We start from the raw sequence: 72,089 nt of genomic DNA on the forward strand, positions 1-72,089 counted from the left end.
TCATATGAAAACTAGACAGAAGCATTCTGACAGACTTTTTTTGATGTGAGAATTCACCTCACAGAGTTGAACCCTACCTTCGATTGAGCAGTTTTGAAACACTCTTTTTGTAGGATTTGCAATTGGACATTTGGAGTGCTTTGAGGACTATGGTGGAAAAGGAAATATCTGCACATAAACACTAGACAGAATTATTCTGAGAATATTATTTGTGATGTGTGCATTCATCTCACAGAGGTGAACCTTTCTTTTGATTGAGCAGTTTTGAAACACTATTTTTGTGGGATCTGTAAGTGGACATTTGGAGCGTTTTGACGCCTATGCTGGAAAAGGAAATATCTTCACATAAAAACTGGACAGAAGCATTCTGAGAAATTTCTTTGTGATGTGAGCATTCATCTCACAGAGTTGAAGCTTTCTTTTGATTGAACAGCTTTGAAACACTCTTTTTGTAGAATCTGCATGTGGAAATTTGGAGCATTTTGAGGCCTATTGTTGAAAAGGTAATATCTTCACATAATAACTAGACCCAAGCATTCTGAGAATCTTCTTTGTGATATGTGCATTTATCTCACAGCGTTGAAATTTTCTTTTGATAGAGTGGTTTGGAAACTCTTTTTGTAGAATCTGCAAGGGGACATTTGGAGAGCTTTGAGTCCTGTGTTGGAAAAGGAAATATCTACACTTAAGAACCTGACAGAAGAATTCTGAGAAACTTCTTTGTGAAATGTGCATTCATCTCACGGAGTTGAACCTTTCTTTTGATTGAGCAGTTTTGAAACACTCTTTCTGCAGGATCTGCAAGTGGACATTTGCAGCCCTTTGGGGCCTATGGTGGAAAAGGAAATATCTTCATATAAAGACTAGACAGAAGCATTCTGGCAAATTTCTTTGTGATGTGTGCATTCATCTCACTGAGGTGAACCTTTTTTTGATTGAGTAGTTTGGAAACTCTCTTTTTGTGGAATCCGGAAGTGGACATTTGGAGTGCTTTGGGACCAATGGTGGAAAAGGAAATATCTTCACTTAAGAACTAGACAGAAGCATTCTCAGAAACTTCTTTGTGATGTGTGCATTCATCTCACAGAGTTGAACCTTTCTTTTGATTGAGCAGTTTTGAAACACTCTTTTCGTAGAATCTGCAAGCGGACATTTGGAGCGCTTTGAGGCCTATGGTGGAAAAGGAAATATCTTCACATAAAAACTAGACAGAAACATTCTGAAAAACCTCTTTGTGATGTGTGCATTCATCTCACAGGGTTGAAACTTACTTTCGATTGAGCAATTTTTAAACACTCTTTTTGTAGTGTCTAGAATTGGACATTTGGAGTATTTAGAGTCCTATGGAGGAAAAGGAAATATCTTCATATAAAAACTAGAGAGAAGTGTTTTGAGAAACTCTTTGTGATGTGTGCATGCATTCATCTCACAGATTTGAACCTTTCTTTTGATTCAGCAGCTTTGAAACACTCTTTTTGTAGCATCTAGAATTGGACATTTGGAGCGCTTAGAGTCCTATGGTGGAAAAGGAAATATATTCACGTAAAAACTAGACAGAATCATTCAGAGAAAATTCTTTGTGATGTGTGCATTCATCTCACAGAGTTAAACCGTTATTTTGATGGAGCAGTTTGGAAAAACTTTTTTTGTACGATCTGGATGTTTACATTTGGAGCGTTTTGAGGCCTATGGTGTAAAAGGAAATATCTTCAAATAAAAACTAGACAGAAGCATTCTGAGAAACTTCTTTGTGATGGGTGCATTCATCTCACAGAGTTGAACATTTCTTTTGATTCAGCAGCTTTGAAACACTCTTTTTGTAGAATATGCAAGAGGACATTTGGAGTGCTTTGAGGCCAATGGTGGAAAAGGAAATATCTTCACATAAAAACTAGACAGAAGCATTCTGAGAAACTTCTTTGTGACGTGTGCATTCATCTCAGAGTGTTGAACCTTTCTTTTGATTGAGCAGCTTTGAAACACTCTTTTTTTAGAATCTGCATGTGCAGATTTGGAGCGCTTTGAGGCCAATGGTGGAAAAGGAAATATCTTCACATAAAAATGATTCAGAAATATTCTGAGAAACTTCTTCCTGATGTGTGCATTCATGTCACAGAGTTGAACCTTTATTTCATTGAGCAGTTTTTATTTATTTATTTATTATTATTATACTTTAAGTTTTAGGGTACATGAGCACAATGTGCAGGTTAGTTACATATGTATACATGTGCCATGCTGGTGCACTGCACCCACTAACTCGTCATCTAGCATTAGGAATATCTCCCAATGCTATCCCTCCCCCCTCCCCCCACCCCACAACAGTCCCCAGAGTGTGATGTTCCCCTTCCTGTGTCCATGTGTTCTCATTGTTCAATTCCCACCTATGAGTGAGAATATGCGGTGTTTGGTTTTTTGTTCTTGCGATAGTTTGCTGAGAATGATGATTTCCAATTTCATCCATGTCCCTACAAAGGACATGAACTCATCATTTTTTATGGCTGCATAGTATTCCATGGTGTAAATGTGCCACATTTTCTGAATCCAGTCTATCATTGTTGGACATTTGGGTTGGTTCCAAGTCTTTGCTATTGTGAATAATGCCGCAATAAACATACGTGTGCATGTGTCTTTATAGCGGCATGATTTATAGTCCTTTGGGTATATACCCAGTAATGGGATGGCTGGGTCAAATGGTATTTCTAGTTCTAGATCCCTGAGGAATTGCCACACTGACTTCCACAGTGGTTGAACTAGTTTACAGTCCCACAAACAGTGTAAAAGTGTTCCTATTTCTCCACATCCTCTCCAGCACGTGTTGTTTCCTGACTTTTTAATGATTGCCATTCTAACTGGTGTGAGATGGTATCTCATTGTGGTTTTGATTTGCATTTATCTGATGGCCAGTGATGGTGAGCATTTTTTCATGTGGTTTTTGGCTGCATAAATGTCTTCTTTTGAGAAATGTCTGTTCATGTCCTTAAAAATCAATGTACAAACATCACAAGCATTCTTATACACCAACAACAGACAAACAGAGAGCCAAATCATGAGTGAACTCCCATTCACAATTGCTTCAAAGAGAATAAAATACCTAGGAATCCAACTTACAAGGGATGTGAAGGACCTCTTCAAGGAGGTGCTACAAACCACTGCTCAAGGAAATAAAAGAGGATACAAACAAATGGAAGAACATTCCATGCTCTTGGGTAGGAAGAATCAATATCGTGAAAATGGCCATACTGCCCAAGGTAATTTACACATTCAATGCCATACCCATCAAGCTACCAATGACTTTCTTCACACAATTGGAAAAAAATACTTTAAAGTTCATATGGAACCAAAAAAGAGCCCGCATCGCCAAGTCAATCCTAAGCCAAAAGAACAACGCTGGAGGCATCACACTACCTGACTTCAAACTATACTAGAAGGTTATAGTAACCAAAACAGCATGGTACTGGTACCAAAACAGATATATAGATCAATGGAACAGAACAGAGCCCTCAGAAATAACGCCACATATCTACAACTATCTGATCTTTGACAAACCTGAGAAAAACAAGAAATGGGGAAAGGATTCCCTATTTAATAAATGGTTCTGGGAAAACTGGCTAGCCATATGTACAAAGCTGAAACTGGATCCCTTCCTTACACCTTACACAAAAATCAATTCAAGATGGATTAAAGACTTAAACTTTTGACTTAAAAGCATAAAAACCCTAGAAGAAAACCGAGTCATTACCATTCAGAACATAGGCATGGGCAAGGACTTCATGTCTAAAACACCAAAAGCAATGGCAACAAAAGCCAACATTGACAAATAGGATCTAATTAAACTAAAGGGCTTCTGCACAGCAAAAGAAACTATCATCAGAGTGAACAGGCAACCAACAAAATGGGAGAAAACTTTCACAAGCTACTCATCTGACAAAGGGCTAATATCCAGAATCTACAATGAACTCAAACAAATTTACAAGAAAAGAACAAACAACCCCATCAAAAAGTGGGTGAAGGACATGAACAGACATTGAGCAGTTTTGAAAAGCTCTTTTTGTAATATCTGCAAGTGGACATTTGGAGCGCTTTTTGGCCTATGGTGGAAAAGGAAGTATCTTCATTTAAGAACTAGATGGAAGCATTCTGTGAAACTGCTTTGTGATGTGTGCATTCCTCTCACAGAGCTGAAACTTTATTTTAATTTAGCAGTTTTGAGAACTCTCATTTTGTAGAATCTGCAAGTGGACATTTGGAGCACTTTGCGGCCTATGGTGGAGAAGGAAATATCTTCACATTAAAACTAGGCAGAAGCATTCTGACAAGCTTATTTGTCATTTATCTCATGGAGTTGCCATTTATCTCATGGAGTTGAACTTAACTTTCGATAGAGCAGTTTTGAAACACTCCTTTTGTAGAATCTGCAAGTGGACATTTGGAGAGCTTTGAGGCCTGTGGTGGAAAAGGAAATATCTTCACACAAAACTAGACAGAAGCAATCTGACAAAGTTTTTGTGATGTGTGCATTCATCTCGCAGAGTGGAACCTTAATTTCGATTGAGCAGTTTTGAAACACTCCTTTTGTAGAATCTGTAAGTGGACATTTGGAGCGCTTTGAGGCCTAAGGTGAAAAAGGAAATATCTTCCCATAAAAACTAGACAGAAGCATTCTCAGAAACTTGTTTACGATGTGTGTACTCAACTAACAGAGTTGAAACTTTCTTTTGATAGAGCAAAACAGTAAATTGAAGTTTAAAATAATTGTAACAATTGCATCTTATATATCAGGTGAGATTTCATAGTTTGGTTCAAGTAGTTTTCAAGTGACAAATTTTCAAGTTTTTAAGTTTTCAAGAGTTGTGCAAGTTCATCAGCCAGAAATCAAGCAAAAGGCTAGATAAGTAGCAGCAGGTGCAGGATTCTTGATATTGAAACTTTTAGGACTTTTCTCCTTCAGGATTCCAATGTTGTACATTTTATTTCCAGTATAACCCCTATGCATGGGATAAAGTAGTTTCACATGTTTGATTTTTCTAATTAGTTATTTGGGTTTCAAAATGTCCAGTTTATCAAAAAATCTTGTGCTGTGTACTGGGGACCATCTACTATAGCCTGATCATTGAATTTTTCAAGAACCTAAGGGGTTCCCTAAGTCCAAGGAAGACAATCAGTGTCTACAAGTCAGGAGGAGAAGGGGAAAGGGCATTCTAATCATTGCTTTGTTTTCATTGATTCTGTTGCTGCTTTCTTGCCATTGAAACTACTCTTGCAGTCTGGTAATGATTAACCTTTGCCACCAGGATGCCCTTTCTGTTTGAGATCCCTCAATCTTCATGTTGATCCATAAAAAGGCTTCAAAGTTACAACTATTTTTTTTAGTTCCCAGACTAACAAAAATAATCTAGCTTTTTGTCTTGACTACCAACCACTCTGGATTTTTTTTTTTTTTTTTTGAGATGGAGTCTCGCCCTGTCACCCAGGCTAGAGTGCAGTGGCGTGATCTTGGCTCACATAACCTCCACCTCCCAGGTTCAAGCAATTCTCTTATCTCAGCCTCCGAAGTATCTGGGACTATAGGCACACACCACCACGCCCGGCTAATTTTTGTATTTTCAGTAGAGATGGGGTTTCACCATGTTGGTCATGCTGCTCTTGAACTCCTGACCTCAGGTGATCCATCTGCCTTGGCCTCCCAAAGTGCTAGGATTACAGGCATGAGCCACCATGCCCGGCCCACTCTGGATTTAAGGACAGTTCTTCCTTCAATCAGCAGCCAAAGAGTCCTGATTCCTGATTCTAATTAAGAAGTTTAACTTGGTATTCTATTTCTGATGGAAGGATGGCTGAAAGAAGGGAGACTCAAACAACAGATGAAGGCAAAATACTCTGTACTGAATTTTCAATGTAATCTTAAATTCTATGTTTAATTGAGATGACCCAAATTCTTTTTTTTTTTTTTTTTTGATACGCAGTCTCGCTCTGTTGCCCAGGCTAAAGTGCAGTGGCATGATCTCGGCTCACTGCAACCTCCACCTCCCGGGTTCACACCATTCTCCTGCCTCAGCCTCCCAAGTAGCAGGGACTACAGGCACCCGCCACCACACCTGGCTAACTTTTTGTATTTTTAGTGGAGACAGAGATGACCCAAATTCTTAACTGCCTCATAAATACTGTTAATATATTGAAAGTTTTGCCCTAGGCTTTTATTAAAGTCAACTATATAGAAAAAGTTTCTCCTATCTTGAGATGTATTATTAAAGACATCATCCCCAATAATATTCCATATTCTCTGTTTAGGAACCCCAATTGTTTTCAAATTCAAGAATTCAGAGAAATCTACTTGTTACAAAAGAGTAGAATGGATAATGGGCACCACATCCTGAAGTGTATTTTAATAAAAATTCATGTAAGATGGTTCAAAATTTCATTAACTACTTTATATAAAAAGAAATGCCTGGGAGAATTCTGTTTCTAGCAGAGTGGCAGACTGATGCCTTGAACAACCCTCCTATTACAAAACTGAATACTCCACATGAAAACAAATCTTTTCAAATGCATTGTTAAGCTGTGAAGAGAATAACGAAAGTTCTAAGAAACCAAAATCTAAATGAAAACACAAGTCCAGGCAGGCACTGAAAACCTAAAAAAAAAAAAAAAAACTGAAGAGGCCAATTGTTGGCAACCATGTGGAACAGCAGGAACTCTTCAAGCTGCTGCTGGTGGCGGAGGCCAAGCCACTGTGCTCCCAGAACACAACACAGAAGCCTCCACACTGAAGCAGAGCACAGGTGCCCTGGAGTCTCCACCCCACCCAGGGATCCTCCAGCAGAAGTGGGTGTGCCCCTGCATACCTGCAAGTCCCATATGCAGACCTACTGTTCAGGGCCGTGGGATAACAGCCAAAAATAGGAAATCATTTTACTCATCAATGGAAAAATGGTGACACAGTCATATAATGGAACTCAACAATGACGATAAATCAATGTCTGCCATAGACAAGAACATGGATGTGTTCTGTAATACTGAACCAAAGAAGCCAGGCTAAATAGAATGTGCTGTATTTTATAGAAGTCAAAACCAGGCAGAACAAATCTACATCAGGAACTGGGAAAGTAGCTATTTTGTGGGTTGGGGCAGCAGTGCCTGGGAGAGGCCACAGGTCAAGGCTACTGCTTGGTCCAGGGCGTGGCAGCCTGGTGTGCTACAGTTCATCTAGATGCACACTTATGATTCGGGCACTCTTCTGTATGTACATTAACATTTCAATAAAAAGCTTATTAAAACATTAAAGCTTTCAGAAAAATCCACATTGCTTCAGTAGAAATTAGCACATTAACGTTTAAAAAATACATGTATATGGTGGGGGAAAAAAACAGTTCAAAAGAGTATCCAGTGAAAAGTTTAAGAGGGAGTGATGCCAGCTAAGGGCTGATCAATAGCCCCTTGCACTCATCCCCTGACAAAGACAGCCAAAGCAGCAAACAGCTATATTTTGATGAAAGTCACTAAAGGAGAGCCCCAGAGTGCATCAAGGAGTAGCAGAAATCCAGTAGAGCCCGGAAAACAGGACGGTCACATAAAGGAGGGAAGGAAACATCTGGCACCCACCACCCATTCCCCCAGAGGGATCAGCCTGAAGCAGAGGGGATGTCTCCCTGCAGGAATAAGGAAGCAAGAGGGGCCCAGTAGCCCCAGCACTCCCCTCAGAGAAGGAACTGACATTGTGCCCCACCCCCATGGACCAGCTGCTGCTGCAACGTGCCCTCCTGGACCTGGACCACTTCGGGAGCATGTCCCACCCAGGGTGAGCAGCCACCGCACCCTTCTTCCATCCTCAGGCTTTGTTGCTCTATATCACACCCACCTAGTGGCCCACCACCCCCGAGCCGCTGTTACACTGTCTTAGGCCATTTAGTGTGGCTGTAACAGAATACTTGAGACTCGGGGTAACTTATTTTATAAAAAAGGTTTATTTGGCTCACCCTGCTTGTGTCTAAAAAGTCCGAGATCGGGCAGCACAACTGGTGAGGGTCTTGTGCTGCTTCATCTCATGGGGAAAGTGGAAGGCGAAACAGGTGTATGCAAGGGGCTCACATGGCAAGAGAGGAAACACAAGAGTCTAGGAAGCTGAACTCACTCTGATAACAATCCACTCCTGGTAACTAATCCAGTCCCATGAAAAGGCATTAATCTATTCATAAAGGATCTGCCCTGTGACTCAAATAACTCCCACTAGGCCCCACCTCCCACACCACCACATTTGAAATCAAATTTCAAATGGATGAAATTTCAAATGGCTGGTGGGAACAAATGATGTCCACATCACAGCATACACCCCACCTGCGGGGCCACGCTGCTGTGCCCCTCCCCTCCCAGCTGCCATTGCTCCCTGCCCCTTGGAGCCTGAGCTGACTTGGTGCCCTGCTTTCCAGGGAATCAGTGTCTTGGCCAGTCTAAGCAGTCACACCCCCCACTGCATGAGAGCTGAAGCACTGCCCTGCTTCACAGGGAATCAGTGTCTTGGCTGAGCTGAGCAGCCACACCTGCCAGGGATGAGCCAACATGGCACCCCCATATCCCAGGAAAACGGCATTGGCTGAACTGGGGTACCTTGCCCTTCAGGACAAACAACTGTAGAACCCTGCTTCCTTGGAACTGGACTAGCCCTGGAGAATCTGAGTTGCCCAGGCACCTGCCTCCCCAGGGAGAGAAGTAGTTGCTGTACTGGTCCCTGCCCCCGAGGGCTCAAGCCACAGTAGTGCTCCACCATTCTGGGGTCCTTGCTGATGCTGTGCCTGGCCTTTCAGAGACTGAGATGCTGCTGTGTCCCACCACTGCAGGGTCCAGAGTCACTATCATGTCACTCCCATGTCCAGAGTCACTCCCATCCCCTGGGAGTTTACTTCTTAAACTCTTCGCAAAAACAGAGTGAGAGGAAATAATTCCAAACACATTTTACCAGGCCAGTATCACCTTAATACCTAAGCCAAACCAAAACACACACACACACACACACACACACACACACACACACACACACACCGAACAAAAACTACAGGTCAACTTCTCCAATAAATTAAATACTGATGCAAACATCCTAAAAAAATTTTAGCAAATAGAATTCAACAACACATCAAAAACATTATACATCGTGTTTAAGTGGGATTTATCCCTGGCATGCAAGGCTGGTTTAAAATATGTAAATCAATCAATGTGATACATCACATTAACAAAATGAAAGATAAAATGACATGGTCACCTCAATTGATGCAGTAAAAGCATTTAACAAAGTTTAGCAACATTTCTTGATAAAACCTCTTAATAGTTTATGTATAGAAGGAAAGTTCCTCAACATAATAAACACCATTTATGAAAAACCCACAGTCTAATCATAGTTAGTGGGGAACAACTAAAGCTTTTCCACTAAGATTGAGTACAAGATAGGGATGGCCAGCCTCATCACTTTTATTCAACAGAGTACTTGCAAGAGCAATCAGATGAGAAAAAAAAGGCAACTAAATTAAAGAAGTAAAATTATCTCTATTTGCAGATGACAAGATCCTTTACGTAAAAAACTCCAAAGAGTCCACAAAAAACTGTGAGAACTACTAAATCAATTCAGTTAAGCTGCAAGGTATAAACTCAACATATAAAAATCAGTTGCATTTCTGTATACAAATAACCTAGCTGATGAAGCAATCAAGAAAATAATCTCATTTACGATAGCATCAAAGAAAAACAAAAACTTAGGAATAAATTTAACCAAGAAGGTGAGAGATGTGTACACTTAAAAACCATAAAACATTGATGAAAGAAATTTAGACATGAACAAATGAAAAGACATCCTATGTTTATGGATCAGAAGAATTAATATTGTTAAAATGTTCACACTACCCAAAGCAAATATACAGATTTAACACAATCCTCCTCAAAGTTCTGATGACATTCTTCACAGAACAGAATAAAACAATCCTGGCCAGGCACAGTGGCTCACGCCTGTAATTCCAGCACTTTGGGAGACTGCAGCGGGTGGATCATGAGGTCAGGAGTTGGAGACCAGCCCGGCCAACATAGTGAAACCCTGTCTCTACTAAAACTACAAAAATTGGCCGGGCATAGTGGCATGTGCCTGTAGTCCCAGCTACCTGGGAGGCTGAGGCAGAAGAATTGCTTGAATCCAGGAGGCAGAGGTTTTAGTGAGCCGAGATTATGCCACTGCACTCCAGCTTGGGTGACAGAGTGAGACTTCCCCTCAAAAAAAAAAAAAAAAGAAAAGAAAAGAAAAAACAATCCTGAAACTCATATGGAACCACAAAAAACCCCAAACAGCCAACAGATCACTGTGAAAGAAAAAGTTGGAGGCATCACACCTCTTGATTTAAAATTGCATTACAAAGCTATAGTAATCAAAACAGTATGGTGCTGGCATAAAAACAAAAAAATAGACCAATGGAACGTAACAGAGACCTTTGAAATAAATCCAAACATATACTGTCAACTAATTTTTGACAAGGGCAAACAAGACAACACAATGGTAAAAAAGATAGTCTCTTCAATAATAGGATTTTCACATGCAAAAGAATAAAATTGGACCCTGATCATACACCATACACAAAAATCAACTCAAAACAGATACAAGACCAAAGACCCAAATAAGACCTGAAACCATAAAACTCCTAGAAGAAAACATAGGGGGAAAGCCTCTTGACATTGGCCTTAGCAATAATTTTTTGGATATCGCACCACAAGCCAGGCTACAAATGTAAACATAAACAAGGAGGACTGCATCAAACTAAAAAGCTTCTGCACAGCAAAGGAACAACCAACAAAATGAAAGGGGAACCTACAGACTGGAAGAAATATTTGCAAACCACATATCTGATAAAGTGTTAATATCCAAAAATCAGTAAAGAACTCTTACAACTTAAGAGCAGAAAAACAACCCAGTTGAAAAATGGGCCAAATAGGAAATGACCAATAGGAAATGGGGAGATGTACATTAAAATAATACAAAGTAGCAGACATGTAGGATGAACAAGTTAGAGATCTAGTGTACATCATGAGGGCTATAGTTAATAAAAATATATTGTCTTTGGGATTTTTGTTAAATAAGTAGATTTTAGCTGTTCCTGTCACACAAACAAAAATCTAACTATGTGAGATGGTAGCTATGTTAATTTGCTTCACTATAGTAACCAGTTTACTATCTATATGTATCCTTTAAGATCATGTTGTCAACCTCAAATATATAAAATAAAATTTATTTTAAAAAAGAAAAGTTTTCCTTCAATCCAGAAAGAACCACTATTACCATTTTTTGGTGTTCCATTCCAAAATATCCCACAAATATACAATTGTTCAATCAAATTTAACATTAGACTTTATACTTGAACATTCAAAGTATGTAAGAAATTATAGAAAAGTGTCTGTGTGACTCCCTGTCTGTAGAGCACAGGCTTCATCTCCACTAACACACACACGACCAGTACCTTATACAGAGAGTCCTTGTTTGTCTTTAGTCTGACACCATGGGCGAGCCTGAGTTGGCCCGTGGTCCACATTCCTGACCAGGTGTCTTTCTCACCCACTGGTTTCAACAAAGATGTTACTGGGTTATAGAAGGCTGGGATGGAAACAGGATACCAAGTTCGCATGAAGACAATATCTGAAAAGAGGTAATTTACTTTAACGTTTTCAAAAGAAGATTCATATCCATATTGTGAAGAAACAAAGAACAAAATCTTCACTCCAAACTTCTCTACCTGACTGCAAAGTATTTGAAGGGAAAGCTCGCTAAGGAAACTATTCTCATAGATCAAAGAACTGTTACTGGGTGTGGCCAGGGGACTGCAGACACAAGGCAAATGGGCACACTGCATAAGACTGGGAGATCTAAGGCTGGAGCTGCTCAACTCTCTGGAGACCTGACTCCAGCCTCTCGTCACACTGGCTAGAAGTCAAGCATGAATGGTAACACCCTGCCCTGAACACTACTTAAGACACTCACCGCTCATCCGCAGCTTATCCTCAAAGCTATCCTGGAAAGCTCCTTCTGGAGCTCAGAGTGCTCTCTTGATCTGCCCCCTTATCCCACTGACAGTTCGAATCACAGCATCTTCAAATTTGGCCACTTCCAAGGCAGAATTAAACATTCCCTACAGGTATAGCAAGATAAAAACACACACACACACAAAATCATATACTTTATGCTTTACTTCTTACTTCAAACATACATCCGTGATTAAAGAACAAAAACAACTCACTGAAGGGTGATAAAATAATCAAAATGTATTTGCCCCTGAAAGTGGAATTACTACCTCAAAAAGAATACAACTCTTTCATTTTCCCCAAAATAATCATGTGAGTTCATGGGCATGCTCATCACTGCTGTCTGTGTGGAAGAGAAGATCGAAGAGGGATTTACTGGACTGAATTGGCCTAGGAAGCCTTTGCTGGCATCTCTCAGACTGGACTGCAGCCCAGATCCTTTTACTCAGATGCATGCACTTAGAACATGAAAACAGTAAGATAAACGCCAGTGGTATTATTACCTTATATTGCAAGAACATTTTATGACTTCCTAACTCTGTTTTCAATAGAAACATCCCCACTAATGAAATTGTCAATAAATGCTGCTCAAACCACCCTCCCAAAATACTGAAAAACAGTACATCCGTTTCTCTGTACCCTTGCCAAGTTGTCTGCAAATGCTTTGTCGATTTTTCTACTGAGTTAGACAAACTTGTGATTTTTTTCCCTTTCTTAACACCAATTTAAAAAGTAGGAAACAAAACCTAGTGGATAAAATGACATATTTTCAATATGAGTTCTGTGGCAGTCTCACATGGAAGTCAGGAGTAACAGCCTCAATTCCTAAATAGCTGTTTACCACTGCTTTTTTGAGCATATTTAAGTAATACAGAATATAAAGGAGCAAACAAAATATGAAGTTTATAAAAGATTTCAAACACTTTTCTAAAAATAAGAGGCCCACATTTTAGAGGTATTTCATTCCTTTTCTCAAACAATATGGACATTTATAAATATGAGAATATATAGATATACAGACCTTAATAAATGAAGTGTTCTTGAAAATTTTATATGGAAAACCAGTTAGCTTTAATTTCTTCACAATTTTTATGGATTTATCCAGATCAAGGACAACTCCTGTGGCAGCTATCTGAAAATCAGGCTAACAGGAGCCCCAAAATTTGAAAATAGGAATAATATTAGCAAGAGAAAAACTTCAATTCTATGTGACACAATAAATTACCAAAGTGAATTTTACTTACAATTAGTTAAGAAAAACAAGAGAGACCATCTGAACTTGCAACCCATTGGTTTGACAAAAGCAATCCAAAACTTTAAAGTTGGTAAGCCAAACTAACAAGGGTGACTTGAGGCCAGGCACAGTGGCTCATACCTGTAATCCCAGCACTTTGGGAGGCCAAGGCAGGTGGATCACCTGAGGTCAGAAGTTTGAAACCAGTCTGGCCAACATGGCGAAATTCCGTCTCTACTAAAAATACAAAAATTAGCTCGGCATGATGGTGCATACCTGTAATCCCAGCTACTCGGGAGGCCGAGGCAGGAGAACCGCTTAAACCCAGGAGGCAGAGGTTGCAGCGAGCCAAGATCGTGCCACTGCACTCCAGCCTGGAAGACAGAGTGTGACTCGGTCTCAAAAAAAAAAAAAAAAAAAAAGAAAGAAAAAAAAAGGCTACTTGAGTACTTTCCTGAGAGTGATTTCAGAGGAATGTAATTTTACTATAATGATTTATTTGGAACGAAATGGAAAAGAAAAATACAGTTGCAATGTTTAGGAAATTAAAATTTGGACCTCCAGGGAAGATTCCATCTGCTCATTATTCTGCTTTCTTCTCTGTTAAATGGGACCAGTAAACCCTGCCCTGCCTGACTGGTCAAATGAAAATGGAGTGAACAGACTGCTACCCCAGCACAGCTGCAGGGAGTCTTGTGTCTGGGTGGTCTCTGACGGCTCCTCATAACCTCATATAGTGCTTAGCACATGGTGAGCACTGCTTAAATACTTGCTTGGTTAAATAAATGCAAAAGATGCATAAAAATAGGAAATGTACCATTATAATTCTTCCACCTCCCCTCCTCTAATCCCACACCCTACTGAAAAGGATGTACGAAGATTAAAAGCAAAGGGAAATTTACTTTATATTAATAAAAATGAGTAATTTTCAACTTAAAGTCTCATGTACATAATAACCCACATTCAGGATATATTTCTCAAACCAATCTGTAAAAGAAATCATCCAAGATAGTTACCATTATGCCACTGACAGACTGTATTGCCAAGAAACCAGTTCCCTGTGGAGTGATAGGGTCTTAAAGGAAAAGGAAAAAAAGAAATATAGCAAACCAGAAATTTTAGATTCTAGTTTAACATACTGGATATGGACACTTAGATTTGGATATAGATGTACATATATACTCCAAACCACCTCCCCGCTCCCAGAAAAGAGAAACATCTTAGGAGTGGAATTTTATGAAAGGAAAAGCACAAAGCTAAAATAACACAGCCTGTAAAGTTTAATCTCGGCAATAGGCAAGTTATTGTAATCATATTTTACCCCAAAAGGCGGCTCCACAATGGATATGCTGTGGCGTATACTTTAGAAGCCTTTGTCTTCCATTGTGGTCTTCGATATAATAGAGCAGGATGGTCTGAAACCTCCTCCACCCTACAGAAAATATGATTGGATCTTGGGACTTGAGGATTTTCTTATACCAGAGATGTTTCTTCAGACGCATCTGAGGGGGATGAGAGGGTAAGATGATTGATGGAGGGGAAATCCACAGAGCCTCAGGCACCAAATACGCAGCAAAGGGACCCACCTGCACATGTCCAACATTTCCCTCACTGTTGCCCAAGCCACCCAGGATAATGGGGTAAAGGGGGTCAAAGTTCTGCACAAATTCACAGGGAACATTTTCAATCTCAACGCGGACATACATCCCAGGTCGAAAACCCTCATACTGAACTCTGGCTTCATCATCTTGATCTTCAAATTCTACGTGATTCAGCTGTACATGATGGGGTGGGGGGGGGGGAACCTGTATGCTGTTATTTGTAATAAACATAGGATTAACATGAACAAATGAGCAATTTCTAAGTAAAGGAACTGTGGACAGAATTATGTAGGCTTTATCCTATTAAAAATACTACACATTTGGCCGGGTACAGTGGCTCATGCCTGTAATCCAGCACTTTGGGAGGCCGAGGCGGGCAGATCACATGAGGTCAGGAGTTTGAAACCAGCCTCGCCAACATGGTGAAACCCTGTCTCTACTAAAAATACCAAAATCAGCTGGGCATGGTGGTGCGTGCCTGTAGTCCCAACTACTCAGGAGGCAGAGGTGAGAGAATCGCTTGAACCTGGGAGACGGAGGTTGCAGTGAGTCAAGATCGTGCCACTGCACTCCAGCCTGGGCAATAGAGCGAGATTCCATCTCAAAAAACAAAAAAAACAAAAAAAACCCTACACATTTTACCTCTACAGTCTGTTCAGAATATGTCCCAACCATTTTCTTCTCTCCTGCTCCAAGGGACAGCAAATGTAGATAACTGTGGAGCCCTGCGTGCTCAAACATTGGAAACATCCCCAGTCCACACTTTCTTTCCTTCCTCTCCAAATAATTCTTTCACACTTTTCCCTTGTCTTCAAACACCCACCACCACCCTCACCTTCACTCAGCTGATGGCTGTTTCCTGATTCACTCCAAAACCAAAAGAACCTCTACGGTCAACCCTATACCAGGGTTTCCTCCCATATCCAGCCTTATCAGAGCTCTGACCTGCCCCATAGAGGAGCTATGTGTGGCTATTTAAATTAAAATTAATTACAATTACATAATATTTAAAATGCAGTTCCTCAATCACACTAGTCACACTGGAAGTGGTCCATATCAACCTGTGGCCAGTGTTACAATATTGGGAAGCACAGATGTGCATCTCCATGATCACAGAAAGTTCTACGGGCAGCTCAGGCACAGATGATTTGTCCATGCCTCTACTCAGGGCCACACATCACTTGCTCACTAGACACCATCCACTCTTCCTGGACTTTATTCCAACAGCTCTTCCCTCTGTTCTCTCTCTCATCTCAAAACCTTTTGATTCCACTTCTTCCACCAAAAACTGCTTCATTTCTCTGCTTCTCTCTGCAGCAAAACCCCACAAAAGTTTTCCACAGTTGCAGCCTCCAGTTCCTCTGCTCCCATTCTCCTACATCCATGAAAATTGGTGCTTGCCAAGATCGCTGAAGGCCTCCACGCTGAAGGACTCCTCCGGTGGTCAACTCTGCCTTTACCATAGTTAACACTGCAGCGGGATCTGAACAGTGTTTCGCCTCCGTGTACAACTGGACTCCTGCGTGCCTGCAGGCTCACACTGCTTCTCCCTCTCCCTCCTAGGCACTGCTCAGGCCTCACGGCCGCAATCGCCCCATCTCGCCCATGCCAGTCTTGCTCCTCCCAGTCACTCTGCACTCACTCCCCGGCCACCTCACAGAGTTAAGTGGCATCTACATGCTGAGGGCTGTACATCTAAGTCCCTGGCCAGACCTGTCTCTCCAGACTTGACACTCCGCTTGTCTGCATGATACCCAGCCGAAACAAACATCATCTTCCCAAAACTGCATCTGCAGACAGTTTCCTATCTAACCTGCAACAACCCATCCTTCCAGGAACTTCCAGTCGCCATCCTCATTTCCTCACACACCCCACATTCAGTCCACCAGGAGATCCTACTGACCCAGCTTCCAAATAAACTCTATCCGGGTTTGACTCTTTGTCTCATCTCCACTGCTAGCCCTCTGGTTTGTGCCACCGGACTGATCTCTACCGGACTGATGTCTTGGCAGAGTGATCTGATTACCTGAATGTCTCTCCTCTGCTCAAAACCCTCCAAGGACTCCCATTTCAGAGTGAAACATTCAGTCTCTTCCAATGGCCCACAAGGCTCTAGGTAATTTTAAATTGTAAATGGTGTGAAGCAGAAACTTCAGTTAGCCTAGTCATGCCTTTCAAAGGTCAACACAGACTAGCAACCACTAAGCTAATGCCTAATCAGGAAACAGTCCTTTGACTAGATGAAGATCTAGGATGAAACTCCGTTTCACAAATCATATACCTAATCTGTTCCAGCTTACACAGGCACTCCTGGCCTCACTAACAAGACGCAACTCAGATGCTCACCATCAACTGTACACACATTTCTGTGTCTGTCTCCTTCAGAGTGAGATCACCGCCTCCAGCAACCTGCTCAGCACCCCCAGGCAGGAGGGCCACACCATCTCCCTTTATCTCCGCATCTGACCTTATACTCCACATGTCCTTCTGAACTCTGACCAGGATGAGTTTTCAGAGCTGGGGAGTGGAGCCTGGGCCTGCGCCTCTCCGCGCCTGCGCCGCCGCTGTGCGCCTCTCCGCCGCTGTGCGCCTCTCCGCGGCTGTGCGCCTCTCCGCCGCTCTCCGCTCTCCGCCGCGCCGCCGCCGCCCGCCGCGCCGCCGCCGCCCGCCGCGCCGCCGCCGCCCGCCTCGCCGCCGCCGCCCGCCTCGCCGCCGCCGCCCGCCTCGCCTCCGCCGCGCCGCCGCCGCCCGCCTCGCCTCCGCCGCGCCGCCGCCGCCCGCCTCGCCTCCGCCGCGCCGCCGCCGACCGCCTCTCCGCCGCGCCGCCGCCGACCGCCTCTCCGCCGCCCCGCCGCCGACCGCCTCTCCGCCGCGCCGCCGCCGACCGCCTCTCCGCCGCGCCGCCGCCGACCGCCTCTCCGCCGCTGTCCGCTTCTCCGCCACGCCGGCACCGGCGCTGTGTGCCTTTGCAAGGGCGGAGCTGCGTTCTCCTCGGCACAGACCCGGAGAGCATTGCGAGGGCGGAGCTGCGTTCTGCTCTGCATAGACCTTGGGGCACTGCCTCGCTTTGGGACAACTCGGGGCCGCATCGACGGTGAATAAAATCCTTCCTGTTTGCAGCCATGTTTGTGGTTGGTGGCAGCGATGGACACTGCAGCCAGCCAGTGTAGAAAGGCATTGGGGTAAGTGCGCCATCCAGGCTGCACTGCTGGTGGCCTGGGACGGGTTGGGAGCCCTATCTCAGGCGTCACTGCCCGTCTTGGGTGGCTGGTTGGGTGTGCTATCTGGGGCTGTGCTGCCTGCCCGGGGGCGGGGGGGGGGGCGGTTTGGGGGCTCAAACCGGGGCTGCACTGCCTTTGGCGGGGAGCCGGTTGGGGGCACTATCCCAGACTGTATTGCTGGCAACAGTGAGGTGGGTTAAGTGTGCTATCTGGGGCTGCACTGTGTGGCTGTGGGGGGGGGGTGGCGGTTTTGGGTTGAGGGCGCTATGGGCTGCTGTAATGCCCATGGTGCGGGGAGGCGGGGCGGTTAGGGTATGTTGGGTGTGCTATTGGGGGGGGGCGACACTGCTGGTGGTAGGGGGCAGGGTGGGTTGGGGGCCATATCAGGGGCTGCACTGATTGCTTTAGCTAGGATTTCTGGTACTATGTTAAACAACAGTGGTGACAGGGGGCATCCTTATCATGTTCCAGATCTTAGAGGAAAAGCTTTCCATTTTTCCCCATTCCATATGATTCTAGCTGTGGGTGTCTTTCCTGTAGTTTTTATTATGTTGCGGTATGTTTCTTCTGTGCCTGTTTCTTTGAGGATTTATAGCATGAAGGGATGTTGAATTTCATATGCTTTTTTGGTTTCAGTTGACATGATCATACAGTTTTTGTCGTTTATTTGGTTGATATGATGTATCACATTGTATGTTGAGTGACTCTTGCATTCCAGGGATACATCCCAGTTGATCATGATGAATTATCTTTTTAATGTATTACTGAATTTGATTCACTGGTATTCTGTTGAGGATTTTTGCATCAATATTAGAGATCCTGTCCTGTAGTTTTCTTCTTTGATGCTTTTATCTGATTTTCGTATCACAGTAATAATGGTCTCATAGAATAAGTTTGGAAGTATTCCCTCCTGTTTTTCAAAATAATTTGAGCAGGATTTGTACTAGGTCTTTAAATTGTTTGGTATGAAGCCATCAGCAGTGAAGACATCATCAGTTCCTGGGCTTTTCTTTACTGGGAGACTTTTTCTGATGGCTTCAATCTCATTACTTGTTACCAATCTGTTCTGGTCTTGGATGTTTTCATTGTTTAACCTAAGTAGGTTGTATGCATCTAGGAATTTGCCAATTTCTACTAGGCTTTCCAATTTATTGGCATATAATAGCCAGTTATGATCCTTTGAATTTCTGAAGTATTAGTTGTAATGTCTCCTTTTTTTAATCTGTTGATTTTATTTATTTGAATCTTGTCTCTTTTCTTAGGCTGGTTAAAAGTTTGTCAATTTTGTTTAGCTTTCCAGAAAACCAACTTTTCGTTTAATCTTGTGTGTTTTTTATTTCAATTTTGTTTCTGCTACGATCTTATTTATTTTCTTATTTTCGGTTTAGTTTGTTCTTACTTTACTAGTTCTTTAAGATGTATTGTTTATTTGAAGTTTTTCTTTTGTTTGGATGGTAGGCACTTATAGCTGTAAATCTCTGCCTTTGTACTGCTTTCTGCGTAACAAGTTTTGGTATACTGTGTTTTCATTACCCTTTGTTTCATGAAATTTTTGAATTTCTGTCTTAGTATCTTCATTGACCTTTATTTATTCAGGTCATTTATTCAGGAGGGTAGTGTTTAACTTCCATGTGATTGTATTGTTTCCAAAATTACTTTTCTTATTGATACCTAGTTTTATTTCTTTGTAGTGAAAGAAGATTGCCACGGAGACAGACAGCAGCATGGTCAGTGTGGTAGGAGCCGGCCATCAGCGAGAGCTGCTCCATGCCTGGCTGCTGGGAGCTAGAGCCTGCGGCCCACTGGCTTGCCTCACTGTAGTTGGTGGTGGCAGTGACAGAGACTGCAGCATGACCAGAGTGGTAGGACAGGGGCTATCCAGGGCTGCACCTTTCGCAGTGTGGGGTGGGTTGGGGGCGCTATCCAGGGTGTCATTGCCTGCATTAGGGGTACTGGTTGGTAGCACTGCACAGGACTGCACTGCCCACAGCAGGGAGGGTGGGTTATGGGTGCTTTCTGGGGCTGCAATGCCCATGGAGGAGGACAGGTTAGGGCATATCGGGTATATGCTACTGGCGGCATTGGGGGACGGAGGTGGGGGGCGCTATTGAGGGCAGGACTAGCCGTGGAGCGGGGGCGAGTTCGGTGCTATCAGGGGCTGCACTGCTGGCGGCAGTCAACAGAGTTGGCATCCAAGGAAGGAGTGGTTCTCCTCTCCCTGACTCCACACTCCAGAGGGCGAACCACTCTTGGTCATACTGGAGTGCGGCAGGGCACGCAGCGTTTGCATGGGAATCCTGAGCATGGCAGAGCCCCCACACCCACCGTGGTTCCTGGGCCTGTGCACTCTGGGTCTGTGCCTCAGAGGCTGCCAGGCACCCCTGGGGACACCACGGGGAACAGGGCCCTGTGTGTGGAGGCATCCGGAACAGGAATTAGCACCTGGGTGCGGAGGGCTGGCTGGGTCTGAATTTTTCTGCTTCTCCTGTTCCCCGAGGAGTGCAGCCCCGGTGGGCCCAGTGGTTCCTGTGGAGTGGGGAGCTGGGTGCTGTGGTGTCTCCAGCACCCACCCCAGACCCCAGTTCCCAGCCAGCTTGGGCCAAAAGGAGAGGCTGGACTTTGGAGGGTGGGTGTGAGTGCCTTTGCTGAAACTGGCCCCTGCCACCCAGTGGCCGGCATGACAACTTGAGGCTCTAACGCTTCCACTCTTCACAACTTCCTCTAGGCTTTTCTGGCTTTGCCCGCCCAGCTGCTCCATGCCAGGAGGAGGAGGAGACACCTAGAGCCTGCAACACCACGGCTCACCTCGCTGCAGGTGGGTGGCAGTGACGGAGACTGCAGTGCGCCAGAGCGGTAGGAGAGTGGCCACGCTAGGAGGGCGGGCGGCTGCAGGCAGGGTTGGGAGTCAGGCTTACAGCGATGGACGGGCTGCAGCAGTGGCCAGGTGGTAGGAGCCTTGTAGGGAGGGCTGGTGCATTGGCAATGGGCCTGGCTTTGCCCTGTGCCTGCCGTGGATCTGGCCCTGTACTGCCCTGCCTTGCCCTGTACCTGCCCTACTGTTACCTGGACTCTCAGCCCTGTCCTGCTCTGGTCCCATCCTGACCCTGTCTTGGCCCCGTGCTACCCTGTCCCTGCCCTGGTCTTGCCCTGGCACTGGCCCTGCCCTGAACCTGCACTGGCCTGACCTTGGCTCTGGCCCTGGCTCTGGCCCTGCCCCTTGTCCTGACCCTGGTCCTGTCATGGCACTGGCCCTGCCAGTGGTCATGGTCCTGCTCCTGTTCTGGCCCTGACCTGGCCTTGGAAATGTCCTGGCTCTGCTTTGGCCCATCCCTGCCCTGGCCCCACCATGGGCCTTCCTGTTCTGCCCTCTCCTGGCACTGACCTGGCCCTGTCATGGCCCAGTGGTGCCATTGCCCTGCCTTACCCTGCGCTGGTTGTGCCTTGGCCCCGCTTGGTGCTGGCCGCTTCCTGGACCTGCCCTGGACCTGCCCTGACCCTGCCTTGGCTTTTGCCCTGCCCTCACTATGGCCTGGCCCTGGCCCTAGCCCTGGTCCTGCCATATCCCTGACCCTGCCCTTATCCAGGCCCTGCCCCTGCTGCTGCCCTGGCCCTGGCCTGGAACCTGGTCCTGTCAAGGACCTGCCCTGACTCTGCCATGGCCCTGGCCCTGCTCTGCCTTGTTCCTGGCCCTGACCCAGACCCAGACCCTTTCCTGGCTCTGCACTGGTCTTTCCCTGGCCCTGAGCTGGCAGTGGTCTGCCCCTGGTCTTGCCATCACCCTGCCCTGCTGTGCTCTGGATGTGTCATCACCCTGCCCTGGCTCTACTCTGCCTTTGACCCTGCCCTGGCCTTGCCTTGGCCCTCACCCTAGTCTTCGCTAGGCCCAGCACAGACCTGGCTCTGACCCTGGCCCTGGTCTTTGTCCTGCCATAGCTTTGGCCCTGAAGTGGACTTGGAGGTGTCCTGGCCCCGGTGTAACATGGCTCTGCATTGGCCTGTCTCTGCCCTGCCCCTACCATCGCCTTGCCCTGCTCTGCCCTGTCCCAGTACTGACCCGGCCACGCTATTTCCCCGCCCTACCCTGCCTTGGCTGTGCCCTGGCTCGGTTCTGGCCCTGGCCCCGGCCCTGCCCTGGACATGCTCTGACACTGCCTCAGCCTTGGCACTAGCCTGGCTCATTCTTGGCATCAGCCCTGCTCTCTCTGTGGACCGGCTCTTGTCCTGTCCTGCACTGGCCATACCATGCCCTGCCCTGCCCTGCCCTGACTCAGCCCTGACTCAGCCTTGGCCTTGGCATTGCCCCTGGTCCTGCCATATTTCTTGCCCTGTCCCTACCCTAGCCTTGGCCCTGACCCTTACCTTGCTCTGGCCCTGCCCTTGCCCTAATGCAGCCCCTGGCCCTGTCATGACCCTGCCCTGGACCTGTCCTGGCCCTGGCCCTTCCCTGCTTGAGACCTTGCCCTGGTTCTCCCATGGCCCTGACCCTGAAATGCCTGGCCCTACCCTGGCCTTGCCCTGCTCTGGCCCTTGCCCTGACTCTGGTCCTGTCACTGACCTAGCCCCAGCCCTGTTGCTGGTCTTACCATGGCCCAGACCCTGCCTTGGCCCTGCCCTGACACTGTCCTGGACCCTGGCTGTGCCAAGAACCTGCACTGTCCTTGCCCTTGTTTTGCTCCTGCCCCAAACCTGGTCCTGCCCAGGCCGTTTCTATGGCCCTGGCCCTGGCCCTGCCCAGGTCTTGGCACTGGCCTGGCCCTGCCCTGCCCTGGCCCTATGCTTTCCTGGCCCTGCCTTGGCCCTAGCCTGGCTTTGACCCTGCCCTGGCCCTACCTTGGCCTTCACCCTAGCCTTACCAGGGCACTGTGTTGGACCTGGCCATAGCACAGACCTGGTTGTGGCCCTGGCCCAGACCCTAGCCCTGCAGGTACCGGTCCTGGCCCAGCTCTGGGCCTGGCTTTGTCCCTAATTCTTAGATGACCCTGGCCCTGCCCCTGCCCTTGCCCTTGCCCTGGCACTGGCCTTGGACATGTCCGTGGTCCTAACCCTGGCCCTGCCCTGGAGCTGCCACTGTCTTGGCCCTGCCCTGGCTCTGGCCCTGCCCCGGCCCTGGCCCTGCCCCGGCCCCAGCCATAGACCTGCCCTGGTTGGTCGTGCCCTACCTTAACCCTGTGCTACCCTGGGCCTGCTCCACCCTGCCCTGGCCCTGCCCTCCCTTTGGCCCTGCCCTGACCCCGTCTTGGCCCTCACACTGGCCCTAGCACAGACCTGGTCCTATCTGTGGCCTTGGCCTGGCATTGACCCCTGCTCCTGACCCTGGTCCTGCCATGGCCCTGGCCCTGCCAATGACCCTGGCAGCCCTTACCCTGGCCCTGAACTGGCCCTGCCCTGACCCTGGCCCTGAAGTGGATTTGCAGGTGTCTTGTCCATGGTTTAACCTGGTCTTACCATGGCCCTGTCCCTCCCCTGGCTCTGTCCTGGTCTTATGCTGACCCTGACCCAGACCTTGGCCCTGCCACAGCCTTGTCCTAGACCTGGCCATGGCCCTGCGTCTGCCCTGGACCGGCACTGGCACTGGCATGGACCCTGGCCCTGGCCCTTCACTACTTAAGGCCATACCCTGGCCCAGCCCTGGCCCTAATTTGGCCTGGCTCTACCCTGGCATGCTATTCTGGCCCTAGCCCTGACCCTGTCCCTGTCCCTGTCCTGGTCCTAGCCCCGTTGCTGGTCCTGCCATGGCCCTTGTCCTGACATTGCCCTTTCCTGGTTCTGGCCCTGGCCCTGTCCCAGCCCTGCTCTGGCCCTGGTCTGAACCCTGGCCCTGCAATAGACCTGCCTTGGTCCTGCCCAGACCCTGGCTCTGGCCCTACCTCTGCCCTGGCCATACCCTTGCCCTGGCCTGGACCCCGGTCCTGGTCCTTGTCCTGCCCCAGCCGTGGCCCTGGCCCTGCCCTGCCTGTGCCCTGTTCTATCCTGGGCTGGCCCTGCCATGGCCTGGTCTTGCCATTGCCCTGCCCTAGCTTGCCCTGCTTGTGCCCTAGATCTGCCCCGCTTGTGCCCTAGATCTGCCCCGGCCTTTGCCCCATCTTGGTTCTAGCCTTGACTCAGCCCTGGACCTTCCCTGACCTTGCCTCAGCCCTGGCACTACCCTGGCATTGCCTTGGCATTTGCCCTACTCTCTCTATGGCCTGGCTGTGGTCCTGCCCTGCTCTGCTCTTGTTCTGTCCTGGCACAGCCCTGGCCCTGGCCCTGGCCCTGCCGTATCACTGGCTCTGGTCCTGCCCTTATGCAGACCTGACCCTGCCACTGCCTTGGCTTTGGCCTGGACCTTGGCCATACAGTGACCCTGCCATGACATTTTCCTGGTCCTGGCCTGGAACCTGGCCCTGCCAAGGACTCGCCCTGGCTCTGTCATGGCCCTGGCCCGTTCCTGGATTTGGATGTGTCCTGTCCCTTATTTGCCCCGGCCCTTCCCTGGCTCTGCCATACCCCTTCTCTGGGGTAGGGCCAGGGTCAGGACCAGACCAGGGCAGGGTCAGGACCAGGGTAGGGCCATGTTAAGGCCTGAAGATGGGAAGGGCCAGGGCAGCGGCTGGACCAGGGAAGGGTCAGGGCCAGGGATGTAGTAGGACTAGGGGCAGAGCCGGCACTAGGGCTGAGCCAGGGCAGAGCAGGAGAGATTACTTTAGGCTATTACTAAAATTTTTATTTTAGATTTTTAAGATAACTATAGTAGTAGTAATGTCTATACTATGTTGTTTGTAATAGTAATAATACTTGCAGTAATCACTAAATTTTAACTAATACTATCTTTGCTTCCAGTAGTGTTCTATGAGTATAATTTTATCAACATGTAAATATGTGAGGCATTGATTCTCATAATAATTCTATATGCTAGGTACTTAAAGCATCCCCATTTTCCAAATGTAGGAAACAGGCAAAAAGAAGGTAAATACTTGGCCAGATTACTCCTGTAATCCCAGCACTTTGGGAGGCCAAGGCAGGCAGATGGCTTGAGCTCAGGAGTTTGGAACCAGCCTGGGCAACATTGTGAAACCCCATCTCTACTAAAAATGCACAAAAAGAACTAATTTAAGTTTCTTGTAGGATTCTGGTTATAAAACACTGGTCAAACACACAGGGCATGGATAGGGCAGGGCCAGGGACAAGGTCAGGCCAGGAAGGGGCCAGGGCCAAGGCAGGGCCAGAGCTGGACTTGGAGGTGTCCTGGTCTGATTTGCCCTGCCCCAACGTTGGCCCAGCCCTGCTCTGGCACATCCTGTCATGTCCTGTCCCTGGCCTGAGCATTGGCCCTGGCCCTGTCCTGCTTCTGGCCCTGCCCCGGAGTTGACCAGGCACTGCCATGGCCCAGTCCTGCATTGCCCTGCCCTCCTCTGCCCTGGTGCTACCATGGCGCTGCTTGGGCCCTAGCTCTGCCTCGACTCTGGACCTGCCCTGACTCTGCTCAGCCCTGGATCTACCCTGACTCTGCCTTGGTGTTGCCCTCCCATCTCTATGGCCTGGCTCTGGCCATGCCTTGCACAGACCATGCTCTGCCCTGCGTGCCCCAGCCTGGGCCCAGCCCTCATCCTACCATATTCCTGACCCCAGCCATACCCTTGTTCTCGCCATGACCCTGCCGTGGCCCTCTCCTGGCCCTTCCTTGATCCTGCCCTGCCCTTCCATGCCCTGGCCTTGCCCTCACCCTGCATTGGCCCTGCACTGGTCCTGCCCTGCCCTGGCACTGCCTTGGCCCTGGCCCTGCCTTCTTCCTGGCCTTGCCTTTGCCCTGCCCTGGCCTGACCCCAGGCCTACTGAGTCCATGAAATGGCCCTGGACCTGCCTTGCCATCCTCTGTCCTGGCCCTATATTGTCCCCACCATGCTCTGGTCCAGCGCTTGCCCTAGCCCTGTTGCTAGTCCTGCCACTGCTATGGCCCTGCTCTGTTTTTGGCCGTGCCCTGTGCTACCCTAGCCCTGCCCTGCCTTGGCCTTGGCCCTACCATGGCCTTCTCCTACCCTGGCCTGGCCCTACCCTGGCCTTTTCTACCCTGGCCTTGCCCTTCCCTGGTGTTGCCCTGCCCTGGCCTTGCCCTGCCCTGGCCTTGGCTTTGCCTTATCCTGGTCCTGGTTCTGCCCTGACCCTGGCCTTGCTCTGGATCCTCTCTGGTTCTGCTTTCTCCCTGGCCCTGCCCTTGCTCTGGCCCTGTCCCTGGACCAGCCTTGACCCTGACCCTGACAATCCCCAGGTCTGACACTGGCCATGCTTGGCCCTGGCCCCTCCTTTTGGCCCTGCCTTAGCCCTGTGCTATCTTAGTCCTGCCCTGGCCCTGAACTCGCCCTGGTCCTACCCTCACCCTACACTGGCCCTGCCCTATCCTGGCCTTGCCCTGCCCTGGCCCTGCCTTTGGCCTGCTCTGGCTCTGGTTCTGCCCTGGACTTGCCCTTGCCCTGGACCCTCCCTGGCCATGTTTTTCCCATGGTCCTTCTCTGGCCTTGCCCTTGCCCTGTCCCCTTTCTGGTCCTGCCATGTTTCTGGCCCTGCCCTGTCCAGGTCCTGGACCTGACTCTGGCCCTGGACCTCCCTGTCCCTGCCCTGCCATACCCTGGCCCGTTCCTTGCTCTACACTGACCCTGCCCTGCCTTGGCCCTGTGCCACCCTAGCCCTGCCCTGGCCTTCTGCTGACCCTGATCCTGCCATGGCCCTGGCCCTGCCATGTCCCTGCCCTGGCCCTGGTTCTTCCCTGCTTCTGGACCTGGCCTTGGTCCTCTCATGTCCCTGGCTGTGACCCTGCCCCTGGTTTTTCTCTGGCCATGACCCTGCCCCAGTTCTGTCCTATCCCTGGCCCTGTCTCAGTTCTGTCCTAGCCCTGGCCTTTCACAGTACTTTATGCTTAGTAAGGGCTCCATGGTGTCTGTGAGTTGAATGTTGTGTTCATAGTATCTGCCAAAACAGAAAGAAAAAAGTAAAATATTTTGATAAGAAGTTAAAGCTTTGTATATAATATGCCTTGAATTGTAAGTGCCTGTTATTAGTTGTATTACATATGGGTCATGGCTTTGTACACGTAACTCCAAACCATTGATACTGTTAAAAGGATATATGAATATATGAAAGAATGTATAAACGTAAGAATGTATCAGTATCTAATGACCTTTCCAAATTAATTTTTATTTTTAGCTCTATTAGATTTTTCTCAGTGTAACAAATGTTTATTCCTATGTAATTAAGGGTGTGTTTCCTGTACAGAATATTCATAATACCTAATTGAAAATTATATGATACAAAAATATAATACTATTTTTAGGCCAAGCATGGTGGCTCATACCTGTAATCCCAACATTTTGAGAGGCCAAGTTTGGAGAATCATTTGAGTCCAGGAGTTGACCAGCCTGGGCAACATAGTGAGACCTTGTCTTTATTAAATAAATAAATAAATAAATAAATAAATAAATAAATAAATAAATAGGTTGGGCACTGTGGCTCATATCTGGCATCCCAGCATTTTGGGTTGCCAATGCAGGAGGATTGCTTGAGCCCAGGAGTTTGAGACCAGCCTGGGCAGAATAGCAAGACTCCATCTCTGCAAATAATAAAATATTAACCAGGTGTGGTGGTGCGCACCTGGGGTCCCAGCTACCTGGGAGGCTAAGGTGGGAGGTTTGCTTGAGGCTTCAGTGAACTGTGAATGCACCATGCACCACTGCATTCCAGCCTAGGCCACAGAACAGGACCTTGTTTATAAATAAAGAAATAAGTAAAAATATAAATAAAAAGTAAAAATAACTATAAGTAAATATAAATATAAAAATGCATACATGAAAAGAAACAATTTTTAAATTTAACATCAGTGAGGGCATCCTATCCATTTCATTTCATGATTCCATTACATCATTTCACTTAGATGAAATGATGACTTGAGATGAAATGATGAGATGAAATGACGAAATGATGAGATGAGATGATGAGATGAAATTTTGAGATGAAATGGTGAGTAGAAATGATGAGATGAAATGATGAGACGAAATGACAAAATTGAAAAGAAATTGAAAGGAGAGGAGATGAGATAAAATGAGATGAAATGAGATGATGGATGAAATGAGATGAAACGAGATGAAATGAAATAATGAAATGATATGAAATAATGAAATTGAAATGAGATGATATGAGATGAAATAATGAGATAAAATGATGAGATGAACGATGAGATGAAATGATGAAATGAAATGAGATGAAAAATGATGAGATGAAAAATGAGATGAAATGAAATAATGAAATGAGATGAAATGAAATGAAATAATGAAAGGAAATTATGAAATGTAATGATGAAATTGAAATGAGATGAGTTGAAATGATGAGATGTAATGGTGAAATGAAATGAGGAAATGAGATGAGATGAAATGAGATGAAATAATGAGATGAAATGAGATAATGAGATGAGATGAAATCATGAGATGAAATGATGAAATGAAATGAAATGATGGATGAAATTATGAGATGAAAGATGAAATGTAATGAGATGAAATGAAATGACATAATGAAATGAAATAATGAAATGAGATGAAATAAAATAATGAAATGATGAAATAATGAAATGAAAATGAAATGGAAATGATGAGATGAGAAGAAATGATGAGATGAAATGATGAAATGATGAGATGAGATAAAATGAGATGAAATGATGAGATGAGATGAAATATGATGAGATGAAATGCCATAATGAATGAAATGATGAAATGGAATAATGAAATGGAAATGATGAGCTGAGATGCAATGAGTTGAAATGAGATGAAATGATGAAATGAGATGAAATGATGAGATGAGATGTGATGAAATGATGACATAAAATGAGATGAAATGAGATGTAATGATGGAATGAGATGAGATGAAATGAGATGAAATAGATGAGATAAAATGATATGAAATGAGATGAATGATGAGATGATGAGATGAATGATGAAATGAAATGATGAGATGAGATGATGAAATGAAATGGTGAGATGAAATGATGAGATGAAATGAAATAGTGAAATGAAATTGAAATAAAATCGAAATGAGATGAAATGATGAGATGATGAAATAAAATGATGAAATGATGAGATGTGATGAGATGAAATGATGAGATGAAATGATGAGATGAGATGACATGAAATAATGAAATGAAATTGAAATGAGATAAGATACGAGATGAGATGAAATGATGAAATGATGAGATAAGATGAAAAGGGTTGAGATGATGAGATGAAATGAGATGAAAAGATGAAATGATGAGATGAAATGAAATGATGAGATGAAATGAGGTGAAATGAAATTAGATGAAATGTAATGAGATGAAATGAAATGACATAATGAAATGAAATAATGAAATGAGATGAAATAAAATAATGAAATGATGAAATAATGAAATGAAAATGAAATGGAAATGAGATGAGAAGAAATGATGAGATGAAATGATGAGATGAGATAAAATGAGATGAAATGATGAGATGAGATGAAATATGATGAGATGAAATGACATAATGAATGAAATGATGAAATGGAATAATGAAATGGAAATGATGAGCTGAGATGCAATGAGTTGAAATGAGATGAAATGATGAAATGATGAGATGAGATGTGATGAAATGACATGAAATGATGACATAAAATGAGATGAAATGAGATGTAATGATGGAATGAGATGAGATGAAATGAGATGAAATGATAGATGAGATAAAATGATGATATGAAATGATGAGATGAATGATGAGATGAGATGAATGATGAAATGAAATGATGAGATGAGATGATGAAATGGTGAGATGAAATGATGAGATGAAATAGTGAAATTGAAATAAAATCGAAATGAGATGAAATGATGAGATGATGAAATAAAATGATGAAATGATGAGATGTGATGAGATGAAATGATGACATGAAATGATGAGATGAGATGAGATGACATGAAATAATGAAATGAAATTGAAATGAAATAAGATACGAGATGAGATGAAATGATGAGATGAAATGATGAAATGATGAGATAAGATGAAAAGGGTTGAGATGATGAGATGAAATGAGATGAAAAGATGAAATGAGATGAAATGAAATGATGAGATGAAATGAGGTGAAATGAAATTAGATGAAATGTAATGAGATGAAATGAAATGACATAATGAAATGAAATAATGAAATGAGATGAAATAAAATAATGAAATGATGAAATAATGAAATGAAAATGAAATGGAAATGATGAGATGAGAAGAAATGATGAGATGAAATGATGAAATGATGAGATGAGATAAAATGAGATGAAATGATGAGATGAGATGAAATATGAGATGAAATGACATAATGAATGAAATGATGAAATGGAATAATGAAATGGAAATGATGAGCTGAGATGCAATGAGTTGAAATGAGATGAAATGATGAGATGAAATGATGAGATGAGATGTGATGAAATGATGACATGAAATGATGACATAAAATGAGATGAAATGAGATGTAATGATGGAATGAGATGAGATGGAATGAGATGAGATGAAATGAGATGAAATGATAGATGAGATAAAATGATATGAAATGATGAGATGAATGATGAGATGATGAGATGAATGATGAAATGAAATGATGAGATGAGATGATGAAATGAAATGGTGAGATGAAATGATGAGATGAAATGAAATAGTGAAATGAAATTGAAATCGAAATGAGAGATGAAATGATGAGATGATGAAATAAAATGATGAAATGATGAGATGTGATGAGATGAAATGATGAGATGAAATGATGAGATGAGATGAGATGACATGAAATAATGAAATGAAATTGAAATGAGATAAGATACGAGATGAGATGAAATGATGAGATGAAATGATGAAATGATGAGATAAGATGAAAAGAGTTGATGAGATGATGAGATGAAATGAGATGAAAAGATGAAATGATGAGATGAAATGAAATGATGAGATGAAATGAGGTGAAATGAAATTAGATGAAATGTAATGAGATGAAATGAAATGACATAATGAAATGAAATAATGAAATGAGATGAAATAAAATAATGAAATGATGAAATAATGAAATGAAAATGAAATGGAAATGATGAGGTAAGAAATGATGAGATGAAATGATGAAATGAGATGAGATAAAATGAGATGAAATGATGAGATGAAATATGAGATGAAATGACATAATGAATGAAATGATGAAACGGAATAATGAAATGGAAATGATGAGCTGAGATGCAATGAGTTGAAATGAGATGAAATGATGAAATGATGAGATGAAATGATGAGATGAGATGTGATGAAATGATGACATGAAATGATGACATAAAATGAGATGAAATGAGATGTAATGATGGAATGAGATGAGATGAAATGAGATGAAATGATAGATGAGATAAAATGATGATATGAAATGATGAGATGAATGATGAGATGATGAGATGAATGATGAAATGAAATGATGAGATGAGATGATGAAATGAAATGGTGAGATGAAATGATGAGATGAAATGAAATAGTGAAATGAAATTGAAATAAAATCGAGATGAGATGAAATGATGAGATGATGAAATAAAATGATGAAATGATGAGGTGATGAGATGAAATGATGAGATGAAATGATGAGATGAGATGAGATGACATGAAATAATGAAACGAAATTGAAATGAGATAAGATACGAGATGAGATGAAATGATGAGATGAAATGAAATGATAAGATGAAAAGAGTTGATGAGATGATGAGATGAAATGAGATGAAAAGATGAAATGATGAGATGAAATGAAATGATGAGATGAAATGAGGTGAAATGAAATTAGATGAAATGTAATGAGATGAAATGAAATGACAATGAAATGAAAAAATGAAATGAAATAATGAAATGAGGTGAAGATGAAATGATGAAATGAGATGATGAGATGAAAAATGATGAGATGAATTGAAATGAAATGAAATAATGAAATAATGAAGTGAAATGAAATGATGAATTGATGATATTGAAATGAAATTGAAAGATGAGATGAAATGAGATGAAATGAAATGTTGAAATGATGAAGAGATGTGACATGAAATGAGCTGAAATGAGATGAAATGAAATGAGATTAAATGATGAGATGAAAAATGATGAGATGAAAAATGATGAGATGAAATGATGAGATGAGATGAGATGAATTGAGATGAGATGAGATGAAATAATGAAATTAGGTGAAATAATGAAATGAGATGAAATAACGAAATAAAATTGAAATGAGATGAGAGGAAATGAGATGAAATGTTGAAAAGAAAGGAGGAAATGATGAGGTGAGATGAAATGATGAGATGAAATTGAGATGAAATGAGATGAAAAATGATACGAAAAATGATATAAAAAATATGACATGAGATGAAATGAGATGAAAAATGATACGAAAAATGATATAAAAAATATGACATGAAATGAAATGAGATGATATGAAATGACATAATGAAATAAATGAAATTACATGAAATGAAATAATGAAATGAAATGATGAAATAATGAAAATGAAATGGAAATGAGATGAGATGAGATTTGATGAAATGATGAGATGAAATGATGAGATGATATGAAATGATGAGATGAGATGGGATAAGATGAAATGAGATGAAATGATGAGGTGAAGTGATGCACTGTCACGTGTGTATCTTTTTCCCAACCAACAAAAATTATAATTCATTAATTTTATTATTTAAGAATATTCTTAAGAGTTGAAGGAAAAATAATATCTGTACATTATGGGTTACAATTAAGTATAAATAATACATAAATATATTAAAACTTACAAAGAATATGTTTCGGAATCGAATATACCATGCTTCTGTGATGACAGTTATTTCATGCTGGTTGTCACAATTTTACATGAAAAACTAATGAAACAATGTTTTTAACTGTTTCTAAAAATAACAGTTTCCAAAACAGTTTTACATTCAAAATATGAAAAAGATGTCTTTGTGTTCCTTAATCTGATGAGATTTTCACACTCTGCACATGATAATTGTTAGATTTTTATTGTGTTGATAAATTGTATATCAAATAAAAAATGTTATTACCTCTTAAATTAGGATTTTTAGGTGATATAGGCAGAAAGGAAGGCAAGTTTTTATAACTTTGTCTAAATGAACTTTCTAAATGCCTGAGTATTAAAAGATAGCATGTCTATAAATGACAATGTATATATTACTGTATGACCTAGGACCAATCAAAACCGTTACCTCTGATAACATTATATTGTGCCCAGTATAAAATAGATATAATAATACCTCAAACTTAAATCCAGGCATTGTCATTGAATATGTTAAGAATATGCAGCAAAGGTGCTTTTAAAAATACAAGCTAGTGATTGTACTAAATTTGTAAATCACATAGGATAGTGGGTCATTTTAAGAATATTATTTCAATCTATAAACGTGGATGTCTTTGCTTTTTTATGTTTTCTTTAATTTCTTTCATTAATATTTGTCATTTTTGTTGTCGAAATCTTTTACTTGGTTAAATTTATTTCTAAGTACATTTTTGTAGCTATTGTAAAAGGAATTGCTTTCTTAATTTCTTGTTTCAGCTAGTTTACTATCAATATATAGAAATGCTACTGATTTTTGTATGTTGATTTATATCCTGCAACTTTATTAATTTCATGTATCACCCTGAGAAGCTTTTGGTAGAGTCTTATTTTTTTCCATGTATAAGATCACATTGTCTTTAAACAAGGACAATTTGACTGTCTCCTTTCCAATTCAGATGTCCTTTATTTCTTTCTCTCACCTAATTGTCCTGGCTAAGACTTTCACTATGTGAAATATGATTGGTGAGAATAGGCATCCTTTTCTTGTTCCAGTAAAATCTTTTTCTTGTTCACAGTAAAATCTTTCACCTTTTCCACACTCAGTATGATCTTAGCTGTAGATTTGTCCTTTATGTCCTTTGTGTTAAGGCATATATTTTCTATACTAAATTGTTGAGAAGTTTTTTGTCATGTAAGAATATTTAATTTTGCCAAACGCTTTTATTGTGTTTATTAATTTAATCATATGGTTTTCAGTATATATCCAAAGGAAAGAAAATCAGTATATCAAAGAGTTACCTGCACCCCCATGTTTATTACAGCACTATTCACAATAGCCAAGATATGGAATCGACAAAAGTGTCCATCAACAGATGAATGGATAAAGAAATGTGACATACATATATAATGGAATATTATTTAGTCATAATAAAGAACAAAATCCTGTTGTTTGTGGCAACAAGAATGCAAGTGGAGGGCATTATGTTAGGTGAAATAAGCCTGGCATAGAAATATAAACACCACATAACTACGTGTTCTCACTTATGTATGGAAGCTAAAATTTTTAATCTCGTAGAAGTAGATAGTAGAGTTTTGGTTACCATATCCTGGAAAGAGTAGGAGAAAGAAGAGTATAAGAAAAATGTGCTTAATACATACAAAATTACAGCTGGAGAGAAGGAAGAAGTTCTAGTTCTCTACAGCACTGTTGGGTGACTGTAGTTAATGGGAATTTATTGTGTGTTTTCAAATAACTAAAAGAAAAGATTTTGAATATTCTCACTGCAAAGAAATAATACATGATTTAGGTAATGGATATGATAATGACTCTGACTTGATCTTTACGCATTGCATAAATATATCAAAATATCACTCTGTACCCCATAACATGTACATTTATTGTATGTCAATTAAAGTAAATTTAAAAGAGAAAAAATGAGGTAAAGGTAAATGTACAGAATTTAATTACTTTTTCTTCTATAAAACCCGAGTCAGTACCAAGAAGAGTCAATTTATTAGTTTTCTAAAATAAAAAAAATCAAAATCACCAAAAAAGAGCAATATCCAAGAAAACATTGAAAAGGAAACACAACATTTAGTAAGAATAGAAAACTTGGGCACTGTATCACCCTGTTCCTAGATACCGATTTACTGATGGCCATTTAAATAGAATTTTATTCTATCTAATTCATTTATACTCCCAGAGTTTGAAATTACATTTTACCTACAATAAATGAGATAACACTTGTAAATTATATGGTACTCTGCCTAACACACGTTAATAACTCAATAGATGTTAGCAATAAACTTTTAGTATAGTAGTCAAAGTATTAATTTCTCACATTGCAATTTCCTTCAAAGACATAAATACAACCTTTCTAATGACTCCTTGTTCATCAAGATACCTCTTCAAATTATTCTATTTGTTTCATTCAGTATATTATCTGTGTATACCGATATTACACTCTTTTCTTTTTTTGAGATGGAATCTCATTCTGTTACTGATGCTGGAGTGAGGTGGCATGATCTCGGTTCACTGCAACCTCCACCTCCCAGGTTCAAGCGATTCTCCTGTCTCAGCCCCCCAAGTAGCTAGGACTACAGGTGCACACCACCATGCCTGGCTAATTTTTGTATTTTTAGTACAGTCAGAGTTTCACCCTGTTGTCCAGGCCGGACTCGAACTCCTGACCTCAGGTGATCCACCCACCATGGCCTCCCAAAGTGCTGGGATTACAGGCATAAGCCACCGCACCCAGCCTGATATTGCACTCTTGGATTTTGAACACTGAATATCTTTTTGAAAGATTACACCTCTTTACCTCTTCGTGCTTCAGAAATTATTTTCCTTCAAGTGTTCTAAGAGGCTAATGAAGAATGAAGTCATGTTTTATCACTTTTGTCCTTAAAGATTTCAGACATGCTGAAACTGATTGAAGTATCATTTGCTACCAGATAGATTAGTTATCTCTAGTTGTAGGAGTGGATACATCTTTAATGGTATATTTTGGTTTATTGTCTTATTTTTGATGTAGTATTCTATCAATAATTTATTAAACCTGGCATCCTTGAGTGAGCATGGATTTTTCAACTTTGGTGTTATATTGTGTTTGCTTTTAAAAACTGCTTTTGAGGCCAGGTATGGTGGCTCTTGCCCATACCCAGCACTCTGGGAGGCCAAGGTGGGCGGATTACCTCAGGTCAGGAGTTCAAGACCAGCCTGGTCAACATGGCAAAACCATGTCTCTACTAAAAACACAAAATTAGCCAGGCATGGTGGTGCATGCTTGTAGTCCTAACCACTCGAGAGGCTGAGGCAAGAGAATCACCTGAACCTGGGAGGCAAAATTTGCTAGGTTGCTGTGAGCCAAATTCGCATCATTGCCCTCCAGCCTGGGTGAAAAGAGCAAAACTCTGTCTCAAAATAAAAAAAAAAAAAACGACCAAAAACTGCTTTTGAATGGAGTTGTACATACAATTTTGATGAAAAAAATTATCAAGTGCATAAGTTCATAATAGAAAAACCAATAATACTCCAGGCACAAGTTAGTACTAAAAAAATTATGTTGAATATGCTCCAATACAACATGCTTTTTCCCTTCATGAACAATTTGTGTTTTACTGAGAAGAGTCATTGTTTATGGTAGACATTAGACTACAGATGAATATGCACTTTAAACACTCTTAGTTGCTTTCTTAATTTTATATCTGCTGCTTTATGCTTCTGTTTATTTTCATTCTTTCCAATGTCCACATTCTAGTAAATTTGAATATTTTAATCCAAGTTTATATACTATTTAATATTGCTTGTATAGTTTAGTATTGTTAAGACTCAAAAAGGTTTACAGAAAGAAGAAAAAGATCAACATGTTATTAATCATTTAAAGATCATTTTGAAATCTTTGACCTTTATATTTTAATGAATAAAATATTAGTAGTTATTAGTATAAAATAATTTATGTCTTTTGGACTTAGCATCCAGTATTTCTTTTTTAATAAAGAAAATAATTATTCTCTTGCAATATACTATGTTTACCTGGGTTTTGAAAAGTGATGTTTCCTAATATGAGAAAGCCATTTACATTTTTAAATCTACAAAGGCAAATGGAATGGTACTAAATTATTTATATAATAATGTTTAGATGGTGACCCTTATAACATTCTTTCTATACTTCCTACAGAGTTGGGGATATGCAATCCTGGAATATTTCTGGGAGCTAATCCTTTAGCTTGATGAATGAAACAAGACTTTTAAATAAAATTAAACTTTCAAATTATCCAGGTAATGGGCCTGTCTTTTAATTCAATGGATATGGAGCATAATGAATTATCCCCTGTTCATTGGGTAATAAGTTCTCATTCTTAATTTATAATACTCAAAATATCCTTTAATTTTTAATTTTTGATAGTCATATCATTATCCCTAGGTATTTTAGCTTCTATCTTAAATTCTAAAATAATTTTGAGACAGGAGAAAGTATTCTTTATTACTATATGTATTAAACATCATGGTTTTCAAATTTAACTGCAAATGTATCTTTTCATTGCTTCTTGGTGACGCCCTTCACCCTATCCATATTGTCACTACCAAGTGGTGATTACTTTTCAGGTTCACATACTTATTCTTTAGAAAAATCTTCTCTGTGCCTTATAAAGAATATGATTGTTGGCATTGAAAAGCCAGTGAAATATACATTATTAGCCTGTTGCCTAACTCATTTATTTAAGAAACTACACTAATTACCCACATACTTATGTTTTTATTTACTCATTATTTCTGGAGAAAACAAATACTGCTAACATGATATTTGTAAGAGAGAAAAAAGTCTTTTCTTGAAAAGTGCTGTCATTGTAGTACTAACTTATAGTATCAACTTCTTTATCAACTCCTTATACACTTTTTATTCTGAGAGAAATAAAAAAGCTAAAAGTGAAATGACTTTGTAACTCTCCATATTATAAGCACCCATCTTGGTAATTTAGGGTCTTTATAGTTAGGGTAAGTTGTGTCATACCGAGGTTACAAAATAAAAAGTATTTTGTCTCTTTGGGCCTTTCCTTATTCAGTAATACTGTCAGTTTGGCTTTTTTTGTAGGTCAACTTATTGAACTCAGTATTCTGAAATAATGTGTTTACTATCTTTTGATAAGCATTTAAAATATTAGATTTATTGTTACTCGTCTGCCTTCATTGGGCTGGAAGAATAATTGTTTCACTCCACAAAAGCCAAGTTGCAGAGAAAAACACATAGACATTCAACTGCAAAGCAGAGAAACTTGACTATTTTCTGCAATTTTAAAGTGTATATTGAATAAAACCATCTTTTTATTTTCTTTTTTGCTCACTGGCAACTATTAACAACATCAAGTGCGTTATTATAATGTTATCTAGTTAAAAATCTCAAAAAGTTTTCATAATTACCATTTAAAAATATATAAATAAGTGACCTAATGTTAATTTTTATTGTCTGAGACCATGTCTGTTATTTCACTCTTTAAATTCAGTTAGTAATGCAGAACCTAGCACTTAGTAGATACTCAAAAATTATTTGCTGAATAAAAAAAGGTTAAACATGTAATATACACAAAATGTACTGGAAAAAATGCACCAAACAATTTTGTTATACCAGTTTAATGTAAATATTGTCTTTAAAAGATAATATAGTTTTCAGGTGTCTACAGTGATTTTGTAATATTTGTGCACATATAAAGTAATATTTCCAAAAATGTAATCCAGTGGGGAAATATACTTTCTAAATTCTAGATTTATAATTTAGGGTTTAAATTATAAAATCATTAAATAAGACACAAGTGAAATATAGTCAAATATCCCCTTGGAAAAAAATTAAGTGGCCTCTAAAGTGAGGTATTCATATATGTAATTTTACAATCCTCTAGTGATAGAATTAATTAAATATGCCACCAAATTGATTAATTCCTACAGTGTTAAAAGAGAAGCACTAACAATGCCAGTGACCATGTAACATGGATTTAAGCTACAAGTCATAGAAATGTGATGAGAAGCCTCAGCACTGTAAAACCGAGGGTGGAGGAAAGCTTTTCCTCTCTCAAATGAGCTTTGCGAGGTATACTTCTTGAAGGATAGGAAGTTGAAGTGTTCAGGACTTTTATGTCTATTCTACTTTGGCTTAGTTTACATGATTCTTAGTTTATTAGCCTAGAAATGGCCAAGAAAACTTAAGGCTCAATATTTAGTTATAAATATGAAATATCCCCAATTTTTAAGATAAAAACAACTTATAAATGTATTTGTCTGTAAAAATTGTGTATATTTTTACAGAACATCTATTTCTTTCTTTATTTTTTTATTTTTTTTATACTTTAAATTCTAGGGTACACATGAACAATGTGCAGGTTTGTTGCATATGTATACGTGTGCCATGTTGGTGTGCTGCACCCATTAACTCATCATTTATGTTAGGCATATCTCCTAATGCTATCTCTCCCCCCTCCCCCCACCCCACAACAGGCCCTGGTGTGTGATGTTCCCCTTCCTGTGTCCAAGTGTTCTCATTGTTCAATTCCCACCTATGAGTGAGAACATGCGGTGTTTGGTTTTTTGTCCTTGCGATAGTTTGCTGAGAATGATGGTTTCCAGCTTCATCCATGTCCCTAGTAAGGACATGAACTCATCATTTTTTATGGCTGCATAGTATTCCATGGTGTATAATGAACCTGAAACGGGAAAGGGCGAGATTAACTAAGCCTGTTTGCCATGGACAGCAATGGGGTTGCTAGAAGATTAGCTGTGTGGAAAAATTATGCATTTACCTTTGGGCATAATAAAATGCAATTGACTCTCCATATTCATGGGTTCTGCATCCACTGATTCAAACAACTGTGGAACAAAATTGTCAGAAAAAACAATACAACGATAAAAAATGATACAAATAAAAAACAACATGGTATACCAACTATTTACGTAGCATTTACATCGTATTAATTGTTATTAAGTAATCTAGAGATTATTTAAAGTATATAGGAGGATGTGTGTAGGTTATATGCAAATACTACACTATTTTATACCAGTAACTTGAGCATCCATGGATTTTGGTATACAAGGGGGATCCTGGAACCAATTCCCCATGCATATCAAAGGATGACTGTATGAGTTATCTGTAAAATGGTTTGGTTGAAATGTTTAGAAAACAGCTAGAAATACAAGACTGGCTGTTGGATGAAAAAAACATAGGACTAGGAAATTCAGGTATGCTAGTCTTTTTGAGTATTGCTTAAAGCCATGGGAAAAGAGCTCTCTGTGAGTTCCAAGACAGATGCAAGGACTGGCATTCATGCACAGCTTCTAACAGATAAATCTGAAGAGTTCTTAGTATGCATGTTGACTGAAATTACTTTAGAAGTAATTTTTCTCCTGGTGATAAAAGGCATGTAAGGCTATTTTAGGAAATTGAAAAATGCAAAAAGGTATAAAGAAAAAGAAAAGATAATCATTAATAGTACGTTAGTAAACAAGACTTGACTAAAGATACGACTTTCCTCCCGCTTGTTTTCTTATGCATATAAAGGGATAGGAAATATGTATGTATGTATGTGTGTGTATAGGATCATGCACTGTATATAGCTTGCTTCTTTTTCCATTATGATAATTTTCCCATGTCATGAATTACGGCTTGCAAGTGCTTATTCTTAAAGGGCTGCATTATTTTTCATTATTTGGATTTATTGTTATTTAATTGGAGCTCTATTATTGAACATTTAGATTGCTTCCAAAATTTTTTGCTCTTGTTAATATATTGTAATAAACTTCTGTGAAACACATACTCTTCACCTGCTACTTACATATGACTTCTGTAAGCAGAGACCTCTGTATCCCCAGGACCTAGAAGGTTACCCAGACATAGTAGTTGCTTAATTAAAAAAAATTATTGATTGAATGAAAGAAGACTATTAAATGTTCAGTTCTTCTTTTTTTATTCTGATTCCCTGTGTATCCAGGGGCCTCTTATTTGGCTGCATATATGAGTTTGGCTGTAATGAAAGTATTGGCCGTATATGACCATAAACAGGCATTCCTATTTCTGTCACAGTTATATTTGTCATTCTGTATTAATACATCTATATCCTGATTTCTATTGAAGCATGGTTAATTTTGTTTGCTTCTAAGCAATGTAGCTACCCTGTTGATGCTGATAAAAATAAATTTCTGAACCTATAAGACTGAGGATTGGGCCTAGGTTGTAGTAAATTGGCAAGATAATGGATGCTACCCTGTCAAGAGTCCTCTGAAGAGAAAAGTCTGCCACCCTTCACCAGGTAGAAACTCCAGGCAGTGCCACATTTTCCAGTTTGACGCCCTGTGATACCCTGAAAAGACAGATGTTTGACTCTTTTCAAATAATATTTTAACATATTTTAAGACGCAAAGGCATTGTGTCGGACTTTTTTCTTAAGAATATATTTCATTACCACTCAGAAGTTAGCTTCCAAAAGAAATGTGTGTGCAAAGGTTTATGATAGTGGTGTAGAGAAGTTTTTAAAATAAATGTGCATCTTTTATGGTAATAAAAGCACATTACGAAGAATTTTTTAGGTCCAGTTCACAGATTCCTTGTGCCTGGGGAAAACTTTATTAGAAAATTAGATAATTTCTAATTTGATTAGGGGAAGTCTAATGGGAAAACTTTTTAACTGAGCGGTCCAATTTGAAACATGAATATCTGTGCTGGAAGCTTCTATTGAACTTTACTTAAGTCACATCTGAGCCCCTCTGCCTGTCAGTCCACCATTACCCTAACAGTGGTAGAAATTCTTTATATGACACCTAGATCTTTTTTTGTTGCACTTTTAAGCTGTGTAGGAAACACACTGCCCACATGTTCATACAACACAGAGTGATTATCCACTTAGTTCCTAAAAAGTTGTGTTTGGTTATGGGATTTGATCCCACTTGTCCAGGGTTTAGGTCAGCTACTGAAGATTAGGATATCTGGGTACCTCTTACTGGAGAATCCATTCCTGTTTTCATTTCATTCCTGGGGGCAATATTCAATCTGGTGTGGCCCTCTGTATTATAAAATGTTTCCCAGATTGTGTTTATCTGAAATACAAATCCAAGAAGAAGCATGGTGTTAATTGCCATGTAAAAAAGATTCCAGAGTCAAGAGCTTGAGAAGTTCTATTCCTTCCTTCATAGGTTCAGTTGTTTAACTCAGCATTTTTCAAACATATTTTACTCCTAGAACCTGTTTTTCCTCAGACATATTTAAGAAAAAAGCGTTTTGTAGAACACATTTGGACAAATGATACTTTATATCATTGCTTTGTTTTTTAAATTTTAGTTTGACTCAATTTTACAGTTTCAGGATTTTGTTTCTGTTTCAGGTTTTAAGCTTTTCTTTTATAAATAGTTACTTTCCTAGTCTGAAATCTATACATTGTTTCAGTAATGAATTCATTATGTAAATTTGCCCATCATTCATCTAAAGGGAATAAACATTAAATTGTTTTTTTAAATTTTGACTTGTGTCACATATGAGAATATAAAGTATATCTGTACAATAAAGGAAAATGAAACATCAAAGTATCTACCTCAGGTTAAGAAGCAGAACTTGGCTGGGCATGGTGGCTCACACCTGTAGTCCCAGCACTTTGGGAGGCAGAAGTGGGAAGATCACTTGAAGCCAGGAGTTGGAGACCAGCTTGTTCAATAAAGGAAGACCTCATCTCTAACAACAACCACAACAGCAAAAAATTAGCCAGGCACGGTGACACATGCTTATAGTCCCAGCTACTGGTGCAGCCTCGAACTCCTGGTCTCAAGCCATCTTCCCACCTCAGCCTCATGTTGTAGTGAACTTTGTTATGCAGTGTCTCCTATTCTACTTGTGCAGGAGTATTTTTCCAGTATGTACCTGGAGTGGAATTGCTTGGTCATTGGGCATGTGTGTGTTCAGCTCTATTGAGTGGCATCATACTGTTCTCCAAGGCAGTTGTACCAATCTACACCCTCACCAGCAGTGAATAGTCTTCCCATTGTTCTTCCTCAATGAAACTAGATATTCACAGCCTTTTAGGTTTTTCCTAGAGTATGAAGTGGTATCTCTTTGGGGTTTTAATATTTATTTCCCTGATTAGAATTGTAGTTGAGTATCTTTTATTATGTTTATGGGCCATTTATGTTTTCTCTTCTGTGAAATTCCTATTCGGGTTTTTTGCTCATTTTAAATGTTGTTGTTTGTGTTTTTCTTATATAGGAATTCTTCACGCATTCAAGATGCACGTATGTTGTTCAGCATAGTACCTGAGACATAGAAACAACTTTGTAAGAATAGCTATCATTACATTACCATTGTATTTAATCCTTTGTTTTTATGTGTTACAATTATCTTCTGCTAATTTGTGGCTTATTTTTCATTCTGTAATGCTCATTTTTTAACCTAGTATTCTATTATTTTAAAAATACACAATCTTGAGTAGTCTACATGTTCATAACCATGACATATTCATGTTGCATTTGTTCTGTGTCATAACCCAGAACTTTCTTTTTTTTTTTTTTTTTGAGATGGAGTTTTGCTTTTGTCACCCAGGCTGCAGTGCAATGGCGTGATCTTGGCTCACTGCAACCTCTGCCTCCTGGGTTCAAGAGATTCTCCTGCCTCAGCCTCCCGAGTAGCTGGGATTACAGGCACCTGCCACCATGCCCAGCTAATTTTTGTATTTTTAGTAATGGTGTTGTTTCGCCGTGTTGGCCAGGCTGGTCTCGAAATCCTGACCTCAGGTTATCTGCCCACCTTGGCCTCCCAAAGTGTTGAGATTACAGGCATGAGTAGCTGCACCCGGCCAACTTTCAATCTTAAGTACCATTTTTTGCTGCTGTTTCTTTTTTTGAACCCCAGGAAAAAATTAACTCATTTAATCCCCTATTCAAACTGCTACAATTTTATTTTCAGTGTTGTCGCCTGGTTGTAGATGCATTTGTCTCTCCAAATGCACTGTGATTATTTCGAAGACAAAACATTTTTGGCATTGTGATATATATATATATATATATATATATGTATATATGTATGTAATATATATATGTATGTATATATGTATATAATATAGTATAAATATTTATTTATGTTTTATATATCATATAAAAATTATATATAAAAATTATATATATATATATAAATGCCACTTATCCCTAATATAGGGACTCGATTAGTTTCTGCTAGTGTGGAGACAAGTCATATCATGGCTAGGGGCCATGATGGTAGGAGCAGTCAGAGGATTTCTTGCATTGTGATGAGTGCCTATAAGTTAAATGAGCCACTTATCAGTAGATTTGATAGCAGGATAATAGTTATATCACTGATACCTAGGCAGTACATGACACTCGGTAAAGAATAGATTAATCCTCGTGCTCTTCATCTTCCTCCTAATCTCTTTACCTGTGCTGCCCTCCAGCTTTCAAAGTGCTCTGAGTCATCACTTACACAGTGTTCCTTAGCTGCCCCTTCAGTGAGCCAGTGTTTCTGTGCCCCAGTGTTCCTGAGAGTTAGAACACAGAAAACAGAGCAGGCTCTTGCCCACATCACAGAACATCTTTGTCTCCCTGTGGATCCCGCACATTTGTTCATTAGAGCTCAGGAATTGCCAGAGACTGGCTTTTGTGGCAATGGACACTAGATTCCTCAGAAGAATATTGGTTGAAATCTTCCTGCTGTGACAATTCCCTGCATGCAGGGCAGGAGTGTGTGCTTCTTCCCAGCAAAGGCAGAGGCAGGGCCTACAGAAACTGTGCCCGCAGCCTATAGTGATGGGGTCTATGAGGTAATTCAGGCAGATGAGGCAGGTGAGTTCTTTCTGGAAGGCTTGTGGGAAGTCTAAGTCCATTTTTCTGAGGGAAGAAAACCAGAAGAATTTATTCTTATGCCACAGAGAGGCAAAGATCTACACAAAGTTTGAATCAGGTTTTGAGTAGGATTCGCTCACAGGTTTAAATCTATAGCAGGATACGATTTTATTTTGCACATAACAAAAATGAAAAACTGAGGCATAGAATTCAAGCTTTGCAGAAAAATGTGTTGGCTCCCTAACCAACACACACACACACACACACACACACACACACACACACACACACACCTACTTTCCAAATTCTTTCCTCCTGTATGAAAAAAACTTAAGGCTGGGCACAGTGGCTCATGCTTGTAATCCAGCACTTTGGGAGGCTGAGGCAACAGGATTGCTTGATCCAAGGAGTCCAAGACCAGCCTGGGCAACATGATGAGACCCTGTCTCTACAAAAAGAAAAGGAGAAAAAAATTAGCTGAGCATGCCAATAGTCCCAGCTACTAGGGAGGCTGAGGTGAGAGGATTGCTTGAGCCTAGGAGGTCAAGGCGGCAGTGAGCCATAATCCAGCCACTACACTCTAGCCTGAATGACAGAGCAAGACTCTGTCTCAGAAATGAACAAAGAAAGAAAAAGAGAGAGAGAGAGGGAGGGAAGGAGGAAGGAAGGAAGGAAGGAAGGAAGGAAGAAAAGGAAGGAAGGAAGTTTACAGAGTTTTTTGAGGTGTTAGTGTTCCCTAAATTGTATGGTCTTCAGAGGTTTACCCTCCTATAGCTTCAAGGGGTGAGTCCTGACTGGTAGGAAAATCAATCACACTCTTACTTGCCAGTGATTCATTTAGGGAAGACAGCTAACTAAGCTCTTCCACTTTGATTATTTCATTTAATTGTAACAACCATCTTATTATGACTTCTTCAAAATTACCCTGCCAGTAAGTGTTGGAGGACTCCCCAGAAGCAGAAACCACCACGCTTCCTGTATAGCCTACGGAACCATGAGCCAACTAAAGGTGTTTCTCAGGTATTTCTTTATATCTTTGGCCAAAATTAAAGAGTTAGGCTTTACTCTCCAAGATACTGCAATGGACAAAAACAAGCCACCACTGTTTTCTAATGTTGTTTTCTTGTTAATTCAATCAACAAGTATTTTCTGGTAAGTTTAGTGTTCCAGAGACTGGTAACCTGGTGATGCACCAGTTAATAAAACATCCTTAAGAGAAATAAAAGTTGAAAAATGAACCAGATGATAAAATGCAGTAGTGTACACAATGCCACTTATCCACAGGTCTTCTGTGTGTCACCCATGATCCAGAAAATGTCTTTAGTATAAGCCATTGATAAAGATGCCTGAAAAATTTACGTATAGAAGACATAGTCACAAAATTATTTTTTTCCTTTGATATCCCTTGTTACTTCAAACAGAATTTACCACTCCAATTCGATTTCTGAATACATGGGAGTTAATAGAATACTCCTAATCCATTTATAGGATCTACACTAAGTAAAAAAATTAAAGACATCTGAAAACTATTTTGTGAGTCCTTATAATCCATATCAACAATCATGGTATATATTAAGTAATAGACCAAAAATTAATCATCATATTAACCAAAAACACATAGCAAGACAAGATAACTAAATATTTTCATTTGGAAATTGGGAAATTTAGTCAATTTTAAAACTCAGCAAATGAGATCATTTCACAGAAGCAACCTAGGTTTGCTGGTAAATTAAAATTATGACATTTTGTTTTGGTTTGGGAGGGTAGTTCCTCTTCTGTAAATTGTGTACTCACATAAGAAATATATCTATGTTCTCACGGACACTTGCTGTAGAGGTAATAATATGAAGTTAGCTCAGGGATCAGGGCCTCACAGTGCAGTGCTGGTAGTTTTTTTTGTTGTTGTTGTTTTTTTTTTTTTTTTGCCCTGCACCTTGAGTAAAAGTTTCCTGAGGCCTCCCCGGAAGCAGAAACCACCATGCTTCCTGTATAGCCTATGGAACTGTGAGCCAACTAAAGGTATTTCTCATGTATTTCTTTATAGGAATGCAAGAGCGTACTAATACAGCTAAGCAGAGGCCATCAGGACCAGCAAAAGTCTGAGCTGGATGAGAGACAAAGCTAAACTTTGAGCAGCAGCAGAAGCTGCCAGGGATTACAGAAAGGAAGGACTGACTCCTAAATTCCAGGATGTCTCCTTTAAGTCTGTAAGAAGCTCAGCCACTGTCTCCTTACCTGACTCCTCTGGGAAAGAGTTTCCCTGGGTTAAACCATACAGGGATAGGGTAGGAGATGCCATTTGGATCTAGGAGCAGAGGGCAGAGACTCAGCAGGAAGAGTGTCTCTTTGAGAAGGATACACAGTGGAGCAGGTGTGTAGGTTCACAGGGCCAGCTATGGGTAGAGTCGGGTGTACATTTTTAGAAGCCACAATTCCCAAAAATCTCCTGACTATAAGATCAGTGCACAGAGCCAGTCAAATGGAGGAGGAGTGGGTCCAGGCAATTCAGGAAGAAGGAAAGTAACAAATGAGTGGTTGCAGGAGGACACTTTTTCTGTCGAGGTCACTAAACAAAACATTGTCTCCTCCCCTTAACTTCGGAAACAATGGAGGGTAAAAGTGTTGCCTGGGCCCTGGGGGCAAAGGCAGTAGATAACTTCTCTGTCGTGTTCTCCAGAAGGGCCCATTCCAGCCTCACAGGCCGAGAAGTCTGTTCGGTTCCCAAGTACTAGAGATGCTGCTATAAGGGACTCCTGAATTTCCTTCCTGAACCAGAGGCTGCCCAGCCTTTTCTTCCTGTTTTATTTTTTCCCAGGAAGAAACTTGCCTGTACAATTACAAGGTTCTACGGTTCTAAATTCCAATCTAGTCTTCCACATCATTTTGAAGGTATAATATTACTTGTCAAAGTGGGATGATAGAAGATATGTGTGGACATAAATTGTTGACAAGGAAAAAAACTAAAATCAGAAAATAAGAAAAAATATATGTATGTACAGTGGTTAGCTAGAAATGTGCCTTTTAAATATTTGGCATGTGGTATGTGGGCCTCAATGTGTACTATTGCACTAGCTTCCCAAATATTAAAGGATGTCTTTTAAAAGAAAAACCTCTTGCTAAAAGGTTAACAGTTAAAATAACCAGAGTGGCACAGGTACCAGTCATTAAGTGAAACCTTTCATCTTCCCAGAATAGTACCTGTTCCCAAGCCAGCTTCTTTGAAAATCACTTTTCTCTCCTTTACTATTTAGTTTACAGATTGTATAGTAACAATACAGAAACCACAATAGTAGCAAAAAAAATAAAGAATATTTTTAAATGAAAACTCACATCCTAACTCTACCAAAACATGAAAATTAAACCTGAATGCCTCCCATTCCTGATATATTTTCACCTAAATATTCAGCTCTGGGATTGCATTGTTTTTGGATTGAGTGGAAATTATTGCCTGGTCTTGAAATCTTCCATAATGTGTGTGTGTGTGTGTGTGTGTGTGTGCGTGTGTGCATGTGTGTGTGTGTATATGTATGTATGTGTGGTGAATATATTTCTTTTTGTTCGGAGCAAAGATTTTTTCAATATGTATATTTATTTTAGGCAGATTATGCTAGTAATTTTCTACAAATGTGCTTTTTAAAAAATAACCTTTAATTTAAAAAAAATTATTCTTACTCAGTGGCCCACAATTGTTAAAAACGCTACTAATGGAGCTGGGTATGGTGACACACACCTGTCATCCCAGCTACTTGGGAGACTGAGGCAGGGGTATTGCTTAAACTTGGGAATGTGAAACCAGCCTGGGCAACATAGTGAGATCCCAATCTCAAAAATCAATCATTAAAAAATAAAATAAAACACTACTAATAGCTTTTTAAAAAATAGTTCTTAACCAATTTTCCTAGCACCTTCCTTTCCTCAGTGAAGTATAGAAATATGTGGTCAGTCACTGTGGCTCACACCTATAATCCCAATAATTTGGGAAGCCAAGGCATGAGGATCAGTTGATTCCAGGAGTTCAAGACTAGCCAGGGTGACATAATGAGACTTGGTCTCTAACGAAATTTTTTTTTCTTTAATTACCAGGGCATGAGGGTGCATGCCTGTAGCCCAGCTACTTGGAAGGCTGAGGTAGGAGAATCACTTGAGCCCAGGAGGTGAAGGCTGCAGTGAGCCATGGTTGCACCACTGCACTCCATACCTGGGTGACAGAGTGAGACACAGTAACAAAAACAAACAACAACAAAAAGTATTTGTTTTAGAAAAAACATTTGGTGAGATTTGGGCTTAAAAATATATTATTCTAAAATATTCATAAATATTCTCTAGTAATGATAAGATTAAAGTGACAAAGACAAACTTTTTTCCTGTGCAGTTCCATCTCTCACCTTCCTGTAATTTGTCTGTCCCATCCAGCTTCCAAAGGAAATTATTTACAAAATAATGTCTGCATCCTGGGTCTATATATCTATTGCCTATGAGGAGAGCGTTTAAGATCTGAGCCATCTTCAAGTCTTATACTTTGTGTATAGCTCTCATGTTTTTGCAGGTTATGTAAGTTTGTATACCCTTTCTTTTATTAATCTGTGTATGGTCAGTTCATTTCCGGTAATCTTCAGAGGGTGAAAGGGGAAGCTTTTCACTTCACTCCTACTGTGACAACTAACTACCTTCTTACTTATTCAATTTTTTAGTCTATATCAACATTTTTATATACATTTACTTTTAAACAAAATTTTGCATCATTACACTTAAAATTTTATTTAACTTTTAAAAAGGAAATTAAAAATAAAATTAAAAATTATAAAATTTTACATAATAAAAATAAAATAAATGATTTATATAAAAATTAATCTGACCTGTGAAAAACACTGTCCAGAGGCCAGGTGCGGTGGCTAACGCTTGTAATCCCAGCACTTTGGGAGGCCGAGGTGGGTGGATCACGAGGTCAGGCGATCTAGACCACGATGAAACCCCTCTCTACCAAAAATACAAAAAATTAGCGGGGCGTAGTGGCGGGCGCCTGTAGTCCCAGCCACTCGTAGAGGCTGAGGCAGGAGAATGGCGTGAACCCGGGAGGCGGAGCTTGCAGTGAGCCGAGATCGTGCCACCGAAATCCAGCCTGGGTGACAGAGCCAGACTCTGTCAAAAAAAAAGAAAAAAGAAAAAAGAAAAACACTATCGAGAGAATAAAAAGACAAATCACAGACTGGGAGTAAAAATTTACAAAAGCTATATCTGGTGAAGATACATTTGTTATCCAAAATATGCAAAGAACTCTCAGGACTCAATAATAGGAAAACAAATAGTCTAACACAAATGTAGAGATCTGAACAGACATTTCACCATAGAATACAGATGGACGATACATAAGCACATCATTCATCATTAGGGAAATGTAAATTAAAACCACAATGAGATACTGTTACTTGCCTATTAGAATAGCTAAAATTTAAAAGACTGACCATACTAAACATTGGTGAGAACACAAAGGAACAGGAATGCTCATATACTGCTGCTGGAAATACAGCCACTTTGTCAGTTTCTTTAAAAGTTAAACTGGCTGGGAGCGGTGGCTCACGCCTGTAATCCCAGCACTTTGGGAGGCCAAGGCGGGCGGATCACGAGGTCAGGAAATCGAGACCATCCTAGCTAACACGGTGAAACCCCATATCTACTAAACATACAAAAAATTAGCCGGGCGTGGTGGCGAGCACCTGTAATCCCAGCTACTCCGGAAGCTGAGGCAGGAGAATGGCGTGAACCCGGGAGGTGGAGCTTGCAGTGAGCCGCGATGCACCACTGCACTCCAGCCTGGGCGACAGAGCGAGACTCCGTCTCAAAAAAAAAAAAAAAAAAAAAAAGTTAAACATATCACACCACCTAGTCATTCAAATCCTGCTTATTTGCCCAAGACAAATGAAAGTGTATGTCCAAACGATTGGACAAACATTCGTAGCAACTTTATTTGAAATAGCAAAAACAACTGGAAGCAAACCAAATGTCCATCAAGAGGTGAATAGATACACTAACTGTAGAATATCCACACAATAAAACTATTTTTTTAAAAACTACGGGGCAAAAAACAAAAAACCAAAGATAGAATCTAATTTCTTGGTAAATACATTCACTATTAGGGTTTTTATAACAGAGAAGTCATTCTTTATTAACACTCTTTTGACTATGAAAATATTTTGACATCAAAAATCTGCAAAATATGAAGAAACAGGACACACAGCTTTTTCTATTTTTTATTTTTATTTTATTTTTATTTTTTTGAGAAGGAGTCTCTTTCTGTCACCCAGGCTGGAGTGCAGTGGCGCGATCTTAGTTCACTGCAAGCTGTGCCTCCCGGTTCACGCCATTCTCCTGCCTCAGTCTCCCGAATAGCTGGGACTACAGGCGCCCGCTACCAAGCCCGGCTAATTTTTTGTATTTTTAGTAGAGACGGGGTTTCACCGTTAGCCAGGATGGTCTCAATCTCCTGACCTCGTGATCTGCCCGCCTCGGCCTCTCAAAGTGCTGGGATTACAGGCGTGAGCCACCACCCCCGGCCCCAGGACACACAGCTTTAAAATTTCTCCTTGGTCTCACCCAGTGCCAACCACCTAAAACCTCTCATTTTCCCCCAGACATTTCTTCTGCCTCCAGGATGGAGGTAGAGAATCTTGGCCTTGGACCACGCACTGGGGACCATGCTGGGCTGCCGTGGACAGTGACGGACTCAGGTTCTCACCAGGATCCCCAAAATAGGCCCCTGAAAAAAATGTTACCATCAGGGTGCGCTCCCTGATTCTTCTGTCTGCTGGAAGGAGGAAATCAAGCCAGGAACATTGTCAGGATAGAGATGAAAATGGGGCTCACTTTTCTGTCTTTTGTGATGTCAGACAAGCCTTTCAGCTCTGTCTCTTCAGCCCTCATGGAATTGTTTGGTGTGGACGCACCGAGATTCTGAACTGGGTCCCCTTTCCCTCTGCCCTTCTCTGGGGCCAGATTCTGAGCTCTCCATTCCAATTTTTCCCCCAATTTTCCCTTGCATTTATTTATCTGGATTACTGTCTGCCTGTCCCAAAGAATAAAAGCTTTATCACAGTGGGGATTTTGTTTAAAAAAATAATAATAACAGCTATATTTTTAGGATCCATGACACTGTCCAGCATATCGGTGGTATCTGATAAAAAATGTTTGTTGACTGGATGAACAAATATATTATTCACAATTCACATTATCCTGAACTGGCTAGAAAATTAAATATCTGATATCAGTATTGGCAATATTATGAAGTAAATATAAGTCTGATACAGTGCTCGTGAAAGTCTAATACGCAATGCTCATTTTAGAAAACATTTTCTTGTAGATTTGAAAATGTTTCATCTCCATGAACTAGTTGTATATCTGCAAGTTGTGTATCTTTGGGTTAGGCAGAATAATTGCCCCCCACCAAAGACAGCCACATCCCAGTCTTCAGATAAGGTGAACATGCTAACGTAAGTTAGCATGTTCAGAGACTTGGCAGATGTGATTACCATTAAGGGCATTGAAATGGGGAAATTACCTTGAATTACCTTGGTGAGCCAGTCTAATCTCATAATTCCTTGAGAGCAGAGAATATTTTCTGGATGCTGAGATTCAGACAGATGGCAGTATGAGAAAGATGTGGCCTGCTATTACTGGCTTTTAAAACAGTGGTAGGGGGCCACAAGCCAAGAAAAGCCAGTGACCTTTAGAAGCTGGGAATGACCCAAAGTTTACAACCAGGAAGAAACTGAGGATCTACAACCACAAGGAACTGAATTCTGCCAACAACCCAGATGCTCTTTTAGAGCCTTCAGAAAGAAATGCAGCCTGCCAACATCTTGATGTTAGTTCAGTGAGAGCCATGCCAGATTTCCAACCAAAACAATTCTAAGACAATAAGTCTGTGTGTGTTTTTTAAAACTGACTCAAATCTTACAAAAATGTGTTCTTTTAAGCCACTGAATTTGTGGTAAATTGTTACAGCAGGAATAGAAAACTGATACAACCCTAGAGAAAGTCTTGTACATGTGCCCTATAAACACACAGCAGAATTTTTTTAACTTTTTATTGAGTTAAAATATATATATATATAATTTACCATCTGTACATTTTTAGAGGACAGTTTAGTGGTGATAAATACATTTATATTTTCTTCTCTTAATCTCCTCTTCCCACTCCCCTTGCTGGCCTCTAGCAACCACCAATTTACTTTCTATCTCCATGAGATCCACTTTTTTACTGCCCACATATGAGTGACAACATGTGGTATTTGCCTTTCTGTGCTTGGCTCATTCCACTTAACATAATGGCCTATGTTCATTACGTTAAACCAAATGGCCAGTGCCACCTATGTTGCTGTGAATGACAGAATTTCATTCTTCTTTGTTTCTGAGTAGTATTGCATTATGTATATATATGACTTTTAAAATCTATTCATTTGTTTATGAGCACTTACGTTGATTCCATATTTTGTCTATTGTGAATAGTGCTGCAGTACACATCGGCATGTAGATATGTCTTTGATACATTAATTTCCTTTATTTTGGATATACATCCAGTAAAGAAATTGCTGGACCACATGGTAGTTCTATTTTTACTTTTTTGAGGAACCTCCATACTATTCTCCATAGTGGCTTTATTAATGTGGATTCCCACCAACAGTGTACTAGTATTTCCCTTTCTCCACATCCTTGCCAGCATCTGTTATTGCCTGTCTTTTTGAAACAAGTCATTTCAACCAAGGTGAGATGATATTGCATTGTGATTTTGATTTGCATTTCTTTGACGATTAGTGATACTGAATATTTTTTGTCTTCCTATTGGCCATTTGTTTGTCTTCTTTTGAGAAAATATCTGTTCAGATCTTTAGCCCATTTTTAAATTGTATTTATTTATATATTTTTAACTATTTTTTTTGAGAAGTAAGGTCTTGCTTTGTCACCCAAGCTAAAGGGCAGTAGCATAATCATAGCTCACTGTAACCTCAAACTCCTGGGATTAAGAAATCCTCCTGACTGGGCGCGGTGGCTCACGCCTGTATTCCCAGCAATTTGGGAGGCAGAGGTGGGCGGATCACGAGGTCAGGAGATCGAGACCATCCTGGCTAACATGGTGAAACCCCATCTCTACTAAAAATACAAAAAATCAGCCGGGCTTGGTGCCGGGCGCCTGTAGTCCCAGCTACTCAGGAGGCTGAGGCAGGAGAATGGCGTGAACCCTGGGGGAGCAGAGCCTGCAGTGAGCCGAGATCACGCCACTGCACTCCAACCTGGGCGACAGTGAGACTCCATCTCATAAAAAAAAAAAAAAAAAGAAATCCTCCTACCTCAGCCTCTTCAGTAGCCCATTTTTCAATCAGATTTTTTGTTTGTTTATTATTGAGTTGTTTGAGCTCCTTATATATTCTACTTGTTAACCCTTTGTCAGATAGATAGTTTGAAAATATTTTGTCCCATTCTGTGCTTGGCTCTTCACTTTGTTGATTGTTTCCTTTGCTTGAGGCTTTTTAGTTTGATATAATCCCATTGTCTATTTTTGCTTTTGTTGCCTGTGCTTCCGAGGTCTTACGCAAAAAAATCTTTGCCCAGACTAATGTCCTGGAGCATTTCTCCTATGCTTTCTTTCTTTCTTTCTTTCTTTCTTTTTTCACGCCATTCTCCTGCCTCAGCCTCCCGAGTAGCTGGGACTACAGGCGCCCACCATCATGCCCCGCTAATTTTTTTTTTTGTTTTTTGTATTTTTAGTAGAGACGGAGATTCACCGTGTTAGCCAGGGTGGTCTCGATCTCCTGACCTTGTGATCCGCCCGCCTTGGCCACCCAAAGTGCTCAGATTACAGACAAGAGCCACCGCGCCCGGCCTTTCCTATTTTTTTTTTTTTTTTACTAGCTTCATAGTTTCAGGTCTCAGATTCAAGTCTTTAATCCATTTTTATTTGATTTGATTTTTGTGTATGGTGAGATGGGATTAATTTTATCCTTCTGCATATGGTTATTCAGTTTTCCCAGGATCATTTATTGAAAAGACTGTTGTTTTCCCAGTGTATGTTCTTGATGCCTTTGTCAGAGATGAATTGTTTGTAAATGTGTAGATTTGTCTGCGATCTCTATTCTGTTCCACTGTCCTATGTGTCTGTTTTTATGCCAGTAGAAATATATTGGCAATAATTAGTACAGAAGAGCTGAAACAATGAAATGACAAAAGTGAATTATACTGATATAATTCATTATGCTCACTAAATGCAATAGCATACAGCTAGGAAAACAAAGTAGTGCACACGGTATTAAAATACAACACAATTCAATATACACAGTGCTCACAGTGGCCATCGTTAGAGTGTTGAAGAAGGGGATGTAGTCAGCAAAAGTTGTACAGGTGACTTCAAAAGTAATCATAAGCACTTATGATTACTTTTGGCTTAATTTCTTAAACCAAGACTGGAGACACAGGTGTTCATTATGTGCTTATTATATATATAAAATAAATATTTTATAAATATATTGTTTCTATTCAGTATTTAATAAAGTAAATCAGTAGAAAAGGTTAAAAAGCAATGCACACATATTTCAAATATTTTTTGCTCCAAATTATATAAACATTGCATAGTTATTGCCCTGGGCCTGGCAAGGTGACTCACACCTCTCATCCTAGCACTTTAGGAGACTGAGGCAGGAGGATAGCTTCAGCCCCAGAGGTCAAGGCTGCAGTGAGCCTTAATTGCACTACTGCACTCCAGCCTAGGTGACAGAGCAAGATGCTGTCTGAAGATAAAAATAAAAATAAGTTAATAAATATATGTTTATATATTAACTGATTTTATTAACTATATATATATATAGTTGTTGTCTTGGTCTATAGGCAATCTTACAGTGCTTAAGACTTTGATACTGAGAACAGATCTCCTAGGTATATGCTATGTTTCTGGGGTGATATGATGCTCTCATCTGGCCTCCGTGAGCCTAATTCTATCTTACATTTACCCCACTCTTCAACAACAACTTGGGGAGGTGTCCCTAAACATTCCTAGGTGAACCCAAACCTGTGGCCCTCAACACATTTCTAGGTAAAGCAAGCTCCTGACATATCTGTGGATATCCTCTCACTGGAAGAAGGGGGAAGAGACCATCTCAAAATAATTCATTTAATATAGCTTTTCAGCATTAATTTTATTTTGATAAAGAGACACACAGTAAATAAAATTTCTAAAAAACTATAAACTTTCAAGCATTCTCACGCTAAATCTAGCCCTGCTTACATGCCAGGGAAATATAAAGGTAATCTGTTTCTCAACCTGACCAGGATGCTACAGTAATTAAAAATAAACTCAATCCCTGGATCCCTACCAAAGGGACATTTCATATGGATCAAAGTTCTGGAAAAATTATTTGTCTGGAAATAGACTAATTCTCCAAAATGTAATTGAAATAACGGCCTCTGGAAAGGGCCAAATACGACTCTTAATGAAACAACAGCTAAATATAGGTCTGATGCTCATTCCGTGTGGACAACAATAGCAGCCATTCCCACAAATGGCTGATTTGTGGGAAGTAAACACTACTTTTGCAGAATCTTACATGATTTCAGTAGAAGGTCAAGGACATTTCAGTTGGGAACAGATTGCTCCATGGTAATACGATCACTATGTACCCAACAATGGCTCTTTCTTCCTAGCCTCAATGCAGATGTTATTTTCACCTTAACTATTATCATTGCTGTTTCTAACCACATAAAAGTGTATCCTTTATATATCTGAAGTAAATTCATACTAGTGGTGTAACATCTCCAGCCATTTAAGTGTAAAAACAGAAAACATATGATGTGTTTACTTACTGTTTTATACTCCTAACGCATGAAGAGAAGATCCTTTTATTCATTGCCTATACTTTTATTTCTAAACTTTCTGTAACACTTTATCTTATATCCAGCATAGAATTGAGATTTGCTTTTTGATTTAATCTGACAATATTTTTTCCTCTAATAAGAGTCAAGCCCACTTACTTTTAATGATAAATTGTGTTTGGTTATATTTTGATTACAGTATATTATGCTATGATTTATATGCACATATCTGTCTTTTGCTGTCTTGTTTTATTGCTTTTGTTTTGATGTTGTGATATTTGGAAGAGTTAAACTTTTATTCTGATGGCTACCTTATGTAATTTCATAAAATCATCTCTTTCTTTAGACAGTAGCTAATGTCTCTAAACTAAGAACAATGGTATTAGCTGTATTCTCTTTCTTGTCCTCCCTATGTGATTTTTCATCCCACAATTTGATTTAATCATATTAACTTTGTTTCCCCTGGTGCCATTAAGTATGCTTACATTTCTATAAACAATATCCTTTGACTCCCAGGCATTACAGATGAGCAGTCAGTAAAATCATTCTGAGGAATACTTTCTCTTTCCTTTTCTTCCATTTTTCTTAGTTGTATCATTTCTATATTGCCAGAGCACCTACAGTTGCATTTCTTTCTGTCAGCTTTATCCAGCATTTGTTCTTGTCTTTTATTTGAAGTTAAATATATTCCTTGCTCACTACAACACTGGGGGAAGGAAGGTTTCTGTTGTCGTCGTGCTTGTACAATTGTTTATTTAAAAACATTGGTGAAAACAAAAACTGTATGTAGATGGAATGGAGATAAGACAGAAAATGAGAGAGACTGATGATGAGTGTGCCTATTCTAGACTGGGAGGCATGCTACACTGAGTAGTGTCTCCAAGGCTGCAGGAAAGGATGGTTGATTGTGAGCAGGTGGACTTTCCACTGGAGGAGAGAAGTCCTGCGCTCAACAACCTGTGCAGAACCAGAAACTGGTAATGCTTCAAATCAACTTACAGACCTGGAGGTAGAAATTTAAGAAAACTCGTTTAGCACATAGTTTCCTAGAAAATATTAGCTACTATTTGCTGAGCATCTGTCAGGTCTGTCTGTAGTATGGAAGATCTGAGTACAGGGGAAACTGGATTAGTAACAGTGGGTCAGAAAATTATATAATATTCAACCAAAATTCCTGCTTTACATACACAGCACCTGGTATTTCCAGAACTAGAAGGTAAAGAAATTATTTGTGCTTGAACTTGCAGAAAACTGCCTTTTCCCTTCTTCTCTTGCATCTTAACCTGGAGCTTCCCTTTTCTTGAGCCTCAGTGTGCTTCCCAACTCAATTTATAATTGACTTCCTGCAGTTTCTCCTTAGGACAGGGCTTTGTTTTGGGGGTGGTTAATTTGTAGGGTTCATAGGAAACAGACCACTCACAGCACTGCTTTTTGCCACCCTCACTCTCAGCTATGAGTTGAGGCCCAGGAAGCCTTCTGCCAGCCTCAGCTGCTGTTCTCAGATTAATCTGCTGAGTTCTTTTTGCCTAGTAAGAATCTCTGAATTTAGGAACACAGATGTTAGCACTTGTATTTCTAGGTTTTCCAGTTCCCAGGGCCATTAAACATTTTTTTCCTTTCCTTTCCTTCTTCCAAAAAAATTGGTGATTCCCCTGGGTCCCTGTGGTTTAACCTCACAAAACGTCCATGATGACACCCTGTTACATTGTTTTGTCGTAGTTAATACCTTGTTATCCCAGTTGCTCAGTCAGTTTTTGTGAGAGATTCAGGGATCTTAATAAAACTGTGCTGCTACTGCTACTAACATCTTGCATAAAAGCCCGATTAATTAAAATGTTTATTTTGCATGTGATTTGAACTTGTAATTTTTATTCAAAGTTTTTCAACAGAGATCCAGAAAAGACCCTCCTTATATTTTTAGTTTTGTGCATTGCAACACTTTTTAGTGAAAAAAAAAATGAGAACAACACAAGTGATTTTAAAAGAATAAACCTACAATCCATTAATTATAAAATGAAATACTATGCAGGTGTTAAGAATGAGGGAATCAATAAGAACTTGTGTGGGGTAACTATAAACTTTTAAAAAATAAATTTAATGCTCATGTGACCATATTATCGTTAAAAAAATACAAGCATACTTGCACACACCTTCAAGCAAAATGGGTACACGCATTTAAAAATATTTAAATTAAGTAAATGGCCCAATAATTTAACTTCGTACAATTCTATGTTCTCTGATTATTTTATATGCCAGAAACAGGCATTACTGTTTTGTTTATTTCATTTGAAATAATTGTAGTCACATGAGGTTTAAGTTATAATACAGAGAGGTCACATATGCCTATTTTCTAATTGGTATCTTATTACCATTGAGTTTTGAGAATTTTTTACATATGCTAGATGTAAGTTCTTTGTCAGATATATGGTATGCAAATTATTTCTCCCAGTCTGTAATTCATTTTTTCAACCTCTTTACAGGGTCTTTCTAAGTAAAAAAAAAAAAAAAAAAAAAAAAAAAAGTGTTTATTTATTCTAATGAAGTCCAGTTTTATCACTTTTTCCTTTTGTAGATTTTGTTTTTAATATCAAGCCTAAAAATTCTTTGCCTAGCCCAAGGTCTCAAGAGTTTTCTTCTATTTTAAAAAGTTTAGTGAATTTATTTATTTATTAATTATTTTTGAGACGAGGTTTCGCCCAAGCTGTAGTGCAGTGGTGCCATCATTGCTCACTGCAGCCACTAACTGCTGGATTGAAGTGATGCTTCCACCTCAGCCACTTGAGTAGTAGCTGGGATTACAGGCACGAGCTACCATACACAACTTTAAGTTTTATAATATTACATTTTACATTTAAGCCTGTGATTTATGTGAGCTAAATTTTATATAAAGTATAAATTTAGGTCAGTCTTAGTTTTTGTACCTGTGAATGTCCAATTGCTGTAGCACCATTTGTTGAAAAAGATATCCTTCCTTTAAACTGATTTTGCATCCTTGTTAAAAAAAAATCAGTTGAATATAGTGTGGTCTGTCAGCTTTTAATAAGATAAAAACATTGACACTCACCAGATATCGAAGTTTAGAAATTTTTTTAAAGCTAAACTTCTGAAAATAGAATAAAAACACCTTCACATGTCAAATTAGTCAATTTCTATAGGACTAATTCATTTAAATATATTAAAATACAAAATAATTCAAACTACTAAAGTGATAATACAAGACTATAAATTTAAAGGCTAATTATTAAGTCAAATTGCTGTATTCTACGTGTTAGAGTGAGTTCAAAAGATCCATTGTATTACTGAATAGGCAAAAGTTTTAATTTCAGAGGATGAAACTGATATATTACTGCCACCTTGTGGATATTCTGTTATTACAGGCTATTATAAAAAGCAATGAGGGTATGTAATCTGTTCTAAGAAGAAGCATTTCCTTTTTTTGAGGTTTTTATTATTGTTATTATTACATTTTAAGTTCTGAGATACATGTACAGAACGTGGAGGTTTGTTACATAGGTATACACATGCCATGGTGGTTTACTGCACCCGTCAACCCATCATCTACATTAGGTATTTCTCCTAATGCTATCACTCCCCTAGCCTCCCACCCCCCTGACAAGCCCCGGTATGTGATGTTCCCCTCCCTGTGTCCATGTGTTCTCATTGTTCAACTCAAAAGAAAAACAGAAGCATTTTCTGCTTTCCCAATTTCTTAAATACAATGCAACTTTATGTTTAATTTAACTAACTTAATTTTTTGAGACAAGGTCTAGCTCTGTTGCCCAGGCTGGAGCGGAGTGGTGTGAATATGGTTCAGTGAAACCTCCACCTCCCTGGCTCAAGTGATCCTCCTTCCTCAGCCTCTCGAGTAGCTAGGACCACAGGCACGCACCACCATGGCCAGCTAATTTCTTTTTTATTTTTTGTAGAGATGAGGTCTCACTTTGTTGTCCATGCTGGTCTCAAACTCCTGGGCTCAAAGGATCCTCTTGCCATGGCCTCCCACAGCGCTGGGATTTATAGGTGTGTGCCATGGCACCAGGCCTAAGCAACTGTAGAGAAGCCTTTTTTTCTTTCATAAAAACAGTTGTAGATATTTTCCTTATGGAATTTATTTGTGGTGAAATATTTTAATAGATGGTTTGTTAATAATTTGTCTCAGATAATAATAATTGATTAATATTAAAACTACAAAACAAGTAGGATCTTCTTTTTCTATGAAAAATGAAAGTTGATTCTGACATTTATGTAAACATTTTAAATATTCAAAGTATATAAATGTGAAGTCCTATCAAGAGTAATTAGACAAGAGAAAGAAATAAAGGGCATTCAAATCGGAAAGGAGGACATCAAATTGTTCCTATTTGCAGATGACATGATCTTATATATAGGAAAACCTGAAGACTACCAGAAAACTTTTAGAACAAACAAATTCAGTGAAGTTGCAAGACACAAAACTAATACATGAAGATTGGTTGCATTTTTATATATGAACAACAAACTTGCTGAAAAAGAAATTAAGAAGGCAAACCCATTTACAATAGTTACCAAAAAAAAAAAACCCAGACATAAATGTAACTAAGGAGGTAAAATGAAAACTACAAAACACTAATGAAAGAAATTGAAGAGGATACAAACAAATGAAAAGACATTCATACTCATGGATCAGAAATATGAATGTTGTTAAAGTGACAGTACTACTCAAAAGCAACCTACAGATTCAATGCAATCTCTATCAAAATACCTATGAACATTCTTCACAAAATTAAAAAAAAATCCAAAGAGATTTTATGGAATCAAAAAGTATCCTGAATAGCCAAAGCCATCCTAAGCAAAAAGAACAAAGCTGGATGTATCATGCTACCAGACCTCAGAATACACTACAAAACTGTAGTAACCAAAACATCATGGTATTGGCATAAAAACAGACACATAGACCTATGGAATAGAATAAAGAACCCAGAAAATCCACATATCTCAGCCAACGGATTTTTTACAAAGATGCCAAGAACACTCATTGGGGAAAGGATAGTCTCTTCAATAAATGGTGCTGGAAAAACTGGATATCCATATGCAGAAGAATGAAACTAGACCTCTGCCTCTCACCCTATACAAAGATCAACTCAAAGTATCTCAAATACCCAAATATAAGACCCAAAATGGTAAAGCTACTAGAAGAAAACATAGGGGAGATCCTTCAGGACATTGCTCTGGGAAAATATTTTATGAATAAGGCATCAAAAGCACAGGCAACAAAAGAAAAAATAAACAAATAGGATCACATCAAGCTAAAAATCTTCTGCACAGCAAAGGAAATAAGAAAGTGAGTGAAAAGACAACTTACAGAATGGGAGAAAGTATAAACTCATCTGGCAGGAAATTAATATCAAGAATATACAAGGAATTCAAACATATCAACAGCAAAGAAGCACAACAATCTAATTAAATATAAACAAATGCTCTGAACAGACATTTCTCAAAAGAAGACATACAAATGACCAACAAATATATGAAAAAATGTTCAACACCACTAATCAGCAAGGAAATGCTAATCAAAGCCACAGTGAGGCATCATCTTACTTCAGTTAGGATGGCTATTATAGAAGAGACAAAAATAACAAATGCTGACAAAGACGTGAAGAAAAGGGACTTTTTTTTTTGACAGAATCTCACTCTCCGTCCAGGCTGGAGTGCAGTGGTGGTGTAATCTGGCTCCCTCTGCTTCTAGGGTTCAAATAGTTCTCCTCCCTCAGCCTCCTGAGTAGCTGGAGAAAAAGGAACTCTTATGCACTGTTGGTAGGAATGTAAATTAGAGCAGCCAGTATGGAGAACAGTATTGAAACACCTCAAGCAATCCCACTACTGGGAATTTATCCAAAGGAAAGAAAAGCATTATATTGCAGAGACATCTGCATCCCCATGTTTATTGCAACAGTGTTCACAATAGCCAAGATATGGAATCAACCTAGATTTCCAACAACAGATGAATGGATTTTTAAAATACGGTATATATACACCAAGGAATGCTATTTAGCCATAAAAAAGAATAAATAAAACCCTGTCATTCTCAGCAACATGGATGGAACTGGAGGATATTATGTTAAGCAAAATAAGCCAGGAATAGAAATTTCAACACCACATGTTCTCACTCACGCAGAAGCTAAAGAAAAGTTGATCTCATAGAAGTAAAAAGTAGAACAGAGGATACTGCAGGCTGAAAAGGGTAGGGAGAAAGGAGGAATGGTAAGAGATTTGTTAATGGATACAAAATTACAGCTAGGTAGGAGTAATAAGTTCTAGTGTTCTATAGTACTGTAGATGACTATAGTTAACAATACTATATTATGTAGTTTAAAATACCTAGGAGTAGTTTGAATGTTCCCAACACAAAGAAATAATAAATGTTTGAGATGATAGATATGCTAATTACCCTGATCTGATCACCATCTACATGTACTGAAACATCCCCATATAGCCATGAATATGTATAATCTTTGTCAATTTAAAAAGTAAAAAAAAAAATTAATCTTGGAGAATGCATTTGAAGAATTTGTACTCAAGAAATCAACTTAAGAACCTGAGTCTCCTTGGAATTTGTGTTTTCTAGACCAGTACTTCTCCAAATTAAAGCAAATTTAGGCTGGGCATGGTGGCCCATGTCTATAATCTCAGCCTTTGGAAGGCCGAGGCAGACAGATCACTTGAGGTCAGGAGTTCGAGACCAGCTGACCCAACATTGTGAAACCCTGTCTCTACTAAAAATACAAAAATTAGCCGGGCATGATGGCATGTGCCTGTAATCCCAGCTACTTTGGAGGCCGAGGCAAGATAATCGCTTGAACTGGAGAGGTGGAAGTTGCAGTGAGCCGAGATTGCACCACTGCGCTCCAGCCTGGGCAACAGAGCAAGACTCTGTCTCAAAAAAAAAAAAAAAAAGCGAATTTAGTTCACTTTGGTATTGTGTCAAAATGTTGATTCTTTTAAAGTAAATCTAAAGAATTTAGATGTAGTTGAAGCTTGTCATCTGTTCTTAATTTTTTTAATAAAAATATAATATTTAGATTCAGAGTAAATCTAAAGTGAGACCTGAAGCTGCTCCCAGGTGATACTGATGCTGCTTATTTTTGCCCAGATTTTTAGTCACAAGGTTCTAAATTATCGTTTTGAAGTCCTACATGAGTAATCACTTGGGGAGCTCAATTAACACCCAGCAACAGACTAATTATTAATAAACCAGAATCTTCAGTATTAGGCTTCAATCATTGGCAATTTTTTTTTTTTGACACACAGTCTCCCACTGTCGCCCAGGCTGAAGTCCTGAGGCCAGAATGAGACTAGGACATGGTTCCTTTGCCTAAGTAAACTGAGGCAGAAAATGGAATACTTCAGACTTCAAATTAGTATGGTAAGTGCTATGAAGAGTATGATTAGAGTTCATTATTTACCCAGAAAAGGGTCACTCAGCCCAGCCTGGGAGTTAGAGAAGGTTTCCTGAATTCTTGACATGTGAGTCGTGAAAGGACATAAGGAGTTAACCACGTGACAAAATAAGCTAAGAGAATTCTCAACAAAAGACAAAATATTGGCAAAGGCTTTTAGGCATATACTAGCTTAGTATTATTGGGAGAATGTAATGATTTTCTGTATTTCAAAAGTGTAAAATACAAAGTGGGCCATGATATGAGATAAACCAGTAAATATGTTCTGGGAACAGATCATAGAAGGGCGTGTATGCTGTCCTAAGGAGCTTAAACTTCAACTTCAGTTCATGGGAGCCAATGACAAGATCTGAGCAGGGGAAGGATGTGGCTAGAGGGGCATCTTAGACAGACAAGATCCTCTGTGGATTACACCTAGGCTAAGCAACGGGTTAAAGTTGTTGTCTTAAGACAATAGTCCAGGTAAAAGATAATAAAGTTTTAAATTAGGATGTTAGTAGGAATGAGGAAGAGGGATGGATTTCAGAAATAGTAAGGAAATGTATTAGCAGGACTTGATTAGTGATTGACTTGGGGAAGGAGGGGAAGATAGAGTTCAGGATGACTCCGAGACTGTCTGGTGTCGGTGGCTAATAACTGAAGCTATTAATAGAGGTAGGAAATGCAGACCAAAAGCAGGCCCGGGGTGAGAGATGATAAATTTGAATTTTAACATGTTGAGTTTGGACATCCAGGATGAAATAATCACAAAACATTTAAATATACGAATCTGAAAAGGTAAGCATCATAAGCATATGAGCTATTGGTAAAATTCTGATACTTAATGAAGTCTCACAGGGAGGCAGTACAGAGGCAAGCAATGGGCTGGGGATAAAACATAGGGAAATATTATTTAAATAAAGATGAAAGAAAAGGAGCCCACAAAGGAAGCTGAAAAGGCATAGTCAAAAAAAGAGGCTTGCCAAATGCCACCTTTGAAGCTCTGCTGTTACACTTTATAAGGAAACTTTTGGTTACCTGGGATTGCATGCATTTATAAAAGTTTCTATTATTAGGAAGACAATAATAATGATAAGGCTCTTTCTCATTGTTGTCAGTGTAATTTATCTATTTAATTATAGAACCTAGTTCCAGGATGCTTAATCTGAAGTATATACTTGGGGCAAAATGAATTATATCTTAATAATAATCTGGAATTTTTATCTCTAACTTGACATATTTTAATTCTTGCTAGATTTTCAAAATGTCATACCTTGAACCACCGCCAGATGGCTATGAGAATGTTACAAATACTGTGTCACCATATAATGCTTTCTCAGCCCAAGGCATGCCAGAGGTAAAATAAAATACATTTGTAACCCAAGTCTTTAAATGGTTCTTTTGCTATATAAAACCTGTATAGAGGACTAAAACCAAGGAAATTAGGTGAATCATTCATGCGGATTCATTGTTTGATATTCAGTGCTATGAAAACCTCATCCCTCAAATTTAAAAAATTATAATAAAATAGAAAACAACACCAGACAGAGAAAAAAGAAACAAAACAAATACATTAAAAACTGACCCTGCTGAAGCAGATGACACTCTTCGAAATAACAAAGAAACTGCTGAACACACCTTTAATTCAGTGAGGCAGTAGGTGTTTTTTTCTTTGTTTGTTTTTGTTTCTTTTTTTTTTTGAGATGGAGTTTCGCTCTTGTCACCCAGGCTGGAGTGTAGTGGCACAATCTGGGCTCACTGCAACCTTCGCCTCCCAGGTCCAAGCAATTCTCTTGCCTCAGCCTCCTGAGTAGCTGGGATCACAGGTGCACACCACCACACCCTGCTAATTTTGTATTTTTTTTAGTGGAGGCGGGGTTTCTCTATGTTGGTCAGGCTAGTCTCGAACTCCCAACCTCAGGTGATCTGCTCACCTCGGCCTCCCAAAGTGCTGGGATTACAGGCATGAGCCACCACGTTAAAAAGGGAAACTTCCTATTTGCCCTCTGAAGGTTTGCAGAAAATGAATGGACAAAACATAAATTAATAGAAGAAAGAGGCAAAAAAAAATTCTGTAAAATGTAGGGGAAAAATCACAGGGTCTCACTCAGTTGCCCAGCATGAAGTGCAGTGGTGTGATCATGGCTCCTTGCAACCTTGAATTCTCAAGCACAAGTGATTCTCCCCTCTAAGCCTATGGAGTAGCTGGGATCACAGGGGCATGCCACCATGCCCACATACATAGGTATTTGCTGGAGAGGAGATGGAGACTCTCTGTCCTGGATGTGAGACAGGTGGCTGGCATCTGGGTAAGGATGACATTCCCTCATTGCTAAAGAGTAAAAGAGAAAAGTGTCATGGATAGTGCAAGCAGGGACATGCCCTGACCTAGTGAGGTCCAGAGGCTTATATTGTCCTTCATAGGGGAGTGGGAAGAAGCGAGTGTAGGCAACCCAGGGGAAATAAATGACCTAAAATAAAAGAAATAGATCATCAGAAGTGTAGATGTATTAGTCAGGGTTCTCTAGACTGACAGAATTAAAGGACTATATACATATATATATGAAGGGGAGTGAGATGGTTAATAATGAGTGTCAACTTGATAGGATTGAGGGATATGAAGTATTGATCCAGGGTGTGTCTGTGAGAGTGTTGCCAAAAGAGATTAACATTTGAGTCAGTGGGCTGGGGAAGGCAGACCCACCCTTAATCTGGTGGGCACAATCTAATCTGCTGCCAGCAAATATAAAGCAGGCAGAAAAATTTGAAAAGGAGAGACTGGCCTAGCTTCCCAGCCTACATCTTTCTCCCATGCTGGTTTCTTCCTGCCCTCAAACATTGGACCCCATGGCTCTCCTTTCTCATCAGTTTGCAGACAGCCCATTGTGTAACTTATGATCCTGTAAGTTAATAAACTCCCCTTTATAAATAAATATATATATGTGTGTGTGTGTGCATATATATGTATGTGTGTGCGTATGTATATATATATGTATATATCCTGTTAGTTCTGTCCCTCTAGATGTCACTGGCTAATACAGGAAGTTTATTAAGTATTAACTCACACAATCACCAAGTCTCACAATAGGCCATCTGCTGGATGAGGAGCAAAAAGAGCCAGCCAGAGTTCCAAAACTGAAGAACTTGGAGTCCATGTTCGAGGGCAAGAAGCATCCAGCATGGGAGAAAGATGTAGGCTGGGAGGTGAGGCCCGTCTCTTTTCACATTTTTCTGCCTGCTTATAGTATGGCTGGGTTGGCAGCTGATTGGATTGTGCCCACAAAGATTAAGGGTGGGTCTGCCTTTCCCAGCCCACTGACTCACATGTTAATTTTTTTTGGCAACACCCTCACAGACACACCCAGGATGAATACTTTACATCCTTCAATCCAATCAAGTTGACACTCGTTATTAACCATCACAAGCCCACCCCTTGTGAACTTGAACCCACACACATCTCCTGAGATCATACATAATCTTAAAATACAGACAATAGTAAGGTCATAATTACCCCTAACATAATAAACTATCCTTCCTACAACTGGAAATGCACCCATCCCCAACCCAAATACTCTTACATAAAGTAAACAATACTTAAATGCTGATATGAGGTCAGCAAATCTATGTCACCTGATAAAGAAAAGGGAAATGAAATGAAGATATTTTCTTAGTACAAGTGCATACATGCACAAACATGTTTCTAACAAAAGAAGGAAATACTCATGATAGTTCCAGTCCTCATTTCTGCAGCTGGTCAGGTGGTTGTAGCTGGTATTGATAACTACTTTCTTCCACTATTCATTCTGTATTCCCTTTGCCTTCAGCAAGCACCTCAGAAGGTCGTGACCCGGAGAGGATCTGGACCGTTTGTAGTCCTACCTGGATTGGGTATAGTTTCCCATTTACCTTAATCAGAGTGCATGATAATACCAAGAGACGCCCTAATGGATCTCCTATATTCCATGCATACTCTTCCTCACTTCCATTGTGGAGTAGCGGACTGACTTCATCTTGATAGTCTGGGTCAATCACTGCCACCAACACTGTAACTCCATTCTTAGCTTGTTGACTTAAAGGTAGGAGGACCCCAAAGCATCCAAGTGGCCATCTTAACTTCCAGTTTAATGGAATCGTTATTGTGTCTCCTGGTAGCAGCGTTCTTCCCTCTGGAGTTAAGATGACTAGTAAAGCAGAACCTAATGTCGTGGGAACAGAAAGCAAACATTTTGCTAGTGCATCATAGTGAGTGGTTCCACTTTCACATCCACCCCTTGAATCCTGGATCTGTGAATCCTGGCTATGGGAGAAACAATACCATACATTGGGCGCTGATTCAGAGCACACATGGTCTTCTGGAGTATGGTGCCCCGGCCCGGCAAAGTATTGCAACCTAGTTGATGTTGTAATCGCGACCTCAAAAGGCCGTCCCACCATTCTATCAATCCAGCTGCTTCAGGAAGATGGGGAATATGGTAAGACCAGTGAATTCCGTGAGCATGAGCCCACTGCCTCACTTCTTTACCTGTAAAGTGAGTGCTTGGTCAAAGGTAATGCTGTGTGGAATACCGTGATAGTGGATAAGGCATTCCTTGAGTCCATAAATGGTAGTCTTGGCAGAAGCATTGCATGCAGGTAGGCAAACCCATATCCTGAGTAAGTGCCTGTTCCAATGAGGACAAACCTCTCTCCTTTCCATGGTGGAAGAGTTCCAATATGATCAACCTGCTACCGGGTAGCTGGTCGATCACCCCAGGAAATGATGCCATACAAAGGGTTCACTGTTAGTCTCTGCTGCTGCTGCTGGCAAATTGGGCACTCAGCAGTGGCCACAGACAGTTCAGCCTTGGTGAGTGGAAGTCCACATTGCTGAATCCATGCATAACCTCCATCCCTGCCACCATGGCCACTATGTTCATGGGCTTATTGGACAATGACAGGGGTGTCTGAGGAAAGAGGCTGAGTGGTATCCACAGAACGGGTCATCTTATCCACTTGATTATCAAAATCCTCCTCTGCTGAAGTCACTTGTTGGTCAACACTCACACAGGGTACAAATATCTTCAGTTTTTGACCACTCAGAGAGGTCCATCTACATACTCTTTCTCCAAGTTTCTTTGTCACCAATTTTCCAATCATGCTTCTTCCAAGTCCCTGACCATCCAGCCAAACCATTGGCTACAGCCCATGAATCAGTATATAACCGCACATCTGGAAATTTCTCCTTCCATGCAAAGTGCACAATCAGGTGCACTGCTCAATGTTCTGCCCACTGGGAAGATTGTCCTTCACCACTGTCCTTCAGGGATGTCCTAGAAAGGGGCTGTAGTGCTTCAGCTGTCCACTTTTGGGCAGTACCTGCCTATTGTGGAGAACCATCTGTGAACCAGGCCCTAGTCCTCCCTTCCTGTGTCAACTGCTCAAAGGCAAGTCCCCATGAGGTCATCAGTGCAGGCCATGGGAGAGAAGGCAGGGTGGCAAGAGTAGAGACCGTGGGCATTTGAGCCACTTCCTCATGTAACTTACTTGTGCCCCCCAGGACCTGCTTGAGCCCAATCACTTATACACCATTTCCATTTGATGATGGAATGCTGCTGTGCATGACCCACTTTATGGCTACATGAGTCAGAAAGCACCCAGTTCACGATAGGCAGTTCAGGTCGCATGGTGACTTGTTGACTCATAGTCAAATGTTCAGTTTCCACAAAAGCCCAGTATAGGACAAGAGCTGTCTCTCAAAAGGAGAGTAGTTAACTGGAGAAGATGACCGGTCCTTGCTGCAAAATACTAGAGGCCTCCACCATGATTCACCTATGGAGGCTTGCCAAAGCCTCAAAGCAGCATTCCTATCTGCCATGGACACCTCAGGGGGACCCAGCCTCCCCTTCATTCAAGGGGTTCTGGGTCTGTAAACTGGCTCAAGGCTGGAAATTGATTGAGGGGCCATGAATCTCTGTTTTTATGATTCCAGTTAGTCTTTTATCTGTTTGACCTTAAGTTTCCTCCTTACATAAATTAAGTAGGAATGCATTAGTCTTCCTGTCAGTTTCACTTCCAGGAACACTGTGATTAGTTAGCCAATGCCAGAGCTCTACGTGAGTCAGACTGTTCAGATTGCTGCTTTGTCTTTTCTGCCCATTACGGTAGCTACGCCCACCGTGCCTTTGAGGGTTGAGTGCTACCACTTGGCCCCTGCCACTTCAGGATCCAATTATTCCAAATTGTATTTAACTTTTGTAACTGAGTGACTGCAGTTCTCACCATTAGATCTGACATACAGAGAAGAGCCTTTACAGGGCTCTTCAAAGATGCAGGTGCTGTCCTCACAAATCTATTTTGCAAGGTGTTTGTCAAGGGTATTAGGTACAGAGTCACTAAACTCCTTGCCTCTCATGAGCGATGATTCATTAGTGTCAAATGAATTTGTTTTGCATAGCTCTTTAAACCTTTCATGCCAAGAACTGTCAATATTCTCTACACTATTAAAAGTAGAGTCCTTAGCATTTTGGGATCTAATCATATTTAGCAGCCAAATCCAGAAACCCCAAAACCAACAAAAGAACTCCAGCCTTAATATTCTGATCCTGCAGAACCATTCCTGGTACCAAAATCTGTATTAATGAGGGTTCTCTAGAGGGACAGAACTAATAAGTTCAATATATATATATATATATGGGTTTATTACATATTAACTTACAGGATCACAAGGTCCCACAGTAGGCTGTCTGCAGGCATGAGGAGTGAGGAGTAAGGAGAGCTAGCTCGAGCCTCAAAACTAAAGAACTTGGAGTCCGATGTTCAAGGGTAGGAAGCATCCAGCACGGGAGAGAGATGTAGGCTGGGAGGCTGGGCCAGACTCAATTTTTCACTTTTTTCTGCCTGCTTTATATTCACTGGCAGCTGATTAAATGGTGCCCATAGATTAAGTAGGGGGTCTGCCTTCCCCAGACTACTGACTCAAATATTAATCTCCTTTGGCAACACCCTCACAGACACACCCAGGAGCAATGCTTACATCCTTCAATGTAATCAAGTTGACAATCAGTATTAACTATCACAGGATTACAGACCTGAGCCATCACACACAGTGTTATTGTATATTTCATACAATATAAAATATTCCTGATTTTCCCATTTTATCTGTGACTTAATAAAGTTTTTCAGCTATGACCCCAAACTGGTAATACTTGAAAGCACATTCAAATGTATTTTGCAACAATTCATAACTGGCAAAATGTTGAGCCTTGTGGAAAGAGTCACCTTACTTCCCCGTCAGCTGTCAATTCCCCATCATTACTATCACTTCCGGGAGCACATTTTCCAAAACTCCTTTTCTCTCTATGGTTTCTTTAGAGTTGCTCCATGAGGTTACAATAAGTTACAACTAATTACTGTCATGAGATTGGGAAGTCAGAGTGGTGGATTCATGTACACTGACACCTGAAGTAAAACACATGCAGTTAGGTGTGGACTGGAGAATCACCTGGAGATGTGCTGCAGGCAGCTGAGAGCATCAGCACCCCCAGCCCTGGGCTTCCCAGACAGGACTGAGGATCATCACACGGTGTTCAGCACATACCACCAGGGGCAGGTGCATCCTGGCTTCTGAAGTAGCACCTGAGAATCCCCTGTGTCTAGTACCTGCTTCATGAATAACACTCCATAGGCTTCGGAAAGACTGTGGTTTAGACTCTAATTTATTCAACTTGAATAATTTCTCCTTGAAATACTGAGAATAGCTTCTCTTTTGCTGTACAAATTCCGATTATCCCATAACACAGACTCCTCAGCTGGACTTATCTCTCTTCTTTATTCAGTCAGGACAGGCATTGTCACGTCTTTTCTGCTGGGGATGAGGGCGAAAGAGGCTTAGGGTTCAGAGGAACCTCCCTGGCCTCCTCTAGGAAAATCTCCCGATGACTTTCCAAACCTGACTGAGTTTGAGAACTTCCCTCAGCAGATAGAGGCACCAGAAGGAGCATTGGGGCAGCCCAGCCTCACACATCTGCTTCCTTGGGGTTTATGTTATGACTTGTAACACTGTGGGAGGGTTACTGTCACTCTGTTGACAGTAATAGGTTGCAAAATCTTCAGGCTGCAGGCTGCTGATGGTGAGAGTGTA

The 72,089-nt window shown here is 40.6% G+C and overlaps 1 long non-coding RNA gene and 3 pseudogenes across 4 annotated transcripts in view; 1 reads left to right on the forward strand and 3 right to left on the reverse strand.

Moving 5' to 3' along the window:
• Positions 1-6,650, forward strand: part of LOC105379443 (methylenetetrahydrofolate dehydrogenase (NADP+ dependent) 1 like pseudogene) — a 42,107-nt pseudogene extending 35,457 nt beyond the window's left edge. Inside the window, exon 4 of the transcript NR_160670.1 lies at positions 6,289-6,650. The product of NR_160670.1 is annotated as a methylenetetrahydrofolate dehydrogenase (NADP+ dependent) 1 like pseudogene, transcript variant 1 (transcript). The remainder of the gene's footprint in view (positions 1-6,288) is intronic.
• On the reverse strand, positions 11,481-15,057 carry BMS1P12 (BMS1 pseudogene 12; annotated as a pseudogene).
• LOC112268045 (uncharacterized) lies at positions 36,360-52,340 on the reverse strand. Of its 3 annotated transcripts, none has more exons than XR_007061549.1 (3): positions 52,266-52,340; positions 41,859-41,961; positions 36,360-41,228 (listed from the first exon to the last, which is right to left on the reverse strand). It is a non-coding gene; the product is annotated as an uncharacterized LOC112268045 (long non-coding RNA). The 3 variants fall into 3 exon arrangements; XR_002956883.2 differs by having other exon boundaries at positions 52,256-52,337; XR_007061548.1 differs by lacking the exon at positions 52,266-52,340 and adding an exon at positions 45,001-45,087.
• IGKV1OR9-1 (immunoglobulin kappa variable 1/OR9-1 (pseudogene)) overlaps positions 71,985-72,089 on the reverse strand; it is a 514-nt pseudogene continuing 409 nt past the window's right edge.

The sequence above is a fragment of the Homo sapiens genome, chromosome 9, assembly GCF_000001405.40.
Source record: "Homo sapiens chromosome 9, GRCh38.p14 Primary Assembly".
Taxonomy (NCBI): domain Eukaryota; kingdom Metazoa; phylum Chordata; class Mammalia; order Primates; family Hominidae; genus Homo; species Homo sapiens.